The sequence below is a fragment of the Bufo bufo genome, chromosome 1, assembly GCF_905171765.1.
Source record: "Bufo bufo chromosome 1, aBufBuf1.1, whole genome shotgun sequence".
In the NCBI taxonomy this organism is placed as follows: domain Eukaryota; kingdom Metazoa; phylum Chordata; class Amphibia; order Anura; family Bufonidae; genus Bufo; species Bufo bufo.
Window position 1 is genome coordinate 625,727,908 of NC_053389.1, and position 61,832 is coordinate 625,789,739.

At 43.4% G+C, this 61,832-nt stretch overlaps 1 protein-coding gene across 1 annotated transcript; it reads left to right on the top strand.

Annotated features, from left to right (window-relative positions):
- The first annotated feature begins 14,919 nt into the window (after nt 1–14,919).
- LOC120986261 (olfactory receptor 5F1-like) lies at nt 14,920–51,178 on the top strand. Its single transcript, XM_040414744.1, has 3 exons — nt 14,920–15,831; nt 23,353–23,385; nt 51,134–51,178. Exons 1-3 carry the CDS (start codon nt 14,929–14,931, stop codon nt 51,176–51,178), a joined length of 981 nt encoding a protein of 326 aa, XP_040270678.1. The 5' UTR covers nt 14,920–14,928.
- The last annotated feature ends 10,654 nt before the right edge of the window (nt 51,179–61,832 follow it).

The window sequence follows — 61,832 nt, forward strand, 5'->3', positions numbered from 1 at the left end:
GGGTGGGAGATAATGTGAACGTGCTGGATGCACTGTCGGCCACCCAATTGACTAATGCCTGTACCTGCTCAGGCCTTACCATCCTTAGAACGGCATTGGGCCCCACCAAATATCCCTGTAAATTCTGGCGGCTACTGGGACCTGAGGTAGTTGGTACACTAGGACGTGTGGCTGTGGCAGAACGGCCACGTCCTCTCCCAGCACCAGAGGGTCCACTAACACCACCACGACCATGTCCACGTCCACGTCCGCGTCCGCGTCCCTTATTAGATGTTTTCCTCATTGTTTCCGTTCACCACAATTTTGAGAATGGCAAATTTGGGAATAGTTTTTCAACCCAGAAAAAAAAGTGTGCTTTTACGGTCACTACAAATAACTTGAGCAGCTAAAACAGTACAGATTTGCTTGAATAGATATGTGAGACCTGTTTTTTTTTGCACTGTGTGACAGGTTAAGGTTTAATCTCAGAATCAGACTTCTATCTGCACGGTAGCGTGTGTCTTAGGTTTTTCTGAATGACACTATCAATACCTTCAATGTAAGATATCCTTTTTGGGATAGATTTCAAGTAGGCCTCAAATACCAGAAACTAGTTATTTGGAAAATGGCAAATTTGGGAATAGTTTTTCAACCCAGAAAAAAAAGTGTGCTTTTACGGTCACTACAAATAACTTGAGCACCTAAAACAGTACAGATTTGCTTGAATAGAAATGTGAGACCTGTTTTTTTTTGCACTGTGTGACAGGTTAAGGTTTAATCTCAGAATCAGACTTCTATCTGCACGGTAGCGTGTGTCTTAGGTTTTTCTGAATGACACTATTAATACCTTCAATGTAAGATATCCTTTTTGGGATAGATTTCAAGTAGGCCTCAAATACCAGAAACTAGTTATTTGGAAAATGGCAAATTTGGGAATAGTTTTTCAACCCAGAAAAAAAAGTGTGCTTTTACGGTCACTACAAATAACTTGAGCACCTAAAACAGTACAGATTTGCTTGAATAGAAATGTGAGACCTGTTTTTTTTTGCACTGTGTGACAGGTTAAGGTTTAATCTCAGAATCAGACTTCTATCTGCACGGTAGCGTGTGTCTTAGGTTTTTCTGAATGACACTATTAATACCTTCAATGTAAGATATCCTTTTTGGGATAGATTTCAAGTAGGCCTCAAATACCAGAAACTAGTTATTTTGAGAATGGCAAATTTGGGAATAGTTTTTAAACCCAGAAAAAAAAGTGTGCTTTTACGGTCACTACAAATAACTTGAGCAGCTAAAACAGTACAGATTTGCTTGAATAGAAATGTGAGACCTGGTTTTTTTTGCACTGTGTGACAGGTTAAGGTTTAATCTTAGAATCAGACTTCTATCTGCACGGTAGCATGTGTCTTAGGTTTTTCTGAATGACACTATCAATACCTTCAATGTAAGATATCTGTCACGAGGGTATCAAGAGCCACGTCTGACTCCGTTATACCCGGGGTCAGGAAGTCGCAGCGGGTGGCTGCGCGCTCTATTTCTAAAGATCACGGTGTTTCTTAGTTATTGTTTTCTGTGTTTGCCTTGCTATCCTTTTTGTCTCTCTCAGGGATCCGTAGCTTCTCCTCCTCAGCTGTTTCTTGTCTGCCTACCTCCTTATATTCTCCCCTCACACTTCTCTAGTTGCCAGTTATAGAGCTTCCTGCCTGGACATCTATACTGACCCACTGGAGTGGTTAATCCTGGTTGTTGTTCCTGTGTGCTACCCTCCGGATCCCTGTTTGGCTTATTGTTGTCTCTTGTTGTCGCCCACCTGGGAATATATGTTGAGTCTGTGTTGTCTGTCCTCCCCTTTTTGTTTTCCCTTAGAGTTAGTAGTGCGGACTAGTGTTCCCATCGCCCTGCTCACTACCTAGGGCTCAGCTCAGGGAAAGCCAGGGCTTTAGGCACGTGATCGGCGTACGGGTGAGGAACCCGTCTAGGGACGTCAGGGCAGCCAGGTGCCAGCCGCCAGGTGAGTCAGGGGTCACCATCTTCCCTCTCACTTGGGCAGGGCCTTCCTCGTTCTCTCCCTCTGTGTCACGTATGTGATAGCCACGCCGAACGTGATATTATAACTGGCCTTTACTTTTTGAGAAAAATAATAATAATTTTTTTTTAAATTGTTGTTTTTTTTTCTCTCTCTCTACTTTGAATCCAATATGGATCCTATTGATGCCTTGGCAGAACAGCTTCAAAGCCTGTCTTTGGAGGTGGCAGGATTGAAGGCGTCTGTTCTCCAACAACAGCAGCAAATGCAGCAGACCGCACCCCCAGCGGTTGCTATGGGTAACCAGGTTGTCACTGAACCCAAGGTTGCTCTTCCCGACAGATTTTCTGGGGGAAGGGACAAATTTGCAACGTTCCGTGAGGCCTGCAAATTATATTTTAAGTTGCGCCCTTACTCCTCAGGTCATGAAGAACAGCGGGTAGGGATTGTCATTACCCTGCTTCAGGGGGATCCGCAATCCTGGGCGTTCTCGTTACCCCCTGGTTCTCAGGCTCTTCGGTCAGTGGAGAGATTTTTTGGGGCTTTGGGTCTCATATATGATGACCCTGACCGAGTCGCCCTGGCTGAGTCGAAGTTACGGAGACTCCTACAGGGAGATCGGTCAGCAGAGGAATATTGCTCAGAGTTCCGTAGGTGGGCTACGGATACTCAGTGGAACGACCCGGCTCTCAGGAGTCAGTTCTGCTCTGGGTTATCTGAAAGGGTTAAGGATGCACTGGCGCTGTATGAGACCCCCCTTTCCCTTGATGCTGTTATGTCCCTCTCTATCAGAATAGATAGACGTCTTAGGGAGAGATCGAAAATTCCGGAGCAATTGGTTACCTCTCCCAAGCAACAGTCAGCCTGTACTGACTTAGATGAGCCTATGCAGCTAGGCGGAACTTCTCGTCAGGTCCGTCCTCCCGAGGTTCGCCGTAGGGGGGGGGCTTGTTTTTTCTGTGGGGGAGGGGTCATTTCATTAATGTCTGTCCCTCCTTTCTCAAAAACAAAAGACCGTCGGAAAAACTACTAACCACGGGCTGTGCGGAGGATGTCAGCCGGGGGGTATACGTTTCCTCCATACGAACATCTCAATTTGTGTTACCAGCGGTCATTGTTTTTGGTGTTAAGACGGAGTCTATTTCTGTTTTTCTAGACAGTGGAGCAGGGGTAAACTTGATTGATGCCCATTTTGCCCGCACTATGGGTTTGTCTCTCTGTACGCTGCAGAGACCTATTCCCGTATTCGCTATAGATTCTGCTCCTCTGTCTCAGAGAAACCTCACCCACATTGTTCGTAATTTACACCTTCGGGTAGGGGACCACCATAATGAGTGTCTTGCATGTTACGTTCTGGAGGGCCTTCCCTCTCCGGTGGTATTGGGTCTTCCCTGGTTGGTGGCGCACAATCTAGTGGTGGATTGGCAGGCCAGGGAGATATTGGAGTGGAGTGAGCATTGCAGAGGGAATTACTTAAATAACAATTGCTTAATCGCCTCCATAGCTTCCCTACCTACATTTATTTCGGACTTTGAGGACGTTTTTTCTGAAAAGGGTTGTCAGAAACTACCACCTCATCGTCCTTATGATTGCCCGGTTAACCTGATTCCCGGGGCAAAATTACCCAAATCCAGGTTGTATAATCTTTCGGGTCCCGAGAGACAAGCCATGAAAGATTATATCTCCGAGAGTCTGGCTAAGGGACACATCAGACCCTCTTCTTCACCCGTGGCTGCAGGGTTTTTCTTTGTTAAAAAGAAAGATGGGGGGCCTGCGTCCTTGCTTAGATTTCCGTGAGTTAAACCAGATAACCATCCGTGACCCATACCCTCTTCCTCTCATTCCTGACCTTTTTAATCAGATTGCTGGTGCTAAGTGGTTCTCCAAACTTGATCTTAGGGGGGCCTACAATCTGATTCGTATCAGGGAAGGGGATGAGTGGAAGACAGCTTTTAACACCCCTGAGGGGCATTATGAAAATCTAGTTATGCCTTTCGGTCTGACCAATGCCCCTGCTGTCTTCCAACATTTCATTAATGATATTTTTAGTCATCTCATCGGCAGGTTTGTAGTCATTTACCTAGATGATATCTTAATTTATTCGGCTGATCTGAAAACACATGAGGTGCATGTCAGGCAAGTACTGCAGGTCCTACGGACGAATAAATTATATGCGAAAATTGAAAAATGTGTCTTCGCTGTTCAGGAATTACAGTTCCTGGGATATCTATTATCTGCTTCAGGTTTCCGCATGGATCCTGGGAAGGTCCAGGCAATTTTAGATTGGGATCTTCCTGAGAACCTTAAAGCCCTACAACGGTTTTTGGGTTTAGATAATTTCTATAGAAAGTTCATTAAAAATTATTCAGTGATCGTTAAACCCCTTACCGACATGACTAGGAAGGGGACGGATTTTTCCAAATGGTCTGACGCCGCTAAAGATGCATTTTCCTCTCTAAAGGAGAGGTTTACCTCGGCACCTGTTCTAATTCAACCTGATGTCTCCCAGCCTTTTATTGTCGAGGTAGATGCATCAGAGGTGGGAGTGGGAGCTGTATTGTCTCAGGGTCCGTCTCCTGGCAAATGGCGTCCTTGCGCTTTCTTTTCCAAAAAATTATCTTCTGCGGAGAGGAATTATGATATTGGAAATAGGGAACTGTTGGCGATTAAACTGGCGCTTGAAGAGTGGCGTCACTTCTTAGAGGGAGCAATCCACCCCGTCACAGTGATTACGGATCACAAGAACCTTCTGTACCTAGAATCGGCTAAACGTCTCACCCCTAGACAAGCTAGGTGGTCGCTATTCTTTACCAGATTTAACTTTGTAATCACCTATCGTCCTGGGGCAAAAAATACCAAGGCAGACGCATTATCTCGTAGTTTCCCTGGAGGGGGTAATGTTTGTTAACCGGTACCTATTTTACAAAGAGGAGTGGTTGTCTCTGCTGTACACTCTGTTCTAGAGGGAAAGGTGTTAGAGGCTCAGGGGGACGCCCCGGCCTCTTGTCCCTCAGAGAAATTGTTTGTACCGTTAAACCTGCGTCTTGAATTATTAAAAGAACATCATAATTCGGCAGTTTCTGGACACCCGGGTAGTAAAGCAACCTTGGAGCTTTTATCTCGTCGTTTTTGGTGGCCAAGGTTGCGTCAGGATGTAATGGATTTCGTGTCTACTTGTTCTACTTGTGCACGCGCGAAAGTCTCTCATACACGTCCAGCAGGGTCTTTATTGCCACTTTTCATCCCCAATAGGCCATGGACACATCTGTCAATGGATTTCATCACTGACTTACCGTTGTCGGCGGGTAAAACAGTTATCTTGGTAGTAGTAGACAGGTTTAGCAAAATGGTACACTTTATTGCGCTACCCGCACTTCCTAATGCTAAAACTCTCGCTCAGGTGTTTATCAGTGAAATCGTGAAGCTTCACGGGGTTCCTTCCGATGTGGTTTCGGATCGGGGAACCCAGTTTATTTCTAAGTTTTGGAAGGCTTTTTGTTCCCGTTTGGGGGTTCACTTGTCCTTTTCCTCAGCCTTCCATCCTCAGTCGAATGGACAGACTGAGCGTACCAACCAAAACCTAGAAACATATTTAAGGTGTTTTGTGTCTGAAAACCAAGAGTTGTGGTCATCATATTTACCGTTAGCTGAGTTTGCCATAAATAATCATTATCAGGAGTCAACTGGCAAGTCACCATTCCTTGGTGCATACGGTTTTCATCCCCAATTTTGTACTTTCAAAGAGGGGGGGTCTTCTGGGGTTCCCGAAGAGGAAAGGTTTTCTTCATCTCTTTCATCGGTATGGCAGAAGGTGCAAGTTAACTTGAAAAAGATGAGTGGTAAATATAAATGCATGGCCGATAAGAAACGGTCGCCAGGTCCGGACCTAGGAGTGAATGACTATGTGTGGTTGTCTACTAGGAATATTAAGTTGAAGGTTCCCTCTTGGAAACTGGGTCCTAGGTTCATTGGTCCCTATAAAATAGTAGCCGTCATTAACCCTGTGGCTTTTAGCCTGGAGCTACCTCAGACTTTTAAGATCCATAACGTCTTCCATAAATCGTTACTCAAGAAGTATGTTCCACCTCTAGAACCATCGCCGCTGCCACCTCCTCCTGTTATTGTGGATGGTAATCTGGAGTTTCAAATAGCCAGAATTGTTGATTCTCGTCGGGTCCGCCGCTCTCTTCAGTATCTGGTGCATTGGAGGGGTTACGGTCCCGAGGAAAGAATGTGGGTTCCAGCGTCAGAGGTAAACGCCAACAGGTTAATTCAGACTTTCCATGCCTCTCATCCGGAGAGACCTGGTCCTGAGTGTCCGGAGGCCCCTCGTGAAAGGGGGGGTACTGTCACGAGGGTATCAAGAGCCACGTCTGACTCCGTTATACCCGGGGTCAGGAAGTCGCAGCGGGTGGCTGCGCGCTCTATTTCTAAAGATCACGGTGTTTCTTAGTTATTGTTTTCTGTGTTTGCCTTGCTATCCTTTTTGTCTCTCTCAGGGATCCGTAGCTTCTCCTCCTCAGCTGTTTCTTGTCTGCCACTCCCTACCTCCTTATATTCTCCCCTCACACTTCTCTAGTTGCCAGTTATAGAGCTTCCTGCCTGGACATCTATACTGACCCACTGGAGTGGTTAATCCTGGTTGTTGTTCCTGTGTGCTACCCTCCGGATCCCTGTTTGGCTTATTGTTGTCTCTTGTTGTCGCCCACCTGGGAATATATGTTGAGTCTGTGTTGTCTGTCCTCCCCTTGGTGTTTTCCCTTAGAGTTAGTGGTGCGGACTAGTGTTCCCATCGCCCTGCTCACTACCTAGGGCTCAGCTCAGGGAAAGCCAGGGCTTTAGGCACGTGATCGGCGTACGGGTGAGGAACCCGTCTAGGGACGTAAGGGCAGCCAGGTGCCAGCCGCCAGGTGAGTCAGGGGTCACCATCTTCCCTCTCACTTGGCAGGGCCTTCCTCGTTCCCTCCCTCTGTGTCACGTATGTGATAGCCACGCCGACCGTGATAATATCCTTTTTGGGATAGATTTCAAGTAGGCCTCAAATACCAGAAACTAGTTATTTTGAGAATGGCAAATTTGGGAATAGTTTTTCGACCCAGAAAAAAAAGTGTGCTTTTACAGTCACTACAAATAACTTGAGCAGCTAAAACTGTACAGATTTGGTTGAATAGAAATGTGAGACCTGTTTTTTTTTGCACTGTGTGACAGGTTAAGTTTTAATCTCAGAATCAGACTTCTATCTGCACGGTAGCGTGTGTCTTAGGTTTTTCTGAATGACACTATCAATACCTTCAATGTAAGATATCCTTTTTGGGATAGATTTCAAGTAGGCCTCAAATACTAGAAACTAGTTATTTGGAGAATGGCAAATTTGGGATTAGTTTTTCAACCCAGAAAAAAAAAAGGGCTTTTACGGTCGCTACAAATAACTTGACCAGCTAAAACAGTACAGATTTGCTTGAATAGAAATGTGAGACCTGTTTTTTTTTGCACTGTGTGACAGGTTAAGGTTTAATCTCAGAATCAGACTTCAATCTGCACGGTAGCGTGTGTCTTAGGTTTTTCTGAATGACACTATCAATACCTTCAATGTAAGATATCCTTTTTGGGATAGATTTCAAGTAGGCCTCAATTACCAGAAACTAGTTATTTGGAGAATGGCAAATTTGGGAATAGTTTTTCAACCCAGAAAAAAAAGTGTGCTTTTACGGTCACTACAAATAACTTGAGCAGCTAAAACAGTGCAGATTTGCTTGAATAGAAATGTGAGACCTGTTTTTTTTTGCACTGTGTGACAGGTTAAGGTTTAATCTCAGAATCAGACTTCTATCTGCACGGTAGCGTGTGTCTTAGGTTTTTCTGAATGACACTATTAATACCTTCAATGTAAGATATCCTTTTTGGGATAGATTTCAAGTAGGCCTCAAATACCAGAAACTAGTTATTTTGAGAATGGCAAATTTGGGAATGGTTTTTCAACCCAGAAAAAAAAGTGTGCTTTTACGGTCACTACAAATAACTTGACCAGCTAAAACAGTACAGATTTGGTTAAATACAGATGTGAGGCCTGTTTTTTTTTTGCGCTGTGTGACAGGTATAGGTTTAATCACAGAATCAGACTTCTATCTGCACGCTAGCGTGTGTCTTAGGTTTTTCTGAATGACACTATCACTAGCTTCAATGTAAGATATTCTTTTTGGGATAGATTTCAAGTAGGCCTCAAATACCAGAAACTAGTTATTTTGAGAATGGCAAATTTGGGAATGGTTTTTCAACCCAGAAAAAAAGTGTGCTTTTACGGTCACTACAAAAAACTTGACCAGCTAAAACAGTACAGATTTGGTTAAATAGAGATGTGAGGCCTGTTTTTTTTTGCGCTGTGTGACAGGTATAGGTTTAATCACAGAATCAGACTTCTATCTGCACGCTAGCGTGTGTCTTAGGTTTTTCTGAATGACACTATCACTAGCTTCAATGTAAGATATTCTTTTTGGGATAGATTTCAAGTAGGCCTCAAATACCAGAAACTAGTTATTTTGAGAATGGCAAATTTGGGAATGGTTTTTCAACCCAAAAAAAAAAGTGTGCTTTTACGGTCACTACAAATAACTTGACCAGCTAAAACAGTACAGATTTGGTTGAATAGAAATGTCAGGTCTATTTATTAGGCGCTGGGTGACAGGCTCAACTTGCCCCTGATGTAATATATGGCCAAAAAATAACCACACTGTTGATGGTTAAATGCACTTGGGTGACACAGGCTCAGCCTGCACCAGATGTAGTATATGGCCAAAAAATAATCAGACTGTCGATGGTTAAATGCACTTCGGTGACACAGGCTCTGCCTGCAGCTGATGTAGTATATGGCCAAAAAATAACCAGACTGTTGATGGTTAAATGCACTTCGGTGACACAGGCTCAGCCTGCAGCTGATGTAGGATATAGCACAAAATAACCACACTATCGATGGTTAAATACACTTGGTGATAGCTTGTGCTGGCGCACCACAAGTCACAAAATGGCTGCCGATCACCCCAGAAAAAAAGTGATCTAAAAACGCTCTGGGCAGCCTCAAAAAAGTGAGCAAGTCAATAATAGCACTTCAATGATCCACAGCTGCAGATCGATCACAGAATGAAGTCTTTTGGAGGAGTTAATCTGCCTAATCTCACCCTAACGTCGCAGCTGCAACCTCTCCCTATACTGATCATAGCAGAGTGACGTGCGGCATGGCTGTGATGGCCTCTTGGGGCAAGTAGTATGACGCTTGTTGATTGGCTGCTTTGCAGCCTTTCAAAAAGCGCCAAGAAAGCGCCGAACACCGAACCCGAACCCGGACTTTTACGAAAATGTTCGGGTTCGGGTCCGTGTCACGGACACCCCAAAATTCGGTACGAACCCGAACTATACAGTTCGGGTTCGCTCATCCCTACTGGGAAAGTATTTATGACAACTTGGTAAATGTGTCACATAATTTAAATCACATTTTGGTTAAATTTTATATATTTCACAGGTTATACATTACTTCCACCTTTTTGAACAAGATGGGAATAAAGGATACCTCTCTTTCCCACATTGTAGTTATCACATGGCAGATTTTCTGCACCTACTCTGGCTTTGTCAAGAGATTGGACAGTTCTGGAGTTCAATATTTGAGGTGGTCAAGGATAGACTGAAACTACAGATCCCATTTACCGTGCAATGATCTTTCCAAAGTTAGGCCTCTTTCACACTACCTTTTTTTTTTCTGGTTTTCGGGCCATTTTTTGCGTTCCGTATACGGTCCGTATACGGAACCATTCATTTCAATGGTTCCGCAAAATGAACAGAATGTACTCCGTATGCATTCCATTTCCGTATTTCTGTTTTTCCGTTCCGTTGAAAGATAGAACATGTTCTATTATTGACAAGTCATCTGACCCAAAGAGAGAGTCAAAAAGGGCCACCCCATAAATGCACATCCAACCATGAAGGATATAAAAATATATATAAAGTTTATTAGACACAACAACACACACGCATTAAAAAATTGTATACAACATAGAACAAAGTGCGGTATGCAATAGAATATATGAAACCGACACACACAGGTCCACTGAGCTATCGCATATAGATGTATGCGTTATCAACCAGCATATAAAACAATACAATAAGACACATATAGCAAATGTAAGGTAAGGTAAGACCACTAAAATTGAAGATCCAGATAGACCAGCATAAGGTCAAATATCAAGAGCCAAAACCTACATATTCAGCTGGTGCAGTGGACCTGGAAACATGACAAGCGCCCAACGCGTGTCGCCGTTTTATATGCTGGTTGATAACGCATACATCTATATGCGATAGCTCAGTGGACCTGTGTGTGTCGGTTTCATATATTCTATTGCATACCGCACTTTGTTCTATGTTGTATACAATTTTTTAATGCGTGTGTGTTGTTGTGTCCAATAAACTTTATATATATTTTTATATCCTTCATGGTTGGATGTGCATTTATGGGGTGGCCCTTTTTGACTCTCTCTTTGGGTCAGATGACTTGTCATATGTAGCTTTTCCACCCTTTGCACTCCTTTTAGTATTTGGTGTGCCCCCTGTCTCTTTAAACTCATGTTCTATTATTGCCCGCAAATCACGTTCCGTGGCTCCATTTAAGTCAATGGGTCCGCAAAAAAAACGGAACAAATACGGAAATGCATCCGTATGTTTGCCCTATCCATTCCGTTTAGCAGTAGCTAGCATAAACCATTATAACTGCCTCTATAATGTGCTAAGAAATTAATTATCATTGCTGAGCATACTGGCTACCTACACACTTTAAAGGGGATTTCTGGGTTATTTTTTTGTTCTTTGTATGTGTAACGGACCGCTTCAGCAGACAAGGGGTTAAAATCCGTTTAGGCGATATGCCCCTTTCTGAGAGACAGGCCCAGCTACTGCAGGACACCAACCTCCCAAACTGGATACAAAGTAGCACTCCAAACTGGAACCTCACGAATAGCTGCTAGCAGACGAACAGGAATCAGCTTACACTCCTGGCAATCAGTCTATAACAGCATACCGCGGATCCCTCCAATAATGAGACAAGGCTCCGTGTTGAGGGTCAAGCAGTGGTCTGAGGTGCTGGCACACCCAATCTGGTTTTTATTACAGTTGTTTGCAAATACAGGTCCGCCCACAGGGAGGTATAAAACAACCAAGCCCATCTGGTGTACACGCCCCTAGGGGACCAGAATGAAGACTGGTGACATAGGACAGATATGCAGCACTGTAGGATACACAGAGACAATACATCCCCACAATGCATCATGGTTTCCTCCTCTCTTCCCTGGAGACACCTGAGACGTAATCCAATTATCTCTCAAGACAAAGAGAAATCACCAATACACATGTGCAGACAACAGGACAGACATCACATTTTAAACACACAATGGGACAATGGCACAATAGAAACACACCCAGCATATTCCTCCCAAGCTGAAAAGTTGCACTTATTAAATTGTTACAACTTTGTGAGTTTACATTGGCCATACATATAACTTATATCAATTTAAACAGTATAACTTGGGGACAAACCTATCCAAAATTCACTTGAATAGGTTCAGGGGTTTAAAAGTTCGTATGGGCCATAATCCTGAGGCATGAGGCTGATAAACAGGCCTCTCCAAAACCCAGTGGCGAGGTTGGTTTTGCCACACATTTTCCCCCCCCCAGGGAAGACTAACCAGATACCTGACCTCACGCCGGTCGGTACCTGAGTTAGTCTGGCAGCCCACCCACAGCCCAATACTGGACCTGTTGCATTTGGTAGCCTGTCTCTGTCCAGTGAGTCCACCAAGGTTATGTTGGAAGCTTGTACTCCCGGTCTCTGTGTTGCTCCCTGGCTTAGAGTCTGGTTGTTGGAGGGGGAGACCGACTGTCTCTACCCCCTGTGCTGTAGGTGCAGAGACCACGGTCCCATCTGCACTGTTGTGGGGGTTACTGTCTCCCCCTGGTGCGTTAAGCTGCCGCTGGGGAGAGGGGGTAACGAGCTCCTCTCCCATACATACTTCCAGCCGCTGGGGAGGGCGACCGACCGTCTCCGCTCCCAATACAGTGTCCTGCTGCTCGGGAAAGGAGACTGGGCTCTCTATTCCCTGCTGGACACTCTGCCGCTGGGGGACAGGACCGGCTGTCTCTGCCCCCTGTAACTCCGCCTGCCGCTGGGGAATGGAGACTGGGCTCCCAATTCCCAAAAAATCACTCTGCTGCTGGGGGGCAGGGACAACTACCTCTGCCCCCTGTAACTCAGCCTGCCGCTGGGGAGGGAGGACGCTGCTCTCCTCTCCCTGCATTTCACACTGCCTTCCCGGCATATCACTCTGCTGCTGGGGGGCAGGAACAACTACCTCTGCCCCCTGTAACTCAGCCTGCCACTGGAGAGGGAGGATGCTGCTCTCCTCTCCCTGCACTTCACACTGCCGCTGGGGAATGGAGACTGGGCTCCCAATTCCCTGCAATTCACACTGCCACTGGGGAATGGAGACTGGGCTCCCGATTCCCTGCTGGACACTCTGCCGCTGGGGAGGGGAGACTGAGCTCTCTCTGTCCCGCAACTGTAACTTCCGGTGGAGGTCCACCCAACGTGGCAGCTGACCGTCACCTTCTGCCCGGTATAGTAGGGTCTTGAACACTAGACTCCTCACGAACTTCACATATTTCTCAGCTGGATTGGGTCCGAAGAAGTTCAGCCGCAACCAAATCATACGGTCAAATTCCTCCACAGAGTATCTGTACTCCACTGCTGGTTCCATCCTGGTGCTTTTAGGGTCACTGTACTGAGACATGCGTTGCCCTTAAGTTGTAAAATCCAAAGAAATGGTGTCTCCTGTAGCTGTCCTTCTGGCTGTAGGAACGATCCCGCTGCTTGCCACCAATGTAACGGACCGCTTCAGCAGACAAGGGGTTAAAATCCGTTTAGGCGATATGCCCCTTTCTGAGAGACAGGCCAAGCTACTGCAGGACACCAACCTCCCGAACTGGATACAAAGTAGCACTCCAAACTGGAACCTCACGATTAGCTGCTAGCAGACGAACAGGAATCAGCTTACACTCCTGGCAATCAGTCTATAACAGCATACAGCGGATCCCCCCAATAACGAGACAAGGCTCCGTGTTGAGGGTCAAGCAGTGGTCTGAGGTACTGGCACACCCAGCCTGGTTTTTATTACAGTTGTTTGCAAATACAGGTCCGCCCACAGGGAGGTATAAAACAACCAAGCCCATCTGGTGTACACGCCCCTAGGGGACCAGAATGAAGACTGGTGACATAGGACACATATGCAGCACTGTAGGATACACAGAGACAATACATCCCCACAATGCATCATGGTTTCCTCCTCTCTGCCCTGGAGACACCCGAGGCGTAATCCAATTATCTCTCAAGACAAAGAGAAATCACCAATACACATGTGCAGACAACAGGACAGACATCACCATTTAAACACACAATGGGACAATGGCACAATAGAAACACACCCAGCATATTCCTCCCAAGCTGACAAGTTACACTTATTATAAATTGTTACAACTTTGTGAGTTTACATTGGCCATACATATAACTTACATCAATTTAAACAGTATAACTTGGGGACAAACCTATCCAAAATTCACTTGAATAGGTTCAGGGGTTTAAAAGTTAGTATGGGCCATAATCCTGAGGCAAGAGGCTGATAAACAGGCCTCTCCAAAACCCAGTGACGAGGTTGGTTTCGCCACAGTATGTTTCTAACTAATAAAATGTAAGTGGTTTACAATTCACTTCCTTTATCTGCAGTGGCTCCTTTCTCAGATTTTACATGACCTATGATGTCAGCTTCTCTCTCTGCTCTGATGATGTCTCGTTCACAGGCCTGAAGGAGCAGGTCTGTGTCTATGCATGAGACATCACTGTGCTGGCCACACCCCCTGCACTGCCATCTGCTGCTGTCTTCCCTGTGTCTCCTTCCCACCGGGTTCATTAAGAAAGATTAACCCCTTCTGCAGCACAGACTCAGGGCTGGAGGCTTTGCTAAGCAGCTGCAGGCAGTGAAAAGACAAATGTTGGAGCTGACAGACTAGAGGAGTTCTGTAGAGAATTGCACAAGAACAGGTAGAAGAAAGATCCTGTGTGTATCAGCAGTGTCATTGTACAACATGCTAATGACTATCCCAGCAGTCAGACATTGCACTCATGGCAGATTTTTATTCACTCCCTTTGCAGAGCAGGGGGAGGGGCACAAATATTCATGAGGAAAACCTCACAGACGGTTGTTATTGCAGGTAAACCGAGGCCAGAAGAGAACTAGAGAAATGAGGAAATAGATATTTTTTTTGCCTAAAACTTGCTTAGCATATGTATATATTGCTGACCATTTAGATTTACAGAGCTATATTTTTTTTTCCAGAACTCAGACAACCCCTTTAAGCATGAATCCTAGAGTAGTTGTGAGCTGTGCTGGAGTAAAAACAGTTAAGGTAAATTTGTTCCAACATTGGAATAAAATTATAATATTAACTTTATTCCTTTATTCCATAAAATACAGCCCATTTGCCTCCTACAGAATGTAGATAAATGCGAATTTTTGTACATTCTTTTGTACAATTCAATATAATTAATCCCATACTGCTGTTTTTTTGAGTGTTAGCCCAAGAATTAATGAGACACTTAGCAATTATCATTAAAAGAAATCCTTATGGACAATGTTTGTGTTTGTGAATTTGAATCTCAAAAGGACGAAAATGTATCTACTTTAGAATTAAAAGCACAGTGATGTATTAGGAATTCTATAGACCAAACATTGAATTGCATTTGTCAAGCTATTGTTTCTTAAAACATTTTTTTATATTAATTCACAAGATAAATGCAAATATAATGCAATTTTTTTATACCAATAAGAGACACTAAAATGAGAATTAAGAATGAAACATTTGTAACAGAATTTGTTCTTACTGGTCTCTCCTCCAACCCAAACCTTCAGCTTCCTCTCTTCCTCGTCTTCTTGTTAGTCTACATGGTAACCGTCCTGGGTAATCTTATGATCATTGTATTGATTACAATAACTCCAGGCTTGCAAACACCAATGTACTTCTTCCTTATGAACTTATCCTTTGTAGATGTCCTTTATTCATCAACTATAACACCCAACATTATTGCCAACTTGTTCTCTGCCAAGAAGACAATCTCCATTACTGGTTGTGCAATTCAAATGTTCTTCTTCATTGACCTGGCGAGCTCTGAAGCAATGTTACTTGCAGTGATGGCCTATGATCGATATGTAGCTATATGTAAACCATTGTACTATGCAGTCCTTGTTAACAAATTGACATGCATTCGACTTATTTGCTCAGTATACATTGCAGGATGTCTTAACTCATTAATTCACACAAGTGCTGCATTTAGTCTACCGTTCTGTCGGTCTAATCAGATCAACCATTTTTACTGTGATTTTAACCCTATATTAAAACTTTCTTGTAAAGATACATATCTTAATGAGATGCTTGAATATATTGTTGCTGGTTCTATTGAAGTAGGTTCTTTCTTCTGTATAGTAATATCATACACATACATTATTGTTGCCTTGTTTAAGATAGGGTCTTCAAGAAGTAGGATTAAGTCTTTATCTACTTGTGTCTCTCACTTTACATGTGTAGCCTTATTCTACTGCCCAGTTTTCTTCATGTACTTACGACCAAATTCTGCTTATGTAGGGGATCAGGACTGGATGGTGTCGGTGTTCTATACAGTGATAATACCGATGTTAAATCCCATGATCTATAGCTTAAGAAATCAAGATGTAAAAAAAGCTCTGGTACAATTTAATGTCAGAACACATTAAAGCAGAGATAAGTAAACTTCTTGAAATTCGCTTCCTGTCCAGAAAATTTTTGTTCTGTTCAGACATGAATTGATTAATTGCAAATTGAAGATGCTCTAATTGCCCTGACAATTGGTATGTAACGCCCTCTAGTCTGACTGACATATATAGTTATGGGTAAATGCATGTTAACAAATAGCATGTTTAAAAACACACTTTGTCGGTGTTATGCTTTTTCATATTAGAAAGCCTCCAAAAATTTTCTCTTATGGGAGCAGATGGTGTTTAAGCACACAGTGTTATGGGAAAAACTGTGGCTTTTGGGATCAAGTGTCCAAAAATTATGTCTTAATGGGGAAGATCCTTGCCCATATTTACATATACAAACGCACACACATATGTTAATGTAAGAAGAAAGAGTGGCTTGATCTGTATAAGTCTGGAAAAATTCTCCTTTTTTTTAAATTTTTTTTATATTCTTTATTGTTATATGCTCATTTATACATTTATTCATACAGGTTATTGTGTACACTTTTCCTATTTTCTTTTACAATATACAGTTAATTGAAATATATTTCAATCTGTTCCTCCCACTCTGTCTATTGCTTTGTCCGTTCCTGAAGGCGGACAGAAGAGAAACTAAACTTAAAAAAAATTAGTATTAAAACCTCGCTGCTCACCTGCTCGTCTCCCTCCCCCCGATCCCCCCCCCCCCCCGGGTCCCCCAGGTCCTACCCCTGCCACACTCTGCTAATTCAACAAACTCTGCCACCTTTTAGCAAACATATTTTTTCTTAGGTGATACTAAATGTAATTTCTCTCTGACTAGTGAGACTCTAGTCAGGTTCTCCCATTCCCTAACTGTAGGTATGGAGCTATCTCCCCAGTGTGCTACAAAACATTTCCTCGCGCAATAAAGTAATTTGGATGCTACTTCTCGTTCATTAGCATTTTCTATTTTATCGGTCATACCCAGAATACAGATCTCAAGAGAAAGTGGGACTTTAAAAAAATTACATTCCTCTATTTTTTCAGTCACTATCCCCCAAAATTTCTGGGTCTTTATACAAGTCCAGAGTATATGAACGTTGTCTACCCTTTCTTCCCCTCATTTTTTGCAACTAAATTGTTTAAATTTATAACATTTCATTAACTCCTTCAGGACTCAGCCCTATTTCACCTTAAGGACTTGGCCATTTTTTGAGAATCTGACCAGTGTCACTTTAAGTGCTGATAACTTTAAAACGCTTTGACTTATCCAGGCCATTCTGAGATAGTTTTTTCGTCACATATTGTACTTCATGACACTGGTAAAATGAAGTAAAAAAAAATATTTTTTATTTATTAAAAAAATACCAAATTTACCAAAAATGTGTAAAAAAATTGCAAATTTCCAAGTTTCAATTTCTCTACTTCTATAATACATAGTAATACCTCAAAAAATAGTTATTACTTTACATTCTCCATATGTCTACTTAATGTTTGGATCAAGTTGGGAATGATATTTTATTTTTGGGGGATGCTACAAGGCTTAGAAGTTTAGAAGAAAATCTTGAAATTTTTCAGAAATTTTCAAAAACCCACTTTTTAGGGACCGGTTCAGGTCTGAAGTCACTTTGTGAGGCTTACATAATAGAAATCACCCAAAAATGACCCCATTCTAGAAACTACACCCCTCAACGTATTCAAAACTGATTTCTCAAACTTTGTTAACCCTTTAGGTGTTGCACAAGAGTTATTGGCAAATGGAGATGAAATGTAAGAATTTCCATTTTTGGGCAAATTTTCCATTTTAATCCATTTTTTCCAGTAACAAAGCAAGGGTTAACAGCCAAACAAAATGCTATATTTATTGCCCCGATTCTGTAGTTTGCAGAAACACCCCATATGTGGCCGTAAACTACTGTACGGGCACACAGTAGGGTGTAGAGTGAAAGGTGCGCCGTATGGTTTTTAGAAGGCAGATTTTGCTGGACTGTTTTTTTTTACATCATGTCCCATTTGAAGCCCCCCTGATGCACCTCTAGAGTAGAAACTCAATAAAAGTGACCCCATCTAAAAAACTACACCCCTCAAGGTATTCAAAACTGATTTTTACAAACTTTGTTAACCCTTTAGGTGTTGCACAAGATTTAATGGAAAATAGAGATACAATTTAAAAATTTCACTTTTTTGGCAGATTTTCCATGAAATTTTTTTTTTTCCAGTTACAAAGCAAGGGTTTACAGCCAAACAAAACTCATTATTTATGGCCCTGATTCTGTAGTTTACAGAAACACCCCATATGTGGTCGTAAACTGCTGTACGGGCACATGGCAGGGCGCAGAAGGAAAGGAATGCCATACGGTTTTTGGAAGGCAGATTTTGCTAGACTGTTTTTTTGGACACCATGTCCCATTTGAAGCCCCCCTGAGGCACCCCTAGAGTAGAAACTCCAAAAAAGTGACCCAATTTTAGAAACTACGGGATAGATTGGAAGTTTTGTTGGTACTAGTTTAGGGTACATATGATTTTTGGTTGCTCTATATTACACTTTTTGTGAGGCGAGGTAACAAGAAATAGCTTTTTTGGCACAGTTTTTTTTGTTAGTTATTTACAAAATTCATCTGACAGGTTAGATCATATGGTATTTTTATAGAGCAGGTTGTCACGGACGCAGCGATACCTAATATGTATACATTTTTTTTATTTATTTACTTTTACACAATGATTTCATTTTTGAAACAAAAAAATCATGTTTTAATGTCTCCATAGTCTGAGAGCCATAGTTTTTTTCAGTTTTTGGGCAATTATTTTAGGTAGGGTCTCATTTTTTGTGGGATAAGATGATGGTTTGATTGGCACTATTTTGGGGTGCATATGACTTTTTGATCGCTTGCTATTATACTTTTTGTGACGTAAGATGACAAAGAATGGCTTTTTTTACCCCATTTTTATTTTTATTTTTTTACGGTGTTCACCTGAGGGGTTAGGTCATGTGATATTTTTATAGAGCCGGTCGATACGGATGCGGCGATACTTAATATGTATACTTTTTTTTTATTTATGTAAGTTTTACACAATGATTTCATTTTTGAAACAAAAAAATCATGTTTTAGTGTTTCAATAGTCTAAGAGCCATAGTTTTTTCAGTTTTTGGGCGATTATCTTGGGTAGGGTATGATTTTTGCAGGATGAGATGACGGTTTGGTTGATACTATTTTGGCGTACATGCGACTTTTTTGATCACTTTATTACTACCTTTTTTGGGAAGTAAGGTGGGCAAAATTTAAATTTCCTGATAGTTTTTATTTTTTTATTTTTATGGCGTTCACCGTGCGGGTAAAGTAACATGACCATTTTATAGATCCGGTCGTTACGGACGCCGCGATACCTAATATGTGTAGAGTATTTTTTATTTTTTATTTTTATTCAGTGACAAATGTGTTTTTTTTTCATCTTTACTTTTTTCACTTTTTTTTATTTTTTTGACCCAGACACACTTGGTTCTTGAAGATCCAGTGGGTCTGATGTCTGTATAATACAGAACAGTACACTATATAGTGTATTGTACTGTATTTTACTTACACTTTGTCTAAACAGATCTATGCCTTTAGCCTGAGAAGGCGTCCTGTTGCCATGGGAACCTTCCCCGTCTGCCACAACTGAGCAGACGGGGAAGGGGAAGGAGGGGGGCTGTCTGGGGGCTCCCTCCCTCTGTGACCCCATCCTGTCTGGGGGCTGCAAAGGCACAGCAGCCCCCCGATGGGAGAGGGAGGAAGCTCCCGACTGTTAACCTTTGCTCTTCCATATCGCGGTCCGTACGGACCGCGGTATGGAAAGGGTTAAACGTCTGACATTACAGCACAGATGTCAGCCGTTTATACCAATGAATATTCAAGAGGAGCCTCCCGCACCGCCCGCAACCCCCCCCCCTGCACCACCCGCCGGCATAAAATCATTCAGGGGTGCAGGGGGGGTGTGAAAAAAACTTTATTTGGGGCATTTTAAAGTTTGATCCCCTCGGTCAGGGACCTCGGGGATCATAAACTTCAGAAAGCGTGGCAAACCGCAGGTCTGAATTGACCTGCGGTTTGCTGCGATCGCCGATACGGGGGGGTCATATGACCCCCCCCGGCGTTGTGACAGGATGCCCGCTGAATGATTTCAGCGGGCATCCTGTTCCGATTAACCCCCGCAGCGCCGCAATCTAATTTTAAACTCATGACGTACCGGTACGTCATGGGTCCTTAAGGACTCGGGAAACATGCCGTACCAGTACGTCATGCGTCCCTAAGGGGTTAAGATCTTGGGGGAAAAATACAGGCGATATAGTATATTAAACTGGGTAATTCTGAAAACAAAACTATTTGACACCTTTTTTTGCCTGTATGACCTCTTCCCAAAATTCTTGTCGTTGCGTATTTAAGACATCTTGCCATCTATGATTTAGCAAAGTGATAGCTTTATTTTTTGTCAATTGGTGTAACAGACATCCATATATTTTAGAGATTAATTTCCTCCCTACTGGTAAATTCGCAATATTAGATAAGGTTGATGGAAGAGGGACAATTTCCGTTCCTTTCCCTATCTCCACTCGCAAGGCTTGTTTCAATTGAAAATAATAGAAACTCAGATCTTTTGTAACGGGGCGCCGAAGGCAGACCTGCTGCTCAGCTTCGAGAGCGAGGATCTGTGTTTGGCCTCGTTCCCAGGGCGCCTTTGCTAGCTGGGAGGCTCCCTGCTCCTAGGTCTGCCTTGAGCGCCGAGCTGATCACTCGGTGCTCTACTTGTCTGTCTGTCGGTCATGTGATGCTGGCCACGTCACATGACCCTCACTCCCCACTATAAATCCAGGCGGCCTGCTGGCTGCAGGTTGTCTGTGATTTTCGTCCTATAGGCTGTTATTGTTATTAAGCTACCTCTGGAATTGAACCTCGATCTGCCTCTTGACACCTCTTCTGCCTGCTCCCTGTACCTTGACGCTACCTCTCGGATTTTGACCTTGGCTTGTTTATGGATTTGTCTTTACCTCTTCCCTTGTTCTGACGTGACCTCCTGGACTGACCTCGGCTAGTTGACCCGCCTCGCCTTCCGTTTTTGTTCTACCTCTTGTCCGCTTATTGTAACTTCTCAGTGGCTGTCCTCTTCCCTGCTGTCTCTTTCTCTCTGCTTGCACTTAGCAGGTTAGGGACTGTCGCCCAGTTGCGCTCCGTCACCTAGCGCGGGTGGTGCAAGTAGGCAGGGACAGGGGACCGGGTGGCAGCTCAGGGGGTGCACCTCCACTCTATCTTGATTCCCGTGGCTCTACCCATGACAGAATCACAGGCCCAAATTCAGCATGGACCCTATACAGAGCCTCACCGAACATGTGCAGGGTCTTGCTCAAATAGTACAGGAACTTGGGGAGAGACTACAAGTTCAGGAGACCGTCCGAACTCCCCCTATTCTTGCTCCTACCACCGTTCAGGTGGGACCTCACATTAAATTGCCCGATCGGTTTTGTGACCGCCGAAGTTTTTTAGCTTTCAAGCAAAGCTGTAAAGTTTATTTTTGACTACGAACCCACTCCTCCGGCCCTGACCCACAGAGGGTTGGTATTATCATTTCCTTGCTTCAAGGGGACCCCCAGAAATGGGTATTTTCTTTACCACCAGATTCCCTTTGTCTTAGCGCTGTGCACCTCTTTTTCCAGGCGTTAGGGGTTCTTTATGATGAACCTGACCGAGCCTCTGTGGCAGAATCCAATCTTAAGGCTCTCACTCGGGGAAATCGTCCCGTGGAGGATTATTGTACGCAGTTTCGCAAGTGGTGAGTTCCTTCAGGCTGGGACGAAACAAGCGCTCAAATGTCAATTTAGGGCAGGCTTGACTGAAAAGTTAAAGGATATGTTGGTTTGTCATCCCTGTCCTGACTCTTTAGAGAAGAACATGACGCTAGCCATCAGACTATCAGACTAGATAGACGGATCAGAGATAGACAGCGGGAGCATTTGTTTTCTTATCATACCCTTTTTCAACCTGAGATTCCCCCCCTTGAACCCAGGATGGAAGCCCACTCGGACGAGCCCATGCAACTCGGTATGACGCAAAGAGAAGTACGTCGTCGTCGTGGCTCTTGTTTTTATTGTGGGGATCCCGAACACTGGATCCGTCAGTGTCCTAAAGCTCCGCCTTCTGGAAAATCATCCAAGTCTGAGGGATTCAAGGACAAGGTGCTCCGGGAGGTGGTAAGAAGTAAACTATTGCTGCCGGTTTCTATTACCTTTGGGGTCTTAAAGGGGTCAGGAAATGCCTTTGTGGATTCAGGGTCAGCTTTTAGTTTTATTGATTACAAATTCGTTGATCAGATGGGAATTCCTATACTAGAATTACCCACCCCGATCCAGGTTGTCTCCATCGATTCTACATCCCTGCTAGGAGGCACAGTAAAACTCCGTACTCCGAAGGTTACCCTATCTGTAGGGATCTGCCACTCTGAGAAATGTTCCTTCTTTGTTTTAGAGAATCTTCCAGTTCAGGTAGTTCTTGGTATGCCCTGGCTTCAGCAACACAATCCGGTCATTAACTGGAGTTCGGGCGAGTTAGAGAGATGGGGGCATAACTATAATTCTTGCTTAACCATAGTTCAAGCTGGGGTCTCATCAGATATTCCTCATTTTATTGCTGATTATTCAGATGTTTATTCCACCACTGAGACAGATACTCTCCCTCCCCATAGGTCTTATGACTGTGTTATTGACTTGATACCTGAGTCCAAATTTCCTAAAGGACGGATTTATAATCTGTCCTGTCCTGAGCGCAAGTCCATGAAAGACTACATCCAGGAGAGTCTCAAGAAGGGACATATTAGGCCCTCCACCTCTCCCCTGGGAGCAAGATTCTTTTTCGTTAAAAAGAAAGTTGGTGGTCTCAGGCCCTGCATTGACTACAGAAATTGGAATAAATTTACTATTAGGAATCAGTATTCCATCCCGTTGATTCCTGATTTGTTTAACCAGATTTTGGGTGCTTCTAGGTTTTCTAAATTTGATTTGAGAGGAGCTTATAACCTAGTTCGTATTAAGGAGGGAGATGAGTGGAAAACTGCTTTTAATACTCCAGAGGGACACTTTGAGTATCTGGTTATGCCATTCGGTCTTTGCAATGCCCCAGCTTTGTTTCAGAATTTCATGAATTATATTTTTAGAGAACTTATTGGCAAAGTTATGATTGTTTATCTCGATGATATTCTTGTCTTTTCACCTGACTGGGATTCTCATGTGTCTCACATCAGACTGGTTCTTAAAATCCTTAGGGAGAACCATTTGTCTGTTAAATTAGAGAAATGTGTATTTGGAGTTCAAGAGATCCCCTATCTTGGCTATATTCTTACTCCTCATTAAAATGGATCCCAGTAAGGTTCAGGCTATCCAAGACTGGGTAAGACCATCCTCCTTAAAGGCACTCCGTTTTTTAGGATTCGCCAATTTTTAACGTAAATTCATAAAGAATTTTTCTGTTATTGCCAAACCCCTCACGGATCTAACTAAAAAAGGTTCGGATCTGGTTAACTGGTCGTTGGAGGTCTGTCGAGCCTTTGATACCCTTAAAAATTGTAAAAAATGTTAAGGCAGATGTTTTAATGCCATCAAACCACGTGATACCCCCCAGGAACCCATCTTACCGACAAACATCTTTGTGGCAGCAGTTTCTGCGGATCTTTCCTCTGAGATTCAACAGGCTCAGCAACTTGCTCCTCCACAAACACCGGCAGATAAGTTGTTTGTTCCTGAATGCTTCTGTGTTCAATTATTGGGTGAATGTCATGACTCCGTGCTCTGTGGTCATCCAGGTATTGCTGCTACTAAGGAATTGCTGCTGAGGTCTTTCTGGTGGCCCACTTTGTCTAAAGATGTTGGTCTTATGTTTTAGCTTGCGATGTTTGTGCCCGGTCTAAGACCCCAAGAACACATCCCGCTGGTGAACTACAACCACTACCCATTCCCTGTAAGCCATGGTCTCACATCTCCATGGATTTTATTTCTGACCTGCCCCTCTCTGAGGGGAAGTCAGTGGTGTGGGTAGTGGTTGACCGTTTTAGCAAGATGGTGCACTTTGTTCCTTTAAGTAAGCTCCCTGGTGCAAAGACCTTAGCATCCTTGTTCATTGAACATGTGGTACGTCGGCATGGTGTCCCTGAGAATATCGTCTCTGATAGAGGCGTTCAGTTTGTGTCTAGCTTTTGGAGGGCTTTTTGTAGAAGATGCAACATCTCTTTGTCCTTTTCGTCTGCTTTCCATCCACAGACCAATGGGCAGACGGAATGGTTAAATCAGGCAGTGGAGCTTTTTCTAAGGTGCTATGTATCGCATAATCAACTCCTATAGGTGAGATACCTCCCGTTGGCAGAATTCGCCATCAACAATCGGGTTAATTCTTCCACAGGGGTGTCTCCTTTTTTTTGTAACAGTGGTTTACATCCTCGCTTTAGTTCTAATCCCTCTGTATCCTCACTCAACTCGCAGGCAGATTCTCTTACCTCTAGACTGTGCCCAGTCTGGGCACAGGTTCAATCGAACCTGGAAAAGGCCCAGGAAACCGAGTGTAAGCATGCCAATAAGAGACATTCCAAGGGGGTAAATTTTGTACTCGGCGATAAGGTGTGGTTGTCGACTAAAAATCTTGCTTTGAAACAATGTTCTAAGAAATTCTCTCCGCGTTTCATTGGACCATACAATATTATTGAGCTTATTAACCCAGTATCTTTTAGACTTAAGCTACCCGACTCCCTCCGTATACATGATGTGTTCCATAAGTCGTTACTTAAGAAATATGTGTCACTAGTGGTTCTGGTTAAAAAACCTCCTCCACATGTGGAGGTTGAGGGTCAGGAGGAATTCATTATTTCTAAAATAATAGATGTCAGAAAGATTAGAAATTCCTTTCAATACCTGGTCCACTGGAAAGGTTTTGGACCTGAGGAGAGGTCCTGGATACCTATGTCTAGGATGCATGCTTCCAGGTTAATTACTAAATTTCACCGGGAACACCCTGAGAAACCTCGTCCACAATGCTTGGGTCCGGTGGCCCCTTCGTAAAAGGGGGGGTACTGTAACGGGGCGCCGAAGGCACACTCGGTCTCCCATCAGCCGCAGACATTCTGCTTGGCTTCGAGAGCGAGGATATGTGTTTGGCCTCGTTCCCAGGGCGGCTTTGCTAGCTGGGAGGCTCCCTGCTCCTAGGTCTGCCTTGAGCGCCGATCTGATCACTCGGTGCTCGACTTGTCTGTCTGTCGGTCATGTGACGCTGGCCACGTCACATGACCCTCACTCCCCACTATAAATACAGGCAGCCTGCTGGCTACAGGTTGCCTGTGATTTTCGTCCTATAGGCTGTGTACTTTATTATTATTAAGCTACCTCTAGAATTGAACCTCGATCCGCCTCTTGACATCTTTTCTGCCTGCTCCCTGTACCTTCGATACATCAATAGGGAGTCGCACTCGCCAGATCTTGCGGTCATTTGGGGATCACATTGTGCTTGATAAAGGCTATGCTATAGCCGAAACATAGCAACTTTTCTGTAAACACGTTTTGCATGTAAGCAGTTCCCAATAAAGGGATTTTCACCGGACATGCTGCCTCCGTTATCGCTCATTGGATTACATGCTCCCTGTACCTTGACGCTTCCTCTCGGACTTTGACCTTGGCTTGTTTACGGATTTGTCTTTGCCTCTTCCCTTGTTCTGACGTGACCTCCTGGACTGACCTCGGCTAGTTGACCCGCCTCGCCTTCCGTTTTTGTTCTACCTCTTGTCCGCTTATTGTAACTTCTTAGTGGCTGTCCTCTTCCCTGCTGTCTCTTTCTCTCTGCTTGCACTTAGTAGGTTAGAATAATAATGGTTAGGACCTAACCTGGGTAAGGTTTATTAACAAATAATTTTACAAATGCCTAGGAAGGCAATAAGACCTATCTTGACCCAGGTGAAATTTAATACTTCACTTTTATTATTATATATATTAAAATCTGAATTACTAGGTGAGTGCTCATTTTATTTACCTTAATTAACTATTTTACAAACCCCAAAAAATACTATGTTTAGAAATACAGTCAGCACTCCACTAGAGAATTGAGATGTTGAACGGCAATGACGGGGCGTGGAGGGGTGCACTACCTCCCACCCTACTACTTGTTGATGTCGCCTGTTCCCCACTGCTTTACACTGCCATACTGACAACAATATTCAGTTGGAAACAGCCCTGCACTAAGTAATACGGCATTGCCCTGTATTACAAGTAATAGAGTGGGAGGTAGTGCACCCCTCCACGCCCCGTCATTGACGTTCAACATCTCAATTCTCTAGTGGAGTGCTGACTGTATTTTTAAACATAGTATTTTTTTGGTTTGTAAAATAGTTAATAAAGGTAAATAAAATGAGCACTCACCTAGTAATTCAGATTTTAATATATATAATAATAATAAAAGTGAAGTATTAAATTTCACCTGGGTCAAGATAGGTCTTATTGCCTTCCTAGGCATTTGTAAAATTATTCACTTAGTAGGTTAGGGACTGTCGCCCAGTTGCGCTCCGTCACCTAGGGCGGGTGGTGCAAGTAGGCAGGGACAGGGAACCGGGTGGCAGCTCAGGGGGTGCACCTCCGCTCTATCTTGATTCCCGTGGCTCTACCCGTGACATCTTTATTATCTTTTACATATTTCTTTTTAAGTTCTTGATAAGTAATTATATCTCCCTCTCTCCATATCTGGCCCAGTTTAAAAATTCCATATTTCCACCAGACTTTTTGTTCTATTGATTTTAATTCCGTTAAATTGGTATTTTCCCATAACAAAGTGTCTGAGTGTCTTCCCTTATGCGACCAAAGTTATTTTACCTTATTCCAAGATTTAATCCACATATCCAATAGGGGTATTTTCTTAACTTGTTTTTGAAACAGAATGCCTGCTTCTATTAGTTGAAAGATGTTACAGTTTTCTAGGCCTTTCTTAACCCCGGGTTACCATCGTCTTGTATCTATATGAGTGACTCCATATTATCATGTTTCTGATCTGTCCAGAAATCGAGTACAGCTTTAGGTCTGGGACTGACAAACCACCCTCTTTCTCATAGATATGCAGTATCTGAGCTCTTATTCTCGTTTTTTTGCCTCGCCATACCAGATCTGTTATTAGAGAGGCTATTATTTTAAAGAATCTTTTAGAAATTATTATTGGTGCATTCCATAACATATAGTAGGTAGGAAGGTAAAATAAAAATTTTCACCAGTGAAATGCGGCCTGCCATCGATATATGAATTTTTTTCCAAACCTCTATTTTCTTGCCTCTTGTATTTTAGGGAGCACATTCAGCTCCAAATAGTCCCTAGGATTAGATGTTATCTGAATACCCGAATATTTGACTAATTCTTGCCTTTCTTTAATTTCAAGTGGCCCCGGTACAAACCCATTCAAGGGATCAATCGGGATACACGTTGATTTGGACCAGTTTATATTCAATCCAGTATATTCACTATATTCTTCAAATACCTGAAAGATCTTCCTCAGTGAGCCATGAGATCCCACAAACAACATAATGTCGTCTTTGTACAATGATATTTTTTCCTCATATGCCGCAAACCTAAATCCTACAATTTCTTTATCTTGTCTAATCATATCCGCTAGGGGTTCCATAGCTATGGCGAATAATAAGGGGGACAAGGGGCAACCGTGGCTAACCCCCCTAGCAATATGTATTTTCTCTGAATACTCACCGTTCAATATTAACCTTGCGGAGATTTCAGTGTATAATAATTTAACCCAAGATACAAAATGGTCTCCAAATCCCATTGTCTTCAATGTAGCAAATAAAAAGGGCCATTCTATCGCATCAAAGGCTTTTGTGGCATCTATAGTTATAATCATACGTTCTCCACTGTTCGAGGGTTCCAACTGGGTACTCATAAAGTATCTGATTATATTATCACTTGTAGTTCTACCTGGCATAAAACCCGACTGATCCTCATGAATGATCCCAGGCGCCACTCTCCCAAGTCTATTTGCAAGAATCCTTTCTAATATTTTATTATCGGTGTTAATTAATGAGATAGGGTGGTATGAATCCGGGATCTCCGGGTCTTTCCCTGGTTTTAATATTAAGGTTATTAAGGCTTCTCTGACAGAATCTGAGAGTTTCCCTATTTCCCTCAAAACTGTAGAACTTGTGAGCAATTGCGATATTAATACTTCTTTATATTGGGCATATATTTCAAATGGGATACCATCTGTTCCTGGGGTCTTATTCTTAGTTATCTTGGACAGTGTTATCTCTACTTCAGCCGAATCTAGAGGGACTTCTAGGCTTTTTCTCTGATCCGTAGTTAGTTTAGTGATAGTAATTTTCCCTAGGAATTGTTGCAATTCCACCAAACTCTTGTTTACCTTACTACTGTATATATCTTCAAAGTGTTCCCTAAGAAGCTCTAATTTTGCCATTTGTTCAACAGTTTTGTAACCGGATTTATCTATCAAGCAATGAATATATTTATTGTATTTGGTCTGAGTTGCCACCAGGGCAGCCAACTTCTTACCAGGTATATGTGCAAAAATATAATTGTCCCTTACATAGTTCTCTTTTTGTTGTTCAGCCATTAACCGTTAATCACTTTCCAATTTGGCTACATTATCTTTCCATTCTTTATAGTTATGTGCTGTAGGATTATCAATATATTTATTTTCAGATTTAAATATGTTAATGTCAGAAGAAAGAGTGGCTTGATCTGTACAAGTCTGGAAAAATTCTCCCTTTGAATTGGGTTCAGCAGCAGTACAGCGTGAATGTTGAAAGGGTAGTGTTATATTGGCATGGAACAGACAAGGCAGTAGATGTGTGTGTGGCTGTTTAGGGGTAGTAGTAGTAGTAGTGGCGACTGTGTAGAAGAACAGGTTGAGAAAATACGGGTAATTAAAGTGGCAGTAGGGGACTAGCAGCAGGGAGTAGCAGCTGCAACAGTGGTGGCAGCAGAAACAGCGGCCATACATTACGAAATATGATGGTAAGCAGGCAGGCAGCAGCAGTGGCAAAATGTCAGCAGTGGCGGCAACAGCGGTCATACAGTACAGAACATAATGGTAGCCAAGTAGACAGCGGCAGTGGCATGATGGCAGCAGCAGTGGCAGCAGTAGTTGTATGGTACAGAACATGATGGTAGGCAGGCAGACAGCAGCGGTAAAATGATATTTGCAGCAGCAGCAGCAGCCATATAGTAAATAACCAGATGGTAGGCAGACAGACAGCAGCAGTGGCATGATAGGGCACTGTCAGCAATGATAGATCTATTAATTGCATTAAGCCAGAGGAGTGTGAAAATATTCTCAGATCCATGCCTTGTTTATTTTGACATTTAGTACACTGGTGGAGGACAACTTTTTCTTTTTGGTTATCACAATGGCCTCTGTCACGCTGATAATTCTTTGTAAGGTGACACTCGAGGCTAGGCAACACAGAACAAAGAGATCATACTGGGCCAGTTTAGGCCACTGTTTCAGTCTGCCTGCCCAGAACAAAGTTTGTGCCAGAGAAAGGCCATAGTCCAGGTAGTAATGAACACTTGAAAACATTGCTCCATCATGTTAATGATATTGAACTGGCTGCTGTGGTGCTTGCTTTTTGTGGTAGTGGATACTGTGGGGGTGGGTGACTTTGAGGGGGGCTAAAAGGGGCCTCAGACACATGGGTGGCAAGCTGTGGCAAGCTCTGTACACAGTGTTTAATGGTAATAAAGTAATTTATTCTCCCTTTCAGCAGGAGAAAACCATTCCCCATTTTTCTTTGATAGGTTTAAAAGCATGGATATCCAATAATCATCAGACTGCTTCATGTGCATGATACGCCTGTCATTACATAAGCAAGCAAGCAAGCAAGCAAGCAAGCATATAACTTGCCATTTTGGCAAGCATGCCAGAAGTCACAGTTCTCATCATCCTCCTGCTCCTCCACCACCTAGCTGCTGGGAGAAGGTGGAAACTTGTTGTACTTGCTGGTGGCCACTTTTGTTTTCCCACAGCAACTGGTGATCTTGCTTCATGTGATACAATAGACCCATGTGCCTATATTTGTTTTTTAACACCCATGGCTTATTTTGATCCTCCAGATCTTGCACACAGCAATGCTTTTGTCTTCCGGCACTGTGAAGACAAAATGCCAGTAAAAATGCTTTTGCTAAAATCACACATGTTTAATAGCATGGACAGATTTAATGCACTGAAAAAAAATGCAATTGCTCAGCGTTTGTAGCAGGATGCTATTGGGGTGCTGCGCTGCCAATAATCAAGTATAGAAATTGAAAAAAAAAAAATCTGGACCATATTTTGCCAGATGTCGTTTGTTTGACTTATGGCCAGGCAAGCATGAGTACAAATTGTATTGTTCCACAAATGTGGAGCTCTTCTGCGCCTTAACTCAAATTTTAACCTTCTAGGCCATCTCTTCCCACGTGCCGTAGGCACGACTTTTGGTCAGGCAGACATGACTAAAAATGTTCTTGTTTTTTTTGCAAATGTTGCATATTTCTGAGCCTTCAACCAATTTTTAATCTTCTGGGCCATGTTTTCCTACATGCCATCAATATGAATTCTCGCCAGGTAGGTGTGAGTAAAAATTGTCCTGTTGGTCTGCAAATAAATGTGGCGCACTTCAGTGCCTTCACCCAAATAAAAAATTTCTGGGTCATATTTTTCCACATACTATATATTGGTCTTCTGGCCAGGCAAACTTGAGTAAAAAATTTATCTTAATCTTCCAAAAATGTGGTGCACTTCTGCGCCTTAATCAAGATTTTAGTCACCACTTTTCAGCTGTCTCTGCTACAACAAGTAGCAGAAGCTACAGCTGCCAGTTCAGTTAGCTAATTGTTACACGATGGAACAGTTTTTTCCACTGCCGTGCCACCTGCCAAAACTTGTCAATAATGAAAAATGTAATTATGCTGCATGATATTCATATTTCTGGCCAGAACTAGCCCAGTATGTTTTCTTTGTTCTCTTTTGCTCAGCCTCCATTGTAATTTGAGAGAGGGGTTCTCAGAGCGGCAGGAATTGCTGTGACACCCAAATGGACAAAGTTGTACTCTGTCAGTGTACAAAACATCACTTCTATCAAAATGAATAAGGCATAGATCCAAGAGAATTTTCACACTCCTATGGCTGAGGCTGATGAATGAATCGATCAACCCTCCATGAATGTGCCCCATCATGCCACTGCCGCTGTTTGCCTGTCTACCATCATGTTCTGTAGCATATGGCTGCTGCAATCATGCCACTGTCAATGTCTGCCTACCACCATGTTCCATACGGTATGACTGCTGTTGAGGCTGCCACCTCCTTTGCACCCATTTTTTGGAAGTTAATACATTTGCGGCCTTTGCTGCATTTGTGACAGTCCAATACAAGCGTTAAATACTGCTGTTATATTCTGGTATTAAAAAAACACCCATTTTGTGCAAAACACTACATTTGCGGCCTTTGCTGCATTTGTGACAGTTCAATACAAGCGTTAGATACTGCTGTTATATTTTGCTTTTAAAAAACACCCATTTTGTGCTAGACACTACATTTGCGGCCTTTGCTGCATTTGTGACAGTCCAATACAAGCGTTAAATACTGCTGTTATATTCTGGTTTTTAAAAAAACACCAATTTTGTGCAAGATACTACATTTGCGGCCTTTGCTGCATTTCTGACAGTCCAATACAAGCTTTAAATACTGCTGTTATATTCTGGTTTAAAAAAACACCCATTTTGTGCAAGATGCTACAATTGCGGCATTTGCTGCATTTCTGACAGTCCAATACAAGCGTTAAATACTGCTGTTATATTTTGGTTTTAAAAAACACCCATTTTGAGCAAGACACTACACTTGCGGCCTTTGCTACATTTATGACAGTCCAATACAAGCGTTAAATACTGCTGCTATATTCTGGTTTAAAAAAAACACCCATTTTGTACAAGATTCGAGTGAGTTGCTTCTGCGGAACAGCACCACTTCACCACCAATGACTGGCCCTCCATGCGAGAACGGTGTGCCTTGTTGCGCTGTTTCGAGTACTCCACCAACATGGCCAGTGCCGATGACGCGTTTCTATCCCACTTCTATGCCTCCTTGAAAAAACGCTTTGGGTGATGATGGAAGAGGGTTTCATGCCAGTCATTCACAAGTGGCTGCAAGGGTGGGTTCCTGCGCCAACATACACCAGGTACACAAATGTCCAGCCAGGGCACAGTTCTGGAGGATGACGAGGTGGAGGATGAGGGGAAACCAGCTCATGGGCATCACTGTTGCGATACAGAGGACACAGACGATACACCTCCCACAGAGGACAGCTTGTAATTGCCTCTGAGCAGCCTGGCACACATGAGCGATTACATGCTGCAGTGTCTCCGCAACGACCGCTGAGTTGGCCACATTCTAACTTGTGCTGATTACTGGGTGGCCACTCTGCTGGATCCCCGTTACAAGGACAACGTACCGTCCTTAATTCCGTCACTGGAGCGTGATCGTAAGATGCGTGAGTACAAGCGCACGCTGTTAGACGTGCTGCTGATGGCATTCCCAACTGACCGCGGGGGCACAGTGGAAGCACAAGGTGAAGGTAGAGGAGGAGGAAGAGGTCGCCAATGCAGCTGGGGCACCGCCAGCACCTCAGAAGGCAGGGTTAGCATGGCCAAAATGTGGAAAAGCTTTGTCAGCACGCCACAACAACCAGCACCCCCAGCTGATATGGAACGTCTTAGCAGGAGGCAGCATTTCAGCAACATGGTGGAGCAGTATGTGTGCACACGCCTACACGTACTGAATGATGGGTCAGCCCCCTTCAACTTCTGGGTCTCCAAATTGGGCACATGGCCTGAGCTTGCCCTTTACGCCTTGCAGGTGCTGGCCTGCCCTGTAGCCAGTGTATTGTCTGAACGTGTGTTTAGCAAGGCAGGGGGTTTTATCACAGACAAGCGCAGCCGCCTGTCCCCAGCCAATGTGGACAAGCTCACGTTATTCATTAAAATGAACCAGGCATGGATCCCACAGGACTTGTCCATACGTTGTGCAGAATAGACATGTATATAACGGCCTAACCCAGCCATTGTTATACTCCAGCGCAGTTTCTTATTGTTGTATTTTTTCTATTTCCCAATGTTTTGGGGTGTACCCTAATTTTAAAAAATAAAATAAATAAATTTAAACCAAAAACCAGCGCTGGCTACCTCCTCCACCGCCGCTTCCACCTACACCGCTACGTCCTCCGCCTCCTCAACCTCCTACTCCATATGGACCTCCAACTCCTAGATCAAGATTATTATTTTTTATTTTTACATATTTTATGTTATTTTAAGTCATTTCACTTATTTGTCTGATACATTATTGGGTGACTTATCCCAAATAAAATTTTGGCTGTGATATACCCCTGCTCTACATTGTGGACAGGGAAATACTTTTCACTAATTCATCTGTTACATTGTCAGGTGAAATTCACCAATTTTTGGCTGTGATATACCCCTGCTCTACATAGTGGACTGTGAAATTCATTTCACTAATTCGTCTGTTACATTGTCAGGTGAAATTCACCAATTTTTGGCTATGATATACTCCTGCTCTACATAGTGGACAGGGAAATTGTCGGAATATTTATGCTGTCTCCGAATGACAGTCTATATTATTTATGTGAATAAATTAGAATCTGTAATGAGGGAGACTCTAATCTATTATCATAAATACCAAGCTAAAACAAGCTTGTGATCTGCGTTGAATTGAAGACAAATCCCAGTTACAGACAAAATATATATGTAATTTATTAATACAATTTTTAGTGCAAAATAATATATATAATAAAATTGGTGACAATTGAAATTCAATCAATGATATGCAAAATAGTAAGAAAGTCAAAAATAATTGAGAGTATATATACACAATTATGCCTTATTATAATGTGTCACGGATGGTGTACAGGAAACAAGACAATACAATATGAACAATGACTCACTGGATCCACAACTAAGGAACAAAAGGGAGACCCCTGCAAGAGACCTGCCGCTCTCCCTTATTGCTCAGCCTATGCGACCACCCCAAAGGTGGATGGGCGCATATCCACGTACCTCGACTATCTTACACCTGATGACCCTACAATAGTGAGGGGACACGACCACCGGCTCCCTACACAGACACGGAGGGAGTCAGGGTCACCTGGATCCAGAAAACAGAAAATCATAAATACATAAACAGAACTTATCTTGCAGACGACTGGGGACTGGGGACTGAGAACTAGGAACAGCATGCACACACACTCCAGGAAGTTGTATAAGCCGCACACTACTGCATTCTGGGGAGGAACTTAAAGGGCAGCAATCAGTCCAACTGCATGACAGCTGAGATAGACTAAGGAGATGAGGAACTTAACCAAAACAAAGAAACTCAAGGAGGAGGATCTGGAAAGCTCCTGTCAGAGCTTCTCAACTGTCTGATTGTGACAGTACCCCTCCCTCTACGAGTGGACTCCGGACACTCAGGGCCCACCTTCTCAGGATGGGACCTATGGAAAGCCCTGATGAGACGAGTGGCCTTAATGTCCGTCACTGGGACCCACATCCTCTCCTCAGGACCATAACCCTCCCAATAAACGAGGTACTGGAGGGAACCGCAGACAAGACGAGAATCCACAATCCTAGAGACCTGAAATTCAAGATTTCCATCAACCATAATCGGAGGAGGAGGCAAAGGCGAGGGTACAATAGGTTGAACATAAGGTTTCAATAAGGACTTATGAAAAACATTATGGATCTTCCAAGTCTGAGGAAGATCAAGATGGTAGGCAACAGGATTGATGACAGACAGGATCTTGTAAGGCCCAATAAACCTAGGACCCAACTTCCAGGAGGGAACCTTTAATTTGATATTCTTGGTAGACAACCACACCAGATCACCAACATTCAGGTCCGGAGCAGGCACACGTCTCTTATCTGCCACACGCTTATATCTCTCACTCATGCTCTTTAGATTATCCTGAATCTTTTGCCAAATAGATGACAAAGACGAGGAGAATCTGTCCTCATCAGGTAAACCAGAAGACCCCTCTCCCGAGAAAGTCCCAAACTGCGGATGAAACCCATATGCACCAAAAAATGGTGACTTATCAGAGGACTCCTGACGACGGTTATTTAAAGCAAACTCAGCAAGGGACAAAAAAGAACACCAATCCTCCTGATTCTCCGCCACAAAACAGCGCAGATATGTCTCCAGATTCTGATTGACGCGCTCCGTCTGGCCATTCGACTGCGGATGGAAAGCAGAAGAGAATGACAACCGAACCCCCAAGCGAGAACAGAAAGCCTTCCAGAATCTGGAAACAAACTGCGTGCCCCTATCAGAGACTATGTCTGAAGGAATCCCATGCAATTTGACAATGTGGTCAATAAATGCCTGCGCCAGCGTCTTAGCATTGGGCAAACCAGGAAAAGGGATGAAATGCACCATTTTGCTAAAACGGTCCACCACCACCAGAATCACAGTCTTCCCCGAGGAACGAGGCAAGTCCGTTATGAAGTCCATGGACAGATGTGTCCAAGGACGGGAAGGAATGGGTAAGGGAAGGAGAGGACCTGATGGCCGTGAATGAGGGACTTTGGCACGAGTGCAAGTCTCGCAAGCTGCCACAAAACCCTCAACCGACTTACGAAGCGCAGGCCACCAGAATCTCCGAGCGATGAGATCCAGTGTGGCTCTTGCCCCCGGGTGCCCAGCAAGGACCGTATCGTGGTGTTCCTTAAAAATCTTGTGTCTCAAAGCGAGAGGCACAAACAACCTCCCAGGAGGACAAAGATCAGGAGCCTCTGACTGGGCTGCCTGCACCTCTGCCTCCAATTCAGGAAAAAGAGCAGAGACCACCACACCTTCAGCCAAAATGGGACCCGGGTCTTCAAAATTCCCACCTCCCGGAAAACAACGTGACAGGGCATCTGCCTTCACATTCTTAACCCCAGGGCGGAACGTGACAACAAAATTAAACCTTGAAAAGAACAAAGACCATCTGGCCTGTCTCGGGTTCAGACGCTTGGCTGACTCCAAGTAGGCCAGATTTTTATGGTCAGTAAACACAGTAATAGGGTGTCTGGCTCCCTCTAGCCAATGGCGCCATTCTTCAAAAGCCAACTTGATGGCCAACAATTCCCTATCTCCCACATCATAATTTCTCTCTGCGGAGGAGAGTTTCTTTGAGAAAAAGGCACACGGTTGCCATTTGGCAGGAGAGGAACCCTGAGACAAGACCGCACCCACCCCTACCTCAGAAGCATCAACCTCAACTATGAAGGGTAACGAAATATCAGGTTGTACCAAGATGGGAGCGGAAGCAAAACTCTCCTTGATATTAGAAAAGGCCTTATGCGCCTCTACCGACCAGGAAGAAAAATCTACCCCCTTTCTGGTCATATCAGTGAGTGGTTTAACAACAGAGGAATAATTCAAAATAAATTTCCTGTAATAATTGGCAAAGCCCAAAAAACGCATCAGCGCCTTCTGATTCTCAGGAAGCTCCCACTCAAGCACAGCGCGGACCTTCTCGGGGTCCATGCGAAAACCAGAAGCGGAGACAAGAAACCCCAGAAATTGAATTTCTGGAACCGCAAACACACATTTTTTCAGTTTCACGTATAATTTATTCTCCCGCAGAATGAGCAAGACCTGACGTAAATGTTCCTTATGAGTCTTGAAATCAGGAGAAAAAATCAAAATGTCATCCAAATACACTAATACAAATTTTCCCATTAAATGATAAAAAATGCTGTTCACGAAATGCTGAAAAACGGCTGGGGCATTCATCAAACCAAAAGGCATAACCAAATTCTCAAAATGGCCCTCAGGGGTATTGAAAGCCGTCTTCCATTCGTCTCCTTCTCTGACCCTGACCAGGTTGTATGCCCCTCTTAGGTCTAATTTGGAAAAGACTTTAGCCCCAACAACCTGGTTAAACAGGTCCGGGATCAGAGGAAGGGGATAAGGGTCACGAATAGTGATACTGTTCAGCTCCCTGAAATCCAGACAAGGTCTTAAAGAACCATCTTTTTTCCTAACAAAGAAACTCAAGGAGGAGGATCTGGAAAGCTCCTGTCAGAGCTTCTCAACTGTCTGATTGTGACATAATGATACCCCTCAATTATATTTTAAATCAATTTGATACTTGATTTCTCTCAGCCGACAAATGTCTGATTAAACCCAAATCTGGTTTATCTTTTATCTATACAGATATATATCTATAATCAACCATACCGGTCTAGAACTGAATTAAATTCCTTGGAGATGATACCGTGTTTTCACCAGTATATTTTCAATCTCCCTGGATTGGATTGTTTTAGGATGATGCTGCAGGTACACCCCAATCTTATTCCAAAACAGATACTATACACAAGGTATGGTTAATTGAATATATATAGATATATATTATATTATATTAATTAATTATCCTATAAAAGATAGGTAAGGTTTTACTATACCAAAATGTCAGCTAGCATAAATCAGTTTCAATGGTTCTAAAATGGCTGCCTCCAATGACTGAAAAGGTGGTCAGGGCTGGATCTGATGGATTAAGATTTTTCTTCAAGATGATCTGATGATGGTTTGCTTCCTGATCTGATCTAAAGATGAAGGTTCTCTGGTAATGGTCTTCTCCCTTTTGATGGTTTTCTGATGATGAGTCCTTTTCTGTCAGCCCATACCATCTTTTTATCCTATCTTAGAAACGCTTGGTCAAGTGTTATCATTAACTAGTGACCTCATTTTATAACTAATAGGACCTCCCCAAGGCATAATATACCCTAAACCTTAATGTTACCCTAACACTAGATGGCACTAGTACTTCATACAAAAGTCGAGGCACTTATCTCTCTCTTCTATATATTCTCTTATTCATTTACTTGAGATAAACTTTAACTAATGTTTTAGACAAAACCTTGAGGATATCTTAAATAGACAATTACTTTTGTATTTAGTCAAACATCTAGTTCATCCCTTAATCTTCTGACCAGACCGAATTAAATCAAGATACACATTACCATACTCAGGTCATTGTTCTGGGGAAAAGACAGGGTTTGTTTATGATCACCTGTGTCCACATTTCTCCATTCAAGAAATCCTTAAGGAAAGAGATCATTAACTTGTGCTAGGTCCAGTCATGTATTTTGGAATGACATTGGAATAGTTACTATAATTCTAACTTTAAAATTGAATATATCTATAAGGACCACACTCTTATATATAAAGCAAACATATTTAAATTGATGATATAAAAATCAAAATCCACTCATTCATTGTCTAATATAAAAACCCCAAAGAAAATTAGAGTCTCTTTCTATTCACTGAGAATCATCAAACCTCAGCACATTTCTACTACATTGTCTTATCTAGGTAAATTCTTTTCATTAGACCCTAGAAAACCTCCTTCTCACAAAAACAGACTTGGGTAAACACTTTGGTACATATTGTTAATCTTTGGTTAGTAATCCTGATTTCAAAAATCCTGAACTCACCCTGCACTTTTAAAATAAGACAAAATGGTTGTTCTTTAGGTCCATACATCTGCATAGGCCTTATACTATGGACTCTTTTTATACCCAATTTGTCTTTTACATTGTCGGGTGAAATTCACCAATTTTTGGCTGTGATATACCCCTGTTCTACATTGTGGACAGGGAAATACATTTCACTAATTCGTCTTTTACATTGTTGGGTGACAAATACTCATCGTTTTCGCTAGAAATTACATTTGCGGCCTACTCTGCACTTAGGACAGTACGAATGGTGAGGCCAGAACAAGTACAGACGATAGTTGATTGGGTGGCTGACAGTGCCTCCAGTTCCTTCACATTGTCTCCCACCCAGTACCCTTCTGAAAGATAAGAGTTGGCACCTATAGCCCATGGCCATCTGTCTTTCAACTCACCCCCTTGCAAATCAGGCAAGCAGTCTGAGCCCCAAGTCAGGCAGCAGTCTCTTATGCTTTTTTATGACTCTGCTGACAGGGTTTCCATGGGCCATCCACATAGCCCTGCACCAGAAGTGGCACTGATGCCCAACCACTTATGTTTCAGGATGAGGACATGGGAAGACCACCGCAGCACGTTTTTGATAATGAAAAAACACAGGTGCCAACTGCTGCGGCTTTCTGCAGTCTGCAGACCGACAAGGAGGGCAGGGGTAAAGAGTGGGTGGAAGATGATGTGGAGGATGATGAGGTACTAGACCCCACATAGAATCAAGGTAATGCGAGTGACGTGTGCAGTTTGGTGGAAGAGAGGTGGTCGCACAGAGGCACCAGCACTGCAAAAGAGGGAGCAGGGTGCAAAAGCATCTGTGACATTTTACCATTTTTGCCATGAATAAACCCCTGCTCTGCATAAGTGACAGGGACCTAAATTTCTAATAATCGTCTGTTACATTCTCAGGTGACATTTTACCATTTTTGCCATATACAAACCCCTGCTCTGCATAGGTGACAGGGAACTAATTTTTGTAAAATCGTCTGTTCAATTGGTGGGTGACATGAACCAAGTTTTGCCGTGAATAAACATATGCTCTGCATAGTTCACAGGGACCGAAATTTTTAAAAATCGTCTGTTCTATTGGTGGGTGATATTTACTCATTTTTGCAGATGAAAAACCCCTGCATAGGTGACAGGGACTTAAATTTCTAAAATTCATCTATAATTGACATGCGCCCCCTCCTTTCATTCGATCCTTCCGCTTTACCAACTTGTCCCAAATTTCTGCTCAATCACATTTCAGCCATTGATATGGATGTGATATCCCATTCTCAGGCTCCCTCCCCGGCATGGAACCCTGATTCCCCGTTACCTGTGAACACCATGGTAGGCGCATAAAAGAACATCGAAAGTTGATAGAGAAGATATCCATTTGGATAGTGGACGTCACGGGGACGTGAGATCAAGCAGAAGTTATCTAGAGTAAAAAGAGTGGCAGCAGAGCCTCTCCTGTCTAACGTTTCCAAATCCAAAATACCGCAGTGACATTCCCTGTAATTTTTTATTAATCATTCCAATAACAGGGCATCTTAAGAGTCCTGTATTGTTATTTATTGTCACTACCTCCCCGAGTCGGGAGTGGCTAATTGCTGTGCGCCCCCTCCTTTACTTGGATGCTTCCACTTTAACAACTTGTCCCACATTTCCGCTCGATCACATTTCATCTATTGACCTCCCTTGGATGTGGTATCCCTTTCTCAGGCTCCCTCTCCTGCATGGAACCCTTATTCCCTGTTACCCGTGATCACCATGGTAGGCACATAAAAGAACATCGAAAGTTTATAGAGAAAATATCCATTTGGATCGTGGACGTCAACACGTACTGACTGATGGGTCTGCCCCCTTCAACCTCTGGGTCTCCGAATTGGGCACATGGCCTGAGCTTGCCCTTTACGCCTTGGAGGTGCTGGCCTGCCCTGCAGCCAGTGTATTGTCTGAATGTGTGTTTAGCATGGCAGGAGTAGGTTATCACAGACAAGCGCAGCCAATGTGGACAAGCTCACGTTCATTAAAATGAACCAGGCAGCGATCCCACAGGACTTGTCTGTACCTTGTGCAGAATAGACATGAATACTGGCCTCACCCAGCCATTGTTGTACTCCAGGGCACTTTCCTTTGTTTTATTTTTTATATTTCCCAATGTTTTGGGGTCTACCCAAATTTAAACAAAAAATAAATAAAAAATTAAATCAAATTTAAAACAAAAAACAGTGTTTGCTACCTCCTCCTCCTCCACCGCCGCTTCCACCTACACCGCCACATCCACCGCCTCCTCAACCTCCTACTCCATATGGACCTTCTCCTCCTAGATCAAGATTATTTTTTATTTTTACGTATTTTATGTTATTTTAAGTCATTTCCCTATTGCAGCCCTGTAGAACTTTCCATGACTTTTTTAGAGCCATTTTAGTGATCCAAAGTTCGGGTCCCCATTCATTTTAATGGGGTACGGGGTCAAGTTCGGGTCAAGTTTTTTGCGAAGTTCGGCCAAACCCGTCGAACCCGAACATCCAGTTGTTTGCTCAATAGAGATGTTGCGAACATAAAATTTTCCGTTCGCGAACGGCGAACGCGAATTTTCGCAAATAAAACAGGAACTTTTTCTGGCCACAATAGTGATGGAAAAGTTGTTTCAAGGGGACTAACACCTGGACTGTGGCATGCGGGAGGGGGATCCATGGCAAAACTCCCATGGAAAATTACATAGTTGATGCAGAGTCTTGTTTTAATCCATAAAGGGCATAAATCACTTAACATTCCTAAATTGTTTGGAATAACGTGCTTTAAAACATCAGGTATGATGTTGTATCGATCAGGTAGTGTAAGGGTTACGCCCGCTTCACAGTGACAGACCAAACTCCCCGTTTAACGCACCGCAAACAGTCCATTTGCATAACCGCAAACTCCCCATTTGCACAAGGTTGGATACCAAGCTAGCCATGTCCCGTTCCTTGTCCTCACTGATGTCATTGAAGGTCTCTTCCTCCACTCAGCCACGTACAACACCAAGGGTCCCCGAAAGGTGACAACAAGCCCCCTGGGATGCCTGCTGTGGTTGGTCTTCCACCTCCTCAAAGCCACCTATCTCCTCTGACTCCTCTTCTTCAGACTCCTCTCTCTGCGTTGCCTCTCTCTGCGTTATTATAAGGTATGTTAAGTAGTACTATTCCTATCAGTTTAATCCCTGTTAAGTCCCCTATCAGGGGACATGTATATGGCATCGATTTTAGGAACCGGGAGATGGAAAAAGATGCTTGGTCGGTCCTCCTACTTCAAATTTGGGGCACTGCGCGTGTAATCTAATGTGCCACCAGATAGGAGTGGTGTGTTAAGTAGTTCTATTCTCATCAGTTCAATCCCTGTTACGTCCCCTATCAGGGGACGTGTATATGGCATCGATTTTAGGAACCGGGAGATGGAAAAAGATGCTTGGTCGGTCCTCCTACTTCAAATTTGGGGCACTGCGCGTGCAATCTAATGTGCCACCAGATAGGAGTGGTGTGTTAAGTAGTTCTATTCTTATCAGTTTAATCCCTGTTACGTCCCCTATCAGGGGACGTGTATATGGCATCGATTTTAGGAACCGGGAGATGGAAAAAGATGCTTGGTCGGTCCTCCTACTTCAAATTTGGGGCACTGCACGTGCAATCTAATGTGCCACCAGATAGGAGTGGTGTGTTATGTAGTTCTATTCTTATCAGTTTAATCCCTGTTACGTCCCCTATCAGGGGAAGTGTATATGGCATCGATTTTAGGAACCGGGAGATGGAAAAAGATGCTTGGTCGGTCCTCCTACTTCAAATTTGGGGCACTGCGCGTGTAATCTAATGTGCCACCAGATAGGAGTGGTGTGTTAAGTAGTTCTATTCTTATCAGTTTAATCCCTATTACTTCCCCTATCAGGGGACGTGTATATGGCATAGATTTTAGGAATCGGGAGATGGAAAAAGATGCTTGGTCGGTCCTCCTACTTCAAATTTGGGGCACTGCGCGTGCAATCTAATGTGCAACCAGATAGGAGTGGTGTGTTAAGTAGTTCTAATCTTATCAGTTTAATCCCTGTTACGTCCCCTATCAGGGGAAGTGTATATGGCATCGATTTTAGGAACCGGGAGATGGAAAAAGATGCTTGGTCGGTCCTCCTACTTCAAATTTGGGGCACTGCGCGTGCAATCTCATGTGCCACCAGATAGGAGTGGTGTGTTAAGTAGTTCTATTCTTATCAGTTTAATCCCTGTTACGTCCCCTATCAGGGGACGTGTATATGGCATCGATTTTAGGAACCGGGAGATGGAAAAAGATGCTTGGTCGGTCCTCCTACTTCAAATTTGGGGCACTGCACGTGCAATCTAATGTGCCACCAGATAGGAGTGGTGTGTTATGTAGTTCTATTCTTATCAGTTTAATCCCTGTTACGTCCCCTATCAGGGGAAGTGTATATGGCATCGATTTTAGGAACCGGGAGATGGAAAAAGATGCTTGGTCGGTCCTCCTACTTCAAATTTGGGGCACTGCGCGTGTAATCTAATGTGCCACCAGATAGGAGTGGTGTGTTAAGTAGTTCTATTCTTATCAGTTTAATCCCTGTTACTCCCCCTATCAGGGGACGTGTATATGGCATAGATTTTAGGAATCGGGAGATGGAAAAAGATGCTTGGTCGGTCCTCCTACTTCAAATTTGGGGCACTGCGCGTGCAATCTAATGTGCAACCAGATAGGAGTGGTGTGTTAAGTAGTTCTAATCTTATCAGTTTAATCCCTGTTACGTCCCCTATCAGGGGAAGTGTATATGGCATCGATTTTAGGAACCGGGAGATGGAAAAAGATGCTTGGTCGGTCCTCCTACTTCAAATTTGGGGCACTGCGCGTGCAATCTCATGTGCCACCAGATAGGAGTGGTGTGTTAAGTAGTTCTATTCTTATCAGTTTAATCCCTGTTACGTCCCCTATCAGGGGACGTGTATATGGCATTGATTTTAGGAACCAGGAGATGGAAAAAGATGCTTGGTCTGTCCTCCTACTTCAAAATTGGGGCACTGCGCGTGCAATCTAATGTTCCACCAGATAGGAGTGGTGTGTTAAGTAGTTCTATTCTTATCAGTTTAATCCCTGTTACGTCCCCTATCAGGGGACGTGTATGGAATAGATTTTAGACAACCGCAAAGAGTTGTCAATAGTTGACACACTCATGACATACATTTTATACCTCTATGCGTCAGTCTTGTTGTAGTTATGACTGTGCTCGTGCGCACGTTTGGGAGATTGCAGGCGATGGGGGTTTTACAAGGCCTATGGTCATGTTGAGGTAGTTCAGTGACAGTTAAGTGACCCAGAAAACAATGATTCTGCAGTGTGGGCCCATCGTTGGCCTAGTAGTCTTTAATGATCACCTTAGATGATCAGAAAGAAAATGAATGTTTTTTCTATGCAAAATTATCCAGCCGATCGCTTTTGGTCTGTTCACAATGAAGCAACGACCTTATCATCTGGGGTGTGCCAACATTGCCATTGCCAACACACTCATAGAGGTGGTCGCTTCATTGTGATACGCAAGCCCCGTCACCAAGACAAGGTAACGATCACGAAGGGGAATTGACACATGTATGTGCCTTTTTCTTTTTTGGTTTTTGAAGCCACAGTGCAGCACCTGATGCCAGAAAAATTAGGCATGTACACATGCCTGAAAAATTTGGTATTGTTTCAGCGGCTGCTGTAGCAGCGGGCAGAAAAATTTATGTTTGTTTCCAAGGGAGAAAGTGCCCTAAAACATTGCGGCTTGAACCCTAGTTGGTGGCAGATAAGTCACGCAAGTCATTCACTGTCAAGTCATTCACTGTCAGTCCCTTCGGGATCCATCCCTCATTTATCTTAATAAAGGTGAGGTAATCTAGACTTTTTTGACCTAGGCGACTTCTCTTCTCAGTGACAATACCTCCTGCTGCACTGAAAGTCCTTTCTGACAGGACACTTGAAGCGGGGCAGGCCAGAAGTTCTATCGCAAATTGGGATAGCTCAGGCCACGGGTCAAGCCTGCACACCCAGTAGTCAAGGGGTTCATCGCTCCTCAGAGTGTCGATATCTGCAGTTAAGGCGAGGTAGTCTGCTACCTGTCGGTCGAGTCGTTCTCTGAGGGTGGACCCCGAAGGGCTGTGGCGATGCGTAGGACTTAAAAAGCTCCGCATGTCCTCCATCAACAACACGTCTGTAAAGCGTCCTGTCCTTGCCGGCGTGGTCGTGGGAGGAGGAGGATTACTTTCACCTTTTACCCTGTTAGATTCCCGTTGTGCTGTGACCACCCTTATACGCTGTGTAAAGCATATTTTTTCATTTATTTTGGAACTGCTGCATCCTTCCCGACTTGCGGTAATTCGACAACATTTCAGGCACTTTCTGCTTATACCGGGGGTCTAGTAGCGTGGACACCCAGTACAGGTCGTTCTCCTTCAGCCTTTTTATACAAGGGTCCCTCAACAGGCACGACAGCATGAAAGACCCCATTTGCACAAGGTTGGATGCCGAGCTACTCATGTCCCGTTCCTCGTCCTCAGTGATCTCACTGAAGGTATGTTCTTCCCCCCAGCCACGTACAACACCACTGGTACCAGATAGGTCACAACGAGCACCCTGGGATGCCTGTTGTGGTTGGTCTTCCTCCTCCTCCTCAAAGCCACATTCCTCCTCTGACTCCTCTTCCTCACAATCCTCTTCCAGCGTTGCCGCAGGTCCAGCAAGCGATGCTGATAAGGCTGTTTCTGGTGGTGATGGTGACCACAACTCTTCCTCTTCCTCTTCACGCTCATCTATGGCCTGATCCAGCACTCTTCGCAGGGCATGCTCCAGGAAGAAAGCAAATGGGATGATGTCGCTGATGGTGCCTTCGGTGCGACTGACTAGGTTTGTCACCTCCTCAAAAGGATGCATGAGCCTACAGGCATTGCCAGCTGTCAGACGCAGGGCAAGGGGGTGACTTTGTGACACCTAGGTGGGTGTTGGACTTCCCACGACTCAGTTTCTTTTGGCACAGGTTGCAAATGGCATCGCTGTTGTCAGAGGCAGACACACACAAAAAATGTCACACTGCTGAGCTCTGCAATGACGGCATTCTGGTGGTGGCAACAGCATGCGTTGATTCGCGTGCTGTCTGGCTGACCCCGGGTGCCGATGCATGTTGTCTGACTGTGCCACTAGCTCCTTGCGATGACCTCCCCCTGCTTCCAACTCGTCTCCTCCTCCTCTCTGTCTCCCCATCTGAACTTTCTCCCTGTTCTTCTTCTCTTCGAGCGGGCACCCACGTGACATCCACGGACACATCGTCATCATCAACCGCTTCACTTGTATCTGACAACTCAGCAAAGGAAGCAGCAGCGGGTACAACATCATCATCATCACACCGTACGTCCATGTGTGTAATGCTGCCTGACTGAGACATATCCCTGTTATCTACATCCTCTGGCAATAATGGTTGCGCATCACTCATTTCTTCCAACTAATGTGTAAATAACTCCTCTGACAGATCAAGTGAAGCGGTTGTGGTGCTAGTGTTGGTGGTGGCGGCAGGCGGGCGAGTGGTAACTTGAGAGGTGCCCGAAGCTAAGCTGGAGGAGGATGGTGCGTCAAGGTTCCGAGCGGAAGGTGTAGAAGATTGGGTGTCCTGTGTTAGCCAGTCAACTATGTCCTCAGAACTTTTCGAGTTCAGGGTACGTGGCCTCTGAACACTGGGCATTATTCTAAGGCCAAAGGGAATCACAGCACCACGACCACGACGGCCCCTGCGAGGTGGCCTGCCTCTGCCTGTCATTTTTTTTTAGATTAGTTACTATGCGTGCAAGCTACTGTGACACCAGATATGAGTGGCACTGTGCACTGGCAGAAGTTGGCAGAGTAGACGCTGTAGGCCTGACACACACGCTTGCAGACAACTAACTGCTATTCAATCTATTACAGTCAAAATTGTATTTATTTATTTTTATGTACACTACTGTTACACCAGATATGAGTTGCACTGGTGTGACACTGTACCCTGGCAGGCCCTGAAACGCACACGTGTGAAGGAAACTTACTGATATTATTTCACAGTCCAAAAAGTGTTGTTTTTTTTTAAATGTGCACTACTGTTACACCAGATATGAGTTGCACTGGTGTGACACTGTGCTCTGGCAGGCCCTGAAACGCACACGTGTGAAGGAAACTGACTGCTATTATATTACAGTTCAAAAAGTTTTTTTTTTGTTTTTAAATGCAAGCTATTGTGACACCAGTTATGAGTGGTGGCACTGGGCAAGTGGGCACAGTATACGCTGTGAGCCTGACACACACGCTGGCAGGCAGGCAACTGCAATTAGATTACACAGGGGAAAAAAAAAGCTGACTGATTATTACAGTCAAAAAAGTTTTAGTTTTTTTTAAATGCAAGCTATTGTGACACCAGATATGAGTGGTAGCACTGGGCAAGTGGGCACAGTATATGCTGTGAGCCTGACACACAGGCTGGCAGGCAGACAACTGCAATTAGATTACACAGGGGGGGAAAAAAAGCAGACTGATGTTCTTGCCCTAAAAAGGGCTTTTTGGGGTGCTGTCCTTACAGCAAAGATTAGATGAGTCCTTCAGGACTGTAGTGGACACTGAATACACTAGCCTAGCTATCGATTTCCCTATTAAATCAGCAGCAGCTACACTGTCGCTCCTCTCACTAAGAATGCAGCTTCCGAATGAATCTAAAATGGATGCTGTCCAGGAGGTGGGAGGGTCTGGGAGGGAGGGTCTGCTGCTGATTGGCTGGAATGTGTCTGCTGACTGTGAGGTACAGGGTCAAAGTTTACTCAATGATGATGAATAGGGGGCGGACCGAACATCGCATATGTTCGCCCGCCACGGCGAACGTTAACAAGCTATGTTTGCCGGGAACTATTCGCCGGCGAACTATTCGGGACATCTCTATTCCTCAACTCATTAAGTGGCAGATGAGGTTTAACACTTATAAAGAATAAGTGTTAAACCTCATCTGCCACTTCTCTGCCCAAGCCTACAATCTATCCAGATCCCTATGTAGCAGTATACTGTTCTTTTTTGTGTTAATTATTTTACACAGTTTAATGTCATCTGCAAAAATTTATATTTTAAGCTTTCTACAAGATCATTAATAACATATTCAAGAGAATAGGGCCCAATACTGACCCCTGTGGTACCCCACTAGTGACAGTGACCCAATCTGAGTGTGTACCATTAATAACCACCCTCTGTTTTCTATCACTGAGCCAGTTACTTACCCACATACAGACATTTTCCCCCAGTCCAAACATTCTCATTTCATATACTAACCTTTTATGTGGTATAGTATCAAATGCTTTGGAGAAGTCAAGATATAAGATATCCATTGATTCGCTGCGGTCAAGAGTACAGTCGTGGCCAAAAATTTGGAGAATGACACAAATATTAGTTTTCACAAAGTTTGCTGCTAAACTGCTTTTAGATCTTTGTTTCAGTTGCTTCTGTGATGTAGTGAAATATAATTACACGCACTTCATACATTTTAAAGGCTTTTATCGACAATTACATTACATTTATGCAAAGAGTCATTACATTACATTTATGCAAACATTTGCAGTGTTGGCCCTTCTTTTTCAGGACCTCTGCAATTCGACTGGGCATGCTCTCAATCAACTTCTGGGCCAATTCCTGACTGATAGCAACCCATTCTTTCATAATCACTTCTTGGAGTTTGTCAGAATTAGTGGGTTTTTGTTTGTCCACCCGCCTCTTGAGGATTGACCACAAGTTCTCAATGGGATTAAGATCTGGGGAGTTTCCAGGCCATGGACCCAAAATGTCAATGTTTTGGTCCCCAAGCCACTTAGTTATCACTTTTGCCTTATGGCATGGTGCTCCATCGTGCTGGAAAATGCATTGTTCTTCACCAAACTGTTGTTGGATTGTTGGAAGAAGTTGCTGTTGGATGGTGTTTTGGTATCATTCTTTATTCATGGCTGTGTTTTTGGGCAAAATTGTGAGTGAGCCCACTCCCTTGGATGAGAAGCAACCCCACACATGAATGGTCTCAGGATGCTTTACTTCATAGGAGAATATGACTTTGCCCCAGTCCTCAGCAGTCCATTCACCATACTTTCTGCAGAAGATCAATCTGTCCCTGATGTTTTTTTTGGAGAGAAGTGGCTTCTTTGCTGGCCTTCTTGACACCAGGCCATCTTCCAAAAATCTTCGCCTCACTGTGCGTGCAGATGCGCTCACACCTGCCTGCTGCCATTCCTGAGCAAGCTCTGCACTGGTGGCACTCCGATCCCGCAGCTGAATCCTCTTTAGGAGACGATCCTGGCGCTTGCTGGACTTTCTTGGACGCCCTGAAGCCTTCTTAACAAGAATTGAACCTCTTTCCTTGACGTTCTTGATGATCCTATAAATTGTTGATTGAGGTGCAATCTTAGTAGCCACAATATCCTTGCCTGTGAAGCCATTTTTATGCAACGCAATGATGGCTGCACGCGTTTCTTTGCAGGTAACCATGGTTAACAATGGAAGAACAATGATTTCAAGCATCACCCTCCTTTTAACATGTCAAGTCTGCCATTTTAACCCAATCAGCCTGTCATAATGATCTCCAGCCTTGTGCTCGTCAACATTCTCACCTGAGTTAACAAGACGATTACTGAAATGATCTCAGCAGGTCCTTTAATGACAGCAATGAAATGCAGTGGAAAGGTTTTTTGAGATTAAGTTAATGTTCATGGCAAAGAAGGACTATGCAATTCATCTGATCACTCTTCTTAACATTCTGGAGTATATGCAAATTGCTATTATAAAAACTTAAGCAGCAACTTTTCCAATTTCCAATATTTATGTAATTCTCAAAACCTTTGGCCACGACTGTAGAATCGACACAAATATATATTTTTTAAAATGTAACAAATTGGACACAAAAAGAATTTCAATAAATTCATTAATCTATAATATTGTAATATTTAAATTTTTGGACATGGCTATACTAATATATATTTTTTTTTTAGCTTACCGTATTTATTTTTTAATATAAAAAAGAAATGTAAAAAATTTTTCCTGTGGTTTTTACTCTCTTGTCACTTGTACATGTGATCTTTTGATTGCTTGTAAAATAGACTGCAATAGATTCCTATTGTAGTTTACATGATTGCTACAGGCTGCCTGTCAGGCTGTGCCTCAGGCTTGGCTTCGCAGGCACCTCACTAGGACAGCACTGGGCCCCAGGTTGTCATATCAGCTGGTCAGAGCCCTGCTATTTCACTGTGGGGACTTCGTCTAGAAGGCAGAGATAGCCCCCGATCTAAGGTGGTAAATGATCGGGATTGGATCCCAAAATTTGTCCGGCATTTGAACCTGAACCTTTTCTGATCTGTTTCGGATGAATGCAGTAAAACGGTGCGCAAAAAGCACTAGGGAGTAAGAAGAAGGATGTTTACATGACCCTAAGAGGAAATGGGGAGGGAGGCTTTCCCTGATTGGCTTACAAGTCAACAGACAACCTGAATGAGCCGATGAGCTGCAGAAGGCAAGGAGGTGCCGTAGCTGAATGACATTGGGCTGTGAATGAGGTGGATGGGTCTTGCAGTGTCTAACAGATAATGATCTAAGGGAAAGTTTACAGTCACTACACTATTCTAGTGTAAGAGACATTAAAGGGAAAGGATAGAAAAAATAATTGTGTAGAATAGAGAAAGGCAGAGAAAGCTGTCAGCCAGAGGGCGAGAATTGAGGAGCTGAGACTGGGTGTGCCTGGCAGTACATTCCAGCTGCAATTACTGCCTAATAACACAACAGCAGCTGCTGCATAAAATCAAAACAGCTACGTGCAAGGACATTTCTTGAATTTTTTTGGGCATTTTAACAAAATGCCGTTTTTCTATGTGTGTGTGAGGAAGTGGTGGAATAAGCTCAAAACACGTGTTTTACCTTCCAGAGGATAGAATGCATTTGAAATACCAGTGAAAACATTAACTACTAGTCCAAAATCCGTGTCAGGGTATCTCCAGACAGTTTTTTTTTTGTGTTGAAGTTTGGGAAAATAGCATATTAATGTGTCTTACAATATACAGAGTAGCGGAGGATTATATCTCTGACTGATTACAGGAAATACTAGTCTGAAATCGATGTTGGTTCATCTCCACAGTTGAAATTATTTTTTCTTTATTTAAGTTTGGGAAAATAGCATACGTTTTTCTTAAACATACAGGGAAGTGGATGTTATCTCGTGAAATACTAGGCCGAAATCTGTGTCAGTGCATCTCCACACAGTTGGAATTTATATATTTTTGGGTTTAAGTTTAGGAAAATATCATATGTGTTTCTTACAATACACAGGTTTGGAAATAATTATATCTCTGAGTGATAACATGAAATACTAGTCTGAAATCCATGTTGGTGCATCTGCATACGGTTGAAATTTTTTTTTTTTGGGCTGAAGTTTGGGAAAGAATTAAATTAGTGTGTCTTACAATATACAGGGTAGCAGACAACTATATCCCTGAATGATAACGTGAAATACTAAAATGATGGATGAGACCTGCACACCGTGACAAGGAAGGGTGCTCATAGAGAACAAAAGTCAAAGCAATTGTTAGAGAGATTCTATGGCAAACCAATTAAAGTTTTGTAATGCTTTTAATCCATTGTATAAATATGCAAAATACTTGATACAATCAATTCATGTCCAGATTTTCTGTCTGTATACAAGGGTTTTTATATGGCCATATAATTTCTCAATGTTCGATCTCTTAGAGGACCTTTATCAAGGGATTTGAGCCCAGCCCGCAGATCCCTTGATGAAGGTCCTCTAAGGGACCGAAACGTTGGGACATTATATGGCCTTATAAAAAAAACTTGTATACAGACAGAAAATCTGGACATGAATTGACTGTATCAAATATTTTACATGTTTATACAATGGATTAAAAGCATTACGAAACTTTAATTGGTGTGCCATATAAATCTCTCTAAAAAACGTGAAATACTTGCCGAAATCCGTGTCAGCGCAATTCCACACAGTTGATATTTTTTTGTTTTGGTTTAAGCTTGGGAAAAAAGCATCCATGGGTCTTACAATACACAGGGTAGTAAATGATTACATCTCTGAGTGATAACGTGAAATACTAGGCCGAAATCCATGTCAGTGCATCTCCACACAATTCAAAAACAATTTTTGTTTAAGTTTGCGAAAATAGCATGCATGTGTATCACATTCTGCCGCTGGTGTACTAATCAGCAGGCAGTGCCGCCAGCATTTAGTTGTCAGGACAACAAGGCCGTGCTTCTTGGTTCAGGAAGCGCCATCTATCTTCCTGGATTGCCTTACTAGCCTTATTCTGAGTTATTATCTCCTGGATTCTTGACTTCTGATTTGGACCTTGACCTTTTCCTGATGATTTGGACTCTGATGTTTCTTTCTGGTTTGGACCCTGGTATTGTATTGGATCTGTCTATTTCTGATTTTCCCTGTCTGTTCTCCTGGTATTGACTTTGGGGCAGTTCTGACTCTGGTGGTTCCTGATTTGATGCGGTTTTGTCTCTCCTGGTTTGGACCCAGCTTGTCCAAGCCAAGTTCATTGTTTTTTCCTACTGGTCCTCCCTCCGATATAGATCCCTGCACATATGCAGGAAGAGACTGCTGACTATTTGTGGGCCGCCATTTAGGGTTTATTGTGCAATTAGTTTAGGGAAAATGGGAATGAGTAGTTCGGTGTACACTTTTTCTGCAATGACACAGTGTCTTACAATACACAAGGTAGTGGACAATTACATCTCTGAGTGATGTGAAATACTAGGTTGAAATCCTTATTGATGTATCTGCAGGCACTTCATATTGATGTGATAGAGGGGGGTGGTATGAAATAATTGGATTATAGGTTGACAACTTGTGTTTTACACTAGATAAAGTTTTTTTCTGAATATGCATATTTCAGCTCTCCAGCTACAAGTAGTAGTAGTAGTAGTAGTAGTAGGCAGCAATTGTCCCTATTGGCTCCTTATTATCGTTAAGGAGAACAAGTATGAGACTGTGGATTGGATGGCTCACTCCTCCTCTCAGTCGCAGCAGGTTGACATGGAGGTGACTTCTGAATCTGACACCGTACATTGCTCCTTCTCCTCTTCCTTGCAGCCCCAGAAAAGGAGTCCTCTCTGTCTTTACTGCCCTTTACTAGTGGGGTGCCTTCCTTTTTCCTAAAAGAAAACCTCACCACGCCTTACAGCAGCTAGTCAAGGGAGTCTCCCTATTGCCTAGTTGTGTGAGAGCAGTCAGCATTTCTACTGCATTGAGGAGGAGGTTCAGGAGGAGGCTGCAGACACCATGTATGTGGCACCCACAGCAACAGTATTAGCAGTGGAGGTAGAGACAGTAACAGTCAGGGCAAATGCAGAGGGCCCAATGATATCTCATAGTCTGATAAAAGTGGCAGGGAGGGTGAGGAGTATGACGACGATTGTGTGTTGGACAGGAACTGGAAACCGGATCGGGGTGCTGAGGAGGAGGAGGCAACATCAAAGGCAAAGGGTTATGGTGGCACCAAAGAACAACCAGGGTCATGTCTGCTTTGGGATTTGGTGATGCCGCTGACACTGCGGGCAGGTTAGGCCCAAAATGTGCCAGAGCTAAGCCTAGCTCAGCTGCCTCTAACTCTGCATAAGTATGTTGTGTCTAGCAGTTTTTCTCCACGCTGCAGGTGGACAAGATCATTGCCCTGTGCAAGCTTTGCATGTGGGTATGCAAACACAAAACGGAGCCACCACAGCACTATTGAACTACATGAAGCTGCATCACTAGTGTTGATCGAGCACCATAGTGCTCAGGTGCTCGGGGGCTCAGGCCGAACACATCAGGCTGCTCGGGTGCTCTGCCGAGCACAATGGAAGTCAATGGGAGAGCCAGAGCATGAAACCAGGCACCCACTGCTCTGAAGAGGGGAGGGTGCCTGGTTCATAGGAAAAGGTCAGTAATTGATGCAAACACCAACAAAATGGTTCGGAAAAAGCATGGGGAGGATGTCTGGAAGTATCTTGGACTCCCAGGTCACTGCTAGGAACGATGTTGTCCGAGTAGTATGCCACTTTTACAGACTGACAATAATACGCATAAAACCGAAGATAAAATCAATTTTAGAGGAAACATTGTTAGGAAACATTCTTTCCTGTATATTTACTTATATATAAAGTGCAAGTGCTGCCAAAAATTACAAGGAAGAGGAACTCCGATACAACCTGTATATCATATAAAGGAGGGCCTCATTCACATTGTGGTACAATTGTTAAGGTAGTGGGACTCCTACACTTATAAAGCCTATGCACTAAGTGAAAGAGCTGCTAAAAAATTACAAGGAACCGGCACTCCAATGCACACTTTGTTACACATAATGGAGGGCATCATACACAGCCTTGAAAAATTATGATTGATGGCCTGCTGGTGACCCTCAAAAATATTTGGAGCAAGCGCCTGCTGATCTGACCATCTAAAACATTATGGGCGAGGGCCTGCTGCCGCATTGATGACTCTAGATAACCTGGGGCCAATCGCACATCCCTGTAACAGCGACGATCCATTCAGATGTCTGCCCTATCAACTTTCGATGTTATTTTCAGTGCCAACCACAGTGACCCCGGGTAAGGGGGAATCCGTGTTCGATTCCGGAGAGGGAGCTTGAGAAACGGCTACAGCTACCACATCCAAGCAAGTACAAAACATAGTAACATAGTAACATAGTAACATAGTACATAAGGCCGAAAAAAGACATTTGTCCATCCAGTTCGGCCTGTCATCCTACAAGTTGATCCAGAGGAAGGCAAAAAAACCCTGTGAGGTAGAAGCCAATTTTCCTCACTTTAGGGGAATAAAAAATTCCTTCCCGACTCCAATCAGGCAATCAGAATAACTCCCTGGATCAACGACCCCTCTCTAGTAGCTAAACCCTGTAATATTATTACACTCCAGAAATACATCCAGGCCCCTCTTGAATTCCTTTATTGTACTCACCATCACCACCTCCTCAGGCAGAGAGTTCCATAGTCTCACTGCTCTTACCGTAAAGAACCCTTTTCTATGTTTGTGTACAAACCTTCTTTCCTCCAAACGCAGAGGATGTCCCCTCGTCACAGTCACAGTCCTGGGGATAAATAGATGATGGGATAGATCTCTGTACTGCCCCCTGATATATTTATACATAGTAATTAGATCTACCCTCAGTCGTCTTTTTTCTAACGTGAATAACCCTAATTTTGATAATCTTTCAGGGTACTGTAGTTGCCCCATTCCAGTTATTACTTTAGTTGCCCTCCTCTGGACCCTCTCCAGCTCTGCTATGTCTGCCTTGTTTACAGGAGCCCAGAACTGTACACAGTACTCCATGTGTGGTCTGACCAGTGATTTGTAAAGTAGTAGGACTATGTTCTCATCACGGGCATCTATGCCCCTTTTGATGCAACCCATTATCTTATTGGCCTTGGCAGCCGCTGCCTGACACTGTTTTTTGCAGCTTAGTTTGCTGTTTATTAAAATTCCTAGATCCTTTTCCATGTCAGTGTTACCGAGTGTTTTACCATTTAGTATGTATGGGTGACTTGCATTATTCCTTCCCATGTGCATAACTTTACATTTCTCAGTGTTAAACCTCATCTGCCACTTATCTGCCCAAGCCTCCAATCTATCCAGATCCCTCTGTAGTAGTATACTATCCTCTTCAGTGTTAATTACTTTACACAGTTTAGTGTCATCTGCGAAAATTGATATTTTACTATGCAAGCCTTCTACAAGATCATTAATAAATATATTGAAGAGAATAGGGCCCAATACTGACCCCTGAGGTACTCCACTAGTGACAGTGACCCAATCTGAGTATGTACCGTTAATAACCACCCTCTGTTTTCTATCATTGAGCCAGTTACTTACCCACTTACAGACGTTTTCTCCGAGTCCGAGCATTCTCATTTTATATACTAACCTTTTATGAGGTACAGTGTCAAATGCTTTGGAGAAGTCCAGATACACGACATCCATTGATTCGCCGCTGTCAAGTCTAGTACTTACCTCCTCATAGAAACTGATTAAATTAGTTTGACATGACCGATCCCTCACGAAGCCATGCTGATATGGCGTTATTTGCTTATTTCCCATAAGATGCTCTAACATAGCATCTCTCAGAAAACCTTCAAACAGTTTACCCACAACAGATGTTAAACTTACCGGCCTATAGTTTCCAGGCTCTGTTTTTGGACCCTTTTTGAATATTGGCACCACATTTGCCATGCGCCAATCCTGTGGGACATTCCCTGTCAGTACAGAGTCCGCAAATATCAGAAATAAGGGTCTGGCTATGACATTACTTAATTCCCTTAGGATACGGGGGTGTATGCCATCCGGTCCTGGCGATTTGTCTATTTTGATTTTTTTAAGTCGCTGTTGTACTTCTTCCTGGGTCAGACAGGACACTTTTAATGGCGAATTTATTTCAGCATTCAGCATTTCATCTGACAGTTTATTTTCCTCAGTGAATACATTGGAGAAAAAAATATTTAACAGCTTTGCTTTCTCCTCGTCGCTCTCTGCGACTCCCCCCTCATTACTCTTTAAAGGGCCGACACCTTCAGATTTATACTTTTTAACATTTATATAATTGAAGAACATTTTAGGGTTAGTTTTTCTCTCTTTGGCAATTAATCTCTCGGTCTCTAGTTTGGCCGCTTTTATTTGTTTTTTACATGTTCTGTTTTTTTCCTTATAGTTTTTCAGTGCTTCCGTGCTACCCTCCTGTTTTAGGGTTTTATATGCTTTCTTTTTGTCATTTATTGCTTTCTTTACAGTTCTGTTTATCCACATTGGTTTCTTTTTGTTCCTTAACCTTTTATTCCCATACGGTATGTACCTCTCACAATGAGATTTTAGGATGTTTTTAAAGATATCCCATTTTTTGGCTGTATTTTTATTTTTGAGGACTTTGTCCCAGTTAGTTAGGCCTATGGCCTCTCTTAGTTGGCTAAATTTAGCTTTTTTGAAGTTTGGTATTTTTGTTTCTCCCTGTAGAAACGCTCTTTTGAATGATAATTGGAAGGTTATTACTTTATGGTCACTATTTCCCAGGTGTCCCCCAACCTGCACGTCTGTTGTTCTGTCAGGTCTATTGGTTAATATTAAGTCCAGTATGGCCGTCCCTCTAGTCGGGTCCTGAACCAGTTGGGAGAGATAATTGTCTTTGGTTATTGCCAAGAATCTGTTTCCTTTATGAGATATACAAGTTTCAGTTTCCCAGTCTATATCTGGGTAGTTGAAGTCCCCCATAATAACCACCTCATTATGATTTTCCGCCTTGTCTATCTCGTTTAGTAGTAGATTTTCTGTGGACTCTGGTATATTAGGTGGTTTATAGTAGACTCCTATTAGTAATTTATTGTTGTTTTTAGCTCCATGTATCTCTACCCATAGTGACTCCACATGTTCATGTCCCTCACTTATATCTTCACGGAGTGTGGGCTTTAGACAAGATTTTACATAAAGGCAGACCCCTCCACCTCTCCGGTTTTGACGATCCTTTCTGAACAGACTGTAACCTTGTACATTAACTGCCCAGTCATAGCTATCATCCAGCCATGTCTCAGTTATTCCCACTATGTCATAGTCCTCCTCACACATCACTAATTCCAGTTCACCAGTTTTATTAGCCAGGCTTCTGGCATTAGTATACATACATATGAGAGGTTTATGTATATTTTTTACCCTACACCTTTCCTTCTGAACTGTTCTTGTCCCTCCTTCCATTTCTCCCCCAGTCCCACTACCTTGCCCCCGGTCTCTATCTGCACTATCTTCCCCTTCTATAGTGTAATTACCCTCCACCCCAGTCCCTAGTTTAAACACTCCTCCAACCTTCTAGCCATCTTCTTCCCCAACACAGCTGCTCCTTCCCCATTGAGGTGCAGCCCGTCCCTACGATAGAGGCTGACGCTCTTCACTAACTTATCTGAGCCCATGTGTGTCGATCCCCCGGTCCTCCACGGGTCTTTTCTCACTACAATATATCTGTTTACTGCTGTTTTTATGACAATGTGATTGTGTTTATTTAATAAAGAGAATTTTTGTACTTATAATTGGAGCCGTAGTTCTATTGTTTGGGTATCGAATTTAGCAAAATGTGTTAGGGCTCCTTTCACTTTATTACTACCCGATGTATTTAATTAATGGGTCACATCCAAGCAAGGCAGCATGCGCACAAATTACTTATTACTGTAGGTATAAATTAGGTGAGGGCCCGCAGGTGAGCTGACCCTGTAAAAGATTGTAGGTGAGGTCCTGCTGGTGAGCTGACCCTCTAAAAGATTGTAGGTGAGGGCCTGCAGGTGAGCTGACCCTCTAAAACATTATATGCTAGGGCCTGCTGCTGAGCTGACCCTCTAAAACATTATGGTTGAGTGCCTGCTGCTGAGCTAACCATTTAAAAAATTATAGGAGAGTGCCTGCTGCTTAGCTGACCATTGAAAAAATTTGCAGTGTTCAAAGCAGGCCGGGACGCTTGAATACTTCAGCAAGAAATAATGGAATAGGACTCCGGTTCTATTTTGTAGGTTTTCGCAACTGGGGCCATGATTAAGAGGGATGGCCAGGGACATCCGTACTGCACCGCTAGAGGTGAAATTCTTGGACCGGCGCAAGACGAACCAAAGTGAAAGCATTTGCCAAGAATGTTTTCATCAATCAAAAACGAAAGTCGGATGTTCGAAGATGATCAGATACCGTCATAGTTCTGACCATAAACGATGATGACCGGAGATCTGGCGGCGTTATTCCCATGACCCGCCGAGCTGCTCTCGGGAAACCAAAGTCTTTCAGTTCCGGGGGAGTATGGTTTCAAAGCTGACAAAGTACACTGTATGTCACATACATTTTTGAAGCTCACACGTTACACTGCAGATGTGGCCCTGGTAAGTTCACTGTCAGAAGCGGATACCGTCTATGGAAAAATTACATTGTATGTCACAGATAATTTTTGGAAGCGCACACGTTACACTGCAGATGTGGCCCTGGTAAGGTCACTGTCAGAAACGGACACCGTCTACGAAAAAATTACATTGTATGTCACAGATAAATTTTTGAAGCGCACACGTTACAATGCAGGTGTGGCCCTGGTATGATCACTGTCAGAAGTGGACAACCGTCTACAGAAAAATTACAATGTATGTCACAGATACATTTTTGAAGCGCACACGTTACACTGCAAGTGTTGCCCTGGTATGGTCACTGTCAGCAGCGGACACCATCTATGGAAAAAGTACAATGTATGTCACAGAATTTTTTTTGAAGCGCACACTTTACACTGCAACTGTGGCCCTGGTAAGGCCACTGGCAGAAGGGGACAATGTCTACGGAAAAAGTACACTGGATGCCACTGATATTTTAGGAATGCGCACACTTTACACTGGAGATGTGGCGCAGCTAATCTCACTGTCCGTAGCGGACACTGTCTATTGAAAATTACACTGGATGTCACAGATATATTTTGGATGCGCACACTTTACCCTGGAGATGTGGCGCAGCTAATCTCACTGTCTGCAGCGGACACCGTCTATTGAAAAAGTACACTGGATGTCACAGATATTTTTTGGATGCGCATACTTTACACAGGAAATGTGGCACGGATAATTTAACTGTCCGCAGTGGACACCGTCTACGGAAAAAGTACACTGGATGTCACTGATATTTTAGGGATGCGCACACTTTACACTGGAGATGTGGCGCAGCTAATCTCACTGTCCGCAGCAGACACCGTCTATTGAAAAAGAACACTAGATGTCACAGATAATTTTTGGATGCGCACACTTTAGACAGGGGATGTGGCACGGAGAATTTAACTGTCCTCAGAGGACACCTTCTACAGAAAAAGTACACTGGATGTCACTGATATTTTAGGGATGCGCACACTTTACACAGGAGATGTGGCGCAAATATTTTAACTGTCTGCCGTGGTCTTTTACACGGTATTTAGCGCAGGATGCGATAAATATATATATTGCTGCTGTCACACACAATAGTCCTTAAAAGGACTTTTGGGTCTCTGAACAGTTTTTTGTATAAAAATCTTCCTATTACACTTCGTACACTGTCTGTCCCTTCCAATGCACAGCTTTCCCTAACACTGAGCAATTTAGCGCAGGTTGCGCTGCAAACATATATTGCTGCTGTCACACACAATAGTCCTTACAAGGACTTTTGGGTCTCTGAAACGTTTTTGGACAAAAAAATATTCAATTACACTCCCTACACTCTTTGTCCCTTCCTATGCTCAGCTCTCCCTGATTGCAAATGAGCCGAACATGCATCATCGGGTGCTATATAGCACCTGACGACGCGTTACAGCCAGCCAATCACTGTAATGGCAGTACCCAACATGGCTACTGGCATTACAATGAGGGCAGTACTTACCTGCACGTTTATTGGCTGTGTAGCAGCCAAGAAACATGCGGGGAGGACACTCGAGCATGGCACCCGAGCACATGCGGTACTCAGCCGAGTAACGCCACGTGCCGAGCATTGAGATGCTTGAGCCGAACAGGTGTTCAGCTGGGCATGCTCGATCATCACTATGCATCACCCAACCCATAGACAAGCAATGGTGCAGCCAACTAATGCAACAAGACTTCCGTCCAACTCCTAATCCCTTGCGTCAGCTAGGCCTCATACAAGGGCAATACGGTGTCTTTCACATTGTCATCCTTCCTTTCTGCTTCTCCAACTCAGGCTCCTCCACTCCATTGTCAGCCTGGATTTGCAGCATCAGAATGGTCAGCAGATACACCTAATATCATGACATTCCAACTCACGGGAATTCAGCATTGCACATGCTCCAGCGTCTGTAAAAGCAGCGAAATTTTGTCATGCACCAGAACCCTCAGTAGCAGGGAGCATGTGTTGTTTCGAGGTCAAGCAGTGGCAGCTGCTGACCTATCGTGTGTTAAAGCCCTTCAAAGAGGTCTCAAAGCTTGTTCATAGGAACAACTGTGGCATGAACTATGTCATTCCCCTCATATTTATCTTAGAACATACGCTGATGCTCATTGAACAGGGGACGACAGTGGAAGAAGAACAGCTAATGAATCTTTCTGCCGGCCCTATAGCTGTTGCAGACCCACAAGAAGAAACTGTCATGGGGGAGGAGGATGAGGAGCTGCCACTGCAAGAGGAAGAGGAGGAAGTGGACTCGGAGGTGAAGGAGCCAGAGGATGATGGTGACATTGGCACTGGCCAGAACACCCAATCATCTCAGTGGATGGTGCAGCCAGAAAGATCTGGCTCCTCAGGTACACTGGCCAGAATGGCGAGCTGTATGCTTGTTGCTTACGCAGTGACAGGCGTATAATTGACATCAAGCAGTCTGATGATTACTGGATAGTTATGCTTTTAGACCCTCCCTATCAAATCAAAATGGGAAAATGTTTTCCTCCCCCAGAAAGGGAGGACAAATTACGTTATTACAAGGAAACACTGTTTACGCAGCTTGCAGCAGCTTTCTGTAAACAGAGTGTCGGAAAGGGAGGCCCTCTCTGCCCTCCACAGATTCACCCTCTTCCCAGCACCACAAGCAGCAGAAGCCACAGCAGCAGTAGCCAGTTCAGTCTCAACATGATGTAGCAGTTTTTTCACATGCCTTTATCATGCTGCTGCTGCCTCGGTTGCAGCTCCTCACGGCTAATCCCCTATTGCAACCACTATAAATGCTGAGCATCTGCCACCACTAACACTACTACTATTACTACTACTATCCATAGGCAGCCGACCAACCGTCTTGTATGTTCCATGCTATGCTGCTTCTGCTTCCGCTGCTATTATTGTGTCCACTTGACTTTCATTACCCTACCGTTTCCACATCCACTTTGCACTGCTGCTGCTCACAAGGGTAAATTTTTATAGGATCATTCACAAGCCATTTTTCTTCTGATGATAAACACTAGTGCATATTGTATAGGCAGACATTGTGACCCTCTCAAGGCATAATTTTTAGATGCTTGGCCCCCTAACAAGCCACTTTTATGACAGTTTTTGGCAGCTTTGGAATATCAAAAAACATGACACGTGATGGCGTGGTGTGTTTTTATACATGCTATCTCTTTTCATTTTTTCAATTATTTTTTTCTTTTTCCCTCCCCAAGATCTTGAACACAATAGGAGCAATAGTAAATCATGTCTGAGTAACTATAACATACTTATCAATTTCTAGGGTAATTGAAGCCAATCTGTTTGGGTCTGAATCAAACTTTTTGAAAAATTCTGTGAACTTGAACCAAACCTGGACAGGTTTGCTTATCTCAAGTGCAGATATTTAATGGCTTAATATGCATAATTCTTGCTTATTAGCACTTCCTCCTACCTCCAGCATAACACTGTAGTGCAAGTCTCTCTTGACTAGCTCAGTGGTTAGCACTAGGGTTGAGCGAACCCGAACTGTAA

What these genes read in the sequence shown, in the direction of transcription:
- LOC120986261 (XM_040414744.1), top strand. Translation starts at nt 14,929, where the DNA reads ATGAGAATTAAGAATGAAACATTTGTAACAGAATTTGTTCTTACTGGT. An exon ending in AAGATGTAAAAAAAGCTCTG is followed by an intron (nt 15,832 to 23,352) that starts GTACAATTTAAT and finishes TAACTAAAAAAG; the next exon opens with GTTCGGATCTGGTTAACTGG. An exon ending in TAACTGGTCGTTGGAGGTCT is followed by an intron (nt 23,386 to 51,133) that starts GTCGAGCCTTTG and finishes TCGATCTCTTAG; the next exon opens with AGGACCTTTATCAAGGGATT.